General features: G+C 36.5%; 2 protein-coding genes across 3 annotated transcripts; both read left to right on the top strand.

Moving 5' to 3' along the window:
• Positions 1-682: 682 nt before the first annotated feature.
• On the top strand, positions 683-5,251 carry LOC138336945 (sex peptide receptor-like). The gene has a single exon (XM_069286582.1). The coding sequence runs from the start codon at positions 1,260-1,262 to the stop codon at positions 2,661-2,663; it is 1,404 nt and encodes a 467-aa protein (XP_069142683.1). The 5' UTR covers positions 683-1,259; the 3' UTR covers positions 2,664-5,251.
• Positions 5,252-14,592: 9,341 nt separating this feature from the next.
• LOC138336946 (Fanconi anemia group D2 protein-like) lies at positions 14,593-54,892 on the top strand. 2 transcript variants are annotated; one of them, XM_069286583.1, is made up of 41 exons: positions 14,593-14,711; positions 16,664-16,770; positions 17,339-17,464; positions 17,821-17,888; positions 18,306-18,358; positions 18,874-18,921; positions 19,730-19,790; positions 20,116-20,171; positions 20,458-20,545; positions 20,816-20,940; positions 21,136-21,223; positions 22,513-22,617; positions 23,030-23,121; positions 23,514-23,622; positions 23,894-24,067; positions 24,399-24,533; positions 24,967-25,098; positions 25,431-25,538; positions 26,644-26,693; positions 27,060-27,119; positions 27,497-27,677; positions 28,032-28,108; positions 30,096-30,230; positions 32,211-32,311; positions 32,585-32,809; positions 33,179-33,299; positions 33,543-33,618; positions 33,852-33,937; positions 35,047-35,128; positions 38,970-39,086; positions 42,730-42,977; positions 43,528-43,641; positions 44,175-44,302; positions 45,113-45,212; positions 46,476-46,692; positions 47,558-47,629; positions 48,963-49,001; positions 49,241-49,390; positions 52,170-52,316; positions 52,693-52,797; positions 53,385-54,892. In XM_069286583.1, exons 2-41 carry the CDS (start codon positions 16,701-16,703, stop codon positions 53,463-53,465), a joined length of 4,350 nt encoding a protein of 1,449 aa, XP_069142684.1. In that variant the 5' UTR covers positions 14,593-14,711; positions 16,664-16,700; the 3' UTR covers positions 53,466-54,892. The 2 variants fall into 2 exon arrangements, with proteins under 2 accessions (XP_069142684.1, XP_069142685.1); XM_069286584.1 differs by lacking the exon at positions 14,593-14,711 and adding an exon at positions 15,676-15,791.
• Positions 54,893-56,727: the final 1,835 nt, after the last annotated feature.

Genomic DNA, 56,727 nt, shown 5'->3' on the forward strand with positions numbered 1-56,727 from the left:
TGTCGTGTCTAAACCCACAGAAGACTAATCGTCGTGTCCAAACACACAGGAGACTGTAAACGTCGTGTCCAAACTCACTTGAGACTGTAAGCGTCCTGTCTAAACTCACAGGAATCTGAAGCGTCGTGTCAAAACTCACGGAAGATTGTAAGCATCGTGTCCAAACTAATAGGAGACTGTCAGCGTCGTGTCTAAACCCACAGGAGACCGTTAAGCGTCGTGTCTAAACTCACAGGAGACCGTTAAGCGTCGTGTCCAAACTCACAGGACAGTTTGAGTGTCGGGTCTAAAGTCACAGAAGACTTAAATGTCGTGTCTAAACCCACAGAAGACTAATCGTCGTGTCCAAACACACAGGAGACTGTAAACTTCGTGTCCAAACTCACTTGAGACTGTAAGCGTCCTGTCTAAACTCACAGGAATCTGAAGCGTCGTGTCCAAACTCACGGAAGATTGTAAGCATCGTGTCCAAACTAATAGGAGACTGTCAGCGTCGTGTCTAAACCCACAGGAGACCGTTAAGCGTCGTGTCTAAACTCACAGGAGACCGTTAAGCGTCGTGTCCAAACTCACAGACAGTGAGACTGTAACGTCGTGTCTCTAAACTCACAGGAGACTGAAGCGTCGTGTCAAAACTCACAGAAGACTATAAGTGTCGTACTCCGAGTCTTAACTAGGAGACTGTAGGTGTCGTGTCCAAACTCACAGGGGACTGCAGTGTCGTTTTAAATCTCACGGGAAACTAAATGCCATGTTTAAATTTTACGGTGTATTTTGGAAGTCTGCTTAAACTTCAAATGCGAACTTAAACTGTTGCGTTCAATTACGAAACACTTCTATGTGTTGTATTTAATTTCACCTACAGAGTTACAGGTGCTGTGTCACATTTGATAGTTTTTTCGTGTTATCGAATCATAATCAATATTTCAGCTTCATGTATGGTATAAAAGACAAATTTTATTAAAGTCTCGCGTCGCATCTTTTATGGATAGATTGTTACCAAAGTTTCAGGGATCTGCCACAATCAAAGGTCTAACTTTGTCGTGTGTTGTCGGAATACGTCAGGAGCACCAGACATTCCGGCAGTAACTCGACAAACTCTGATTGACAAACTGAACAGTTTATCAACCAGCACTACCAGACAAGTATATCTGTCCCGTTCTGATTAACGGTATAGACACACTGACTGCTGACGTCACAGCAAACGGGTTCTAGACTGACCCACATACCGGTGTTGTTCAGAAGCGACGGAAAACATCATGGTGCAAAAAGATTTCATAAGACAGGTGATCAAAAATGCACGTACAACCAACGCCACGTGCCTGCAGAAGTTAGGAATTGGCGTGTCTGTTTGTGACTGGATGTGCGAAGGCGGAGATTCGTCATGCTTCAATAAATGTAATAATTCCGATCCCGATCAACGCCTACAGAGTGTGACGTCATATTGTTCTAATATCAGTGTTCATGCCGCAATTGATCGCGTGAAGTTGAAAGTGTTTGACGTCAGTAAAACGACAGCAATAGATGTGGGGGTTATTTTGTACGGGTACCTCACTCCGGCTCTGTGTGTGTTGGTAATACTCCTTAATACTCTGTTGGTGGCCATTTTGTCGGGCAGGAAAATAAGGTCACCAACCAACATGATAATATGCTGTATCGCTGTTTTGGACACAATGACAATCCTACTTCCGTTGCCATGGTATCTGTTTTTCTTTACTTCCGGTGGCCACCAGGAGTATGTACCATTTTCTTGGTGTCTAGTTTACAAATATATGGCATTGATTATCCCTGCTATATGCCACAACAGTTCTCTGTGGCTCACGGTGGCCTTAGCAATTCATCGTTATGTAGGTATCTGCCATCCACGCATTAGTAAGTTTACGTCTTCATATAAAGCTGTAGTCATATGTCTGTTCGTCATTCTTGTCGTTACGACAGTGATACAGACCTCCATTCTACTCCTTGAGGATGTGGAACCCGTGCGCGTGGTCGGAAAGGAACTCTTCGTCGCTTCCGGTTTGAAATATGTCAACGCCTGTTCTGTAGTTATCAAAGCCGATAGAGAGAACTATTTGAAATCATTGAAAGCCTATTTATGGACAAGAATGGTTGTTGTTGAACTTCTGCCGACGACCATGTTGTTGATTTTCAATATTCTTCTACTTAAGAAGTCATGCGAGAGCTACAGATACAGACGAACGCTTATAAGTGGAAACGAGGCCATGGCTAAATCTGACTTCCGGGAATGTATGCGCACAACGATCATGCTCCTGACGCTTTGTAGCTTCTGTGTTATCGTAGAAATACCAATTGCCACAATTTTGTTACTTCTGTTTATTCAAGCAAACTCGGGTACACGCTTGTTCACTTCGCGTGGATCGAAAGTGTCTTACACGTTAGTAAATTTTGTATTGTTTCTTAGTTTTCCCGGCAATTTCGCCATTTGTCTTGGTTTGAGTGAGAGATTTCGAAAAACGCTTACGCGCGCGTTCACGACGCGAAACCGATCTCATTCTATTTCCGGTATATCTACAAGTATGTTTAGTATAAAGCCAAGTAATTCACATGATGTACAGAGCAGCATTCCGATGTTACCGAATACAGCACGTAACTCACGTGACATGCAGATGACGTCACATGTGTTGTCAGACACCACTGCGTAACAACATTTGGTATCAAACGGGCATCATCGATATTTTAGAGTGTACTGTCACTGTCGTTATTATATATCCACCCTTGGAATATGTCATAGCGAAACTGAAGGCAGGTTAGGGGAAAAAACGGTGACAATCACAGGCCTGCAGACTTCGCTTAATGATTACAGAGAGAGACGCCTAACTTCAAAGCCATACAGGCAACCACAATGTCCCATTATTCAATTATTTTGATGTATAACAAAGGAATAAACTACCTGTTTCATTTGTTGTAGTACACAAAAACATCAGTTTTTTAATCACATTAGTGGATATAACGATAGTGATTGTTACCCCTTGGATACCGAGGATGTCAAATATCATAAGACTCTTTCATATGTTGAGATGACGGATAGGTATATTCGACCCGAGCTTCACAAAATGTTGTAAAACTCGAGGCTTGCCGAGGGTTTTACGACATTTTGTGATCCCGAGGGTAGATTATCCGTATCCTTCATATCCACGTATGAAAGAGTATTTTTTTCTCTCATGCTTCGACGTTAATTGCAATCTTACTACTAAGACTTTCCGCCAATTTTAAATGAATTCGAATAAAAAAAAATTGTGAATGCAAATCATTTCTCCATACATGATAATTGCGTGATATTTTCAACGCAAATTCTATTGTTTGTATCTTTTAAGTAAATACAGCAAAGTTTCTAGGAAAAAAATGTTAAAATTGTACCAAGAAAGTAGTAATTTTGTTGACGCTGTGACTTCACGAGGCTACCAATACAGTTTCAGGCGACATGAGTGTATTGCCCTGGACCAGCCAGTATTACACTAGTCGGATTAAAATACAGATCCTTATGACCACTCCGTTCAATAGAGGATCTGACAACATCCCATAAGGGGTCATTTTCGGCCGATCAAATTGCTACCATCAGAATTTTGAATGTCAATTTTACGGAATGAAATAGTTTTAAAAAGCTGTAAGAATTATTTTCGTGTATGTAGTCATCTCGCCCAAATAGCACAACAAAGCTAAATAAATATGTACAATGGGACGAAACGACGTTTGCAATTGATGTAGTAATGTGTAGAAAATGCATGTGATCCGCACATGACCCCTAACGGGATGTTGTCAGATCCTCTATTGAACGAAGTGGTTATAAGTATCTGTATTTTGATCAGATTGGTACTACTCGTGTAGGTATGAGAGAGAGAACAATTGTAGCTAATATTGTAAGAAATTAGTATTATTCGCTATATTTATGAAGCTTCAGAATATATTCAAGTCATATTGATGTACGTTGTATCTTAGCTATGCCTGATATGGAAAAATATCTCCGTAAAATTTTTCATTAGGTATTCTTTGTATTTTTGAGTACTCTCCACAAACCAGGACCTTTGTAGAATGCATCACAGATGAGGAAATGATAAAAACACGGGCATTTTTGTGTTGTTATGTCCACTTTGTCGTTCCACTCCAAATTCCAGACATTGGACATGTTAACCTGCGGATGGTACAGACAACATACCTGATATGTAATAATTACAGCATGGATATCGCCGTGATGCTAGAGTAGGCCACGTAATTCCGCCCAATGTTTGTTCTCTTGAAAACATTAAATATTTGCTACTCTGATACACAAACGAAGATAATATTTTGCGTTGGTGATTGTTGTGAAATAAAGATGTAATGTTTTATAACTATAATTTGAGCTTCTGGAAAAAAATGACATTTTCCGAGATTGTTTTACTTTGAACTTGATATGTTTGCAGAGAACAAAGCCAAAGGAGTCCATTATAAATATTGAATGATGCGTTTTAAAAATTGTCAGTTTTAATGTTTAACATTGTAAAAAATGCTAAAGATACCCGAAGAAAAACAGAAACATTTATTCGGTGTAAATATCTGTAACATGATCACTAATAGTCACGTGATTAGCTGTCACATTGGAGACGGAAAGCTTTCAGACACACTTAGACGTGACTTCCTGTCAACTAACTAAGCGATAGTTATACAACATGTATCTTTTGGTCATGTTATCTGTATTATTTGGTTCTTATATCGCTCAAATACAACACATAATATCTGCTTGGAAGAATTATGATAGATAATAAAGACTCTACTTGAATGTAGCTCAGTCCCAAGCATAAAATGAAAGGAATTCCACCTTTTACGTACTTCAATGTATTTTGTTTTTCAATATAGGTTATGAATATTCTTGTATGTTTTAGTGTCCTTGGAGTAATGGTATATTGAATCAGGGTTAAGTCATCTTTTTGAAGAATCTCACGTGTTAAAGTAACTCAAGATACTTTGCACTTGACACCAGACACATCATGATAAGATGTCTAAGTCTGCTCTCAGGGCCAGAGTGTCTCGGGATAGTATTAAAACTGAAATTAATTAGTATATTATCATTTTTAAAAAATCGGTTGCATGTTGTGTATTATAAAACCACGTTCTTAAACAAATCAATATCATACAATATATATTGAAAACGTATTATGCAATTGCTTTCTCTATTATTGAGCATGTAGATGTGATTATATATGTATTTTGGCTTACTGTAATAATTCAGACAAATAAAGAATCGGAAGCTATGGTACACGTTGACTTTTGTCCCTATCTCCTAGCTGGATACTATATGTGGACTTCTGTCCAAATGTAGACCCTGACCAGTCAACCTTCGGTGCCATGAACGAGTATTTTCTCGTTTACGGAAAGTGCCGAAGGTTCCCGGTTGTTGTCTTAATTGATGTTGCGCATTCTTAATTTAACGCAGCTACACATTTTTTTTAAAATACCCTGACTACTGATGGGCCGATGCGAAACAATAAATGTTTGATTCCGATTTCTTTGCACTGATAATAACAAAGAATTGCAATCTGATTGAAATACAGATCCTTATAACCACGACGTCCAATAATGGATCTGACAACACCCCATAAGGGGTCATATTCGGGTGAGCTTTATACTACGTGTACTTCAGATCAAATACATTTTCTGCACGTTGCTACATCAATTGACAACGCCATTTCGCCCCAATATACATATACATGTACAATTAGTTTTGTTGTGCTCTTTGGGTGAGATGACTACGTACACGAAAATGAATCTGACAGCTTTTTGAAACAATTTCGCTCCCTGAAATTCACCTTCAATATTTTGTAGTCAGCAATTTGATTGGCTAGCTTCAAAGGTCACCTAGACATGACCCTTATGGAATGTTGTCAGATCCTCTTATCCAATGTATTGATAATAAGGATCTGTATTTTAATCAGATTGTTGAGAATTGTATATTTCTACATAGAAAAATCTGATTCAACACAAGATACCATGAAATTTATTTCAACCATTTGCAAAACAACGCACGTGTATCAAATTTGGTATTTTTTTTAAACTTGTTATACTTTGCTTATGCCAGGAATTATGATGTTTATGTATAACCATTGACTGCAAATGACCATGATCATACCCACTTATACGACAAATACCGTAAATAATTGTTTCGCATCTGAAGGCCAGTTAAACAGCACACATGTCCTGCTTTACCTGCCGTTCGTTATAGGAACGCAATGTCAAACAAGAAATGGCTGGTATGGGTCAAGCGACAGAAAAACAGTAGTTGACTATAGCAGTTGCCATGGGAACCATCGTCATTATATCAACAATAGAATCTAACTGAAGCAATTGTCATTACGGTTGCTATACCTATGGTGGCTAAAATCGGCTATGTCGCACGGTTACATTGGCAACCCCGGCATGCAACCGTGCGACAATACGCCATGTGATCGTGCGACAATATGATTGAAAATGATTGAATTGTTTTGTAGTATCCGTGTAAAAAAACTCTAAGAAATTTTGGTAAATGTTTAATTCAGGCAACGGCTAGAAGAAAGGTACTATTAAATAGTTAAGCAGTTTATTTATATAATACAATGTACATGTATTGACCACAAACTTATCGTAGCAAATTGCTCACAAGATCTCTCATTACCAGTACCTATTGTCTTTTTCTATGTTATCAATTCATGTAGTTTGAAAACTGCAATTGTAAATTAACTGTAACTGTATGACACACATTCATTTTGTTTCTTGTTTTCTCCTTGCAAACTTATTAATATTCACACATGCTTTTTGTAATGTTTATCACATTTTGTGTTGTATTACAATGGCTGTGTTCTCCGCCATCTTGCGCATCTTTAATATGTTGTCATATGTATGTTTATTGTAATCCTATATGCTGTTTGCATTCGGAATAAAATGAATTGAATTGAATGTGACAGTGCTCCAAGCGAAGAGCGACAGTGTGCCAAGCGACAATGTGACAATGTGTCAAGCGACTTGAGCAACAGCGACAATGTACCATACGACAATGCACCATGCGACAAAAACACCATGGCATTGACGCATGGCGGATCGTCGCACTGTCGTATGTCGCATGTCGAGTTTGCCCATTCGACGGTGAGACTGGGTCCATACCGGCCTTTCAAAGAACGTGTTTTAAGTATCGTAGCTGTTGTGTAGCGTTTATATCCAGGTACATATCTGTGGATGTTTTTATCGCCTAAAATGTTTGAAGAGGAGCATACTTCCTGACTCGTTGCATCAATTCCGGTACTACATTGTATTTGATTAACTAGCCTATACATACTTTTAAGTGATTTGCTGATTAAAACCATAGATTAGTACGGCCCGTTTGGTGATATTTAAGGAACGCCTTCACTGAACCAGGAAGCAATTGAAATGAAAAAATCGACGTATATACATGTATATAGTAATAGTATACATCATTTCCCGTAAATATGTAACAAAACGCGTGATTGGATATAAACATAATCACTGCCTCTGCCAGTGATCGAACTCGGGACCTCTGGGTTACTAGCCTGACACTCAACCGGTCGAGCTGAAAAAGACTAATAATATAGGCAGGTTTAGCGGACTAGGTTAGCTCCTATGCCAGCATGTTCAATCACTTTTGTCAGGTCCTATTGATCGGCAATCTGATTAAAACACAGACCCTTATTAATACCACATTGCATCCTCTATACTCAAAGGATTACTATCACTAACGACGTTATACCCATCCTAAACTATCTCATGGTGAAACTGAAGGCAGCAGAAAACACCGATGAATTGATCCTTTGATATACATCAAAATAATCGAATATCGGTTCACTGTGGTTGGCTGTGTGGCTTTGAAGTTAGGCCTCTCTCTCTCTCTCTCTCTCCCTCTCTCTGTCTCTCTCTCTCTCTCTCTCTCTCTGTAGTCTTCAAAGGAAGTCTCTGCAGGCCTATTATTGGTCAGTTTCGGTCTCTGGCACAGCCTTCAGTTTTACTCTGAGTATGGGTACCAGCTCAACTGTAGTTTTCCTTCTAATGCAGCCACCACAGGTGTTCTGCACGTGTTCAATGTTCTTAATTAGGGAAAGCCTATATTCATGCGTGTTAGTCATATTCATTATTACTAGGCCCTGTTGATTATCCATTCTCGATATTCCAGGGGTTACTATCAGCGGCGTAGCTAGGTTCGGAAAGACCTGCATGCTCGGGGGTGCAGGGGGCGACAGCCCCCTGCTCAGGGTCGGGGTCTTCCCCGAACACCAACTCTGGGTAGGGTGGGGTGTTCACATAGAGATTAAGGTGTGTTGATAGGGAGTTATAGTCTATCTCAGAATTGTTCTCATTGCAAGATCACAGGTAAATCTCAGGTAAATCAACTCATCTGATAGGTGATCAGTAAATCGGTAACAGTTAATTATTGCCAAGCTGCTGTAGAATAGTGTATAAAACAGTGGCATATTTCAGAAAAAATCATACTTGCTCTGATATTTGAATTGTCAACATTGTACATTGAATTATCAACTTGTCTTTGTATTAGTAGACTTTGTCTGAGTCTATACATTTTTGTGCTTTTCATTAAATAGCTTATACTGTACTAGATTTTTTTAATTTCTCGTCATTTTCTTAGAATTTTTTACTTGTTTTAGTTTTCAGTTTTAGGTAATATAGATTTTGTAAAACATCTGTACTAGCATTTTCCAATTTACTGTAATTTCATTTTATCACACACGGAATGGCAAACGCACAGATCAACGTTAAGTTCATCATCAACAGAAGAGGCGGACGTAACCTATCCCATGACGGCTTCATCTACAGACAGACTCGTAACAGTGGCGACAGGACCTCCTGGAGATGCTCTACTTCCGGCTGTTCAGCATCCTCTCAACACTGAACAACATACCAGTCAATTTCGGAAGACATCCTCACACACATGCCTCTGACCCAGCCAACGTTGTAGCAACCGCTGTGCAGAGTCCGTGCGACCCATACCATCTATCTTCGACGAGGAACTCAACCAACTTCAAGACAACGACTGGGATGACTCTTCCAAAGCTGCAGTGGTCCAGCATCTGCTGCATCTTGGTTAAATTAGCTAGAAATGAAATATTTTGCATACCATATGTACATCCAAATGTATATGAGACACTTTGATAACATATCTTATCATTATAGATTATTTTGGAAACCATTGGATTACCTTAGTGCTTAAATGATATAATAAAATATATGATGATTTAAAGGCCCACTACATTTCCGGAGCAAAATTTAAAGGTTTCTTAAAAACATTAATACCAAAAGAAAATATATATCGATGGATTAAGATGAGGTTACAACACCAAACATATGCAAGATTTCCTGTCTAATGTACGATAACAGTGGAGATTCATTTCGCTGTTTTGCCGTGTGGCGCAGTGATAGTCAACTACCGCGCGGTATTTAGGACGACGGCGGGAAACATAAAACGACCCGCGTTATGAAAATTAACATTTTATTTATTCTAATTAAACAGTTCTGAAGGTGATGATAAGTGTGCTAGTAAACGTATAGTTAATAACTTTCTGCGACTCTACAAAATTATTGATCTCGTTTTACATTCCTATTTTAAAAATTAAAAGCCGTTTCGGAAAGGTAGTGGCCCTTTAATAAAACTTTCAATTTTATTGATTTATGATTTGTTTTTTTAAATAGGCTTTGTGTAAAATAGTGCTTAAATTAATTGCTCATATTGTAAAAATATAGATATGGTGCAGTGTGTATTATCATATGATTATTTTGGGGAAAAAATAGTAATAATTATATACATATACTTAAACTAATACTTGCAATTAACAAAATTGTACATTTATTGTATCTTATAATGTATCTTATCATATTAGTTAAAAAATTACCTAGTTAAAGTTACCTGAGTTGGTGTTAGATTTTGAAACAGACTATAACTAAACTTCAAAGGGTTCCCAACATAAAAACCTCCCTTTGTCTTTACCAGAGTTGGTGTTCGGGGAATTCGCCTCAGGGTCCAGGGGCGAATCCCCGGTATGGGGGGCGATGCCCCCCAGAAGCTGATGGGAAATCGTTACAATGCAGTAACTATTTTAACTCTATAGTAACTATTTACGTATATGCGAATGGTTAAATTGAGGTCACGATATTTAGATGATAACCATGCAAAAATGATACGTAAAATTAGAACAGTTGTGATTTTATAAACACATTTAATCGTATTATACTAGACTCCCCTGATCACGGTGCTCGGAAAAAAAGGGATTTTGGCTTTAAAAATTAATATAGTAAGCAATGGTTGGATTTTGTATTATTTTAGCTGAGGCCAAACTGGCGAATATTTTCAACAAAATTAAAATTAAGTTCACGTGTTGGTTTGTTTACGACAGTGAGTCAAAGAACACTGTCAAAATGGCGGAAATTGCGGAAGAAATGACCAGTCCTCGAACACCTCAATAAAAACAACATTGTATTTATGACAAGTTTTCTACCTATTCTGGTCTATTTAGATGTCTATTTATAAAAAAACATCAACAAAAAATATTTTCTAAATCCACAACCTGTTCCTATTCGACAAAAAAACTAAGTCACCTATTTCGTAATACACCGGAAATACACATGTATTAACGGACGTGAAGTGAAAAAAAAATGAAAAAAAAAATCACTTTTTTTCCGAGTGCTATTTAGGTGTTTTGCGATCATTTTAACATTTTTTTTTTAGAATATTTCTAGCTTTTCACGCGATGTTGTTTATTTTAGTAATCGTAAGTGTTTGTCGATTCGAAATCCATATTTGCTTGGTGAAGTCTAAGATTGTCTTCGACATGATTCAAACATAACCACATTTAACAACTCGGTAAATGGAAATATATAGACTAATTCTAATAAATTTCCGGAATGGACAATCTTCACTAATTAGTCTTTCAAATGTGCACAAAATGTTAGGCATACAGTCGGTCATTCACATTTATATCATTTATATTCTGTAACTTTACGTGTATACAAATGTTGTGTTTTTTTTCGGACTGTACAAAAATGTTAGTCAGTTTATTTTTATGCATGCTCAAGCATGCAAGCATGCACGGGCGCTATATCCACCCCAGGAATATGTCATAGGATATGGAGCCAGTCCCTGTAGTCGTGCCCTTCCCTGTCCATCGTGTGAGTTCCTATCCTTGACACTCCCTCGACTAGATGCCTACAGTTTCATCAGTGACGTCAGTAAGATGGTGATTTCTCTATTACAGGCGTCCATGCATCTTAAAGAAAAGTTTGTCAAACATTGTCACGCAAAAAATGTATTAGTTTTCTGCATTAACTACCGGAAGTTGTAGCAACACACGAACGTAATGGATACATATCCGGTAACAAGAATTGTGGATATTTGGTTGTTACGTTACATTATTTATAAGACATGCTCCTACAGTTTGTTATGGTGGGGACAGACGTTTACCGAACGTGATATATCATCGTCTGTTATCAACGTAACCAGCCTACACACACTGTGGGTGTCTGGGGCACAGGGACCTGGCACGAAAAAAAATAACCAACAGTATAGTATACTGTTAGTTAAAAATTGTCATGCCAGGTCCCTGTGGTCTGGGGTGGTGGTATTCTGGCTTCTGAAGTTAGGTTAAGCACAAAAGATACATCATTGTCATTCTTGTGTGTTTTTTTTTATCAAATCTTTACCGTGCTTGATAGAGAGTTTGAAATATGCTGAGCTGGGGTAGAACCGCGTGGTGATGAAATAAAGTGTCGAACATTTAACCCATTCGCCTCTAAAACTTCATAATGGACTGGTCTAGTCTTTGAATTAGAAAAGCCTATAAAATCTTCATGGGTGAAGGAGCAGTGGCGTAGGAAGATGAAACGTAATGGGGGCAAAGGTCCTCAATATTTTATAACCCCACGCCGCACCTACAGGAGGAGATTAATTCCAACTCCCAACCATATATGGTTTATGTACATTTTCCATATATTATTAAATTTAATCCTTGTACACATTTATAGACAGTGGGGTCGCTAAAAGGAAATTAACGAATACGCAAATTGGCCAAATTAGCGTGTGAGCGGCGAAGGCGCGAGATTTTGGTGTTTTAGGGGCCCGGGGCCTCCCCCAGAAAAAATATTACGATTTAGAATAGCTTAAATGAGTTTTGATGAATTTGCGAGAGCCCGAAAGCGCGAGATTTTGGATTTTGGTGGGGGGGGGGTCCGGGGGTCTCCCCCGGGAAAAAATACGATTTAGAAAGGCTGCGATGACCTTTACGATGTATTTTAATGATTATAAAGCATGGTAATTTTTCGATTTAAAGCTATCTGCATTTAGAAATGATAATTGTGTCATAATATTATTCAACCCTCTCGATCTGAATACACCGGCTTCACACCATCGGCACATGGTTGTGTAACATAACAAATGAATTAATTGTTTCGCTAAGACATAAACAAATTGATCTTTTAAGAGACATTTTTTAAATAGTACATAGAATCCCTTGATGGACATTTTAGTCTAGTTCGTGTGTATTGAAATTTTACTTTTTATGGTTTGACATTATGTGCTTGAACGTTTTAGGAAATGCGCCGCACAGCGGAAAATTTTCTAGAATGAAGTACGAAAAATGTGCAGGAGGACCCTTTTTTCTTTCAAATAAGCATTTTTAGAAAATTCCAGTCGGCAAAAATGGGGGGGGGGGGCAATTTTCGTGTCAGGTCCCTGTGGACCTATCCTAGTCTATAAAAGTGGTAATTTCTGCTCCTGCTTTGCGCTCGGCTTAGAGAGAGTTTGTTCTTTATCACTTATCAGTATAATGTTGGGATGGGGTATCTTTTCGGTGTTTTAGCGGCATGCTTCAGTGAGAAAGCTCTATATATAACACGCGAGGACAAGAGTTCCACTATTAAAAGCAGACACAACACGAATATACCACAGCCTTCCAAAACATCGCGTACAGGAGAGATCGTCCTTAAATGACCCCTGCTTCTATTAGTAATCATACAATCAATCAACTTACTGTACGGGGTTATCCGGGGTTACGCAGGATTCAGTTTTACCGCCACTGTTATTATCGTCAAAAATTTTATCTAATAAATTAGTTTGCTACTCACAATACACTGATAAAGTTGCATCAATTACACTAGATATTGCAAAACAAATTGCATTGAGTGTTTCAATAAAATAGTAATATAGAACCGTTGAACTTTGGATTGATTTAGAAAGGTAATTTTACATAATTTAGAAGTACATATGTATTCATTTTAACTCGTGCATGCTTGAATTAGACCAACTCTCCAAAATTCATAGACAGAGTTGGATAATCAGATATTGATAAATGCGTTCGCAAAGTTTTGCACATCATTTAAGCCTATAATCCATTTTGATATTGGAAGGTCCACTTCTTCTGCACATGACGTGTGATCCAGTTTATAGTTTCAAAGATTCCATAAGAAATTGGTGGGTGTTGCTTTCGTGTGGTTTATCATTTCAGCGATAGTCCAAAACTATTTTAATTTTAGGGGAGACAGCAAAGAAATTAATGAGAGAAAAGTGGAAATTAATAATGTAATTAGTTCACATTAGAATCCGAATTTTTCAAATTTCTTATCAAGTTTCAATATAGGAATTTTAGTTTAGTCATCTAAAGAAAATCTCGTTTTTCTCTCATATCAAATTTTAACCGAAAAAAAGTTCATCAATATGTTTTATACTATCTAACCGATTTTGGTTGACTAAACGCCTACCAATCAATTTGAATGCATGTGGTTTCTACCAATGCAGTTCCGTTGGCTAATCAATGCTTCCTACACCTAACCAGATGGAATGAAGGGAAATAACTCTGATATATAAAAAATACATTGTAGATTAAGGGGGTAGGGGGATAAAATTATTCTTTCTTGGAAAGTATTTATATGCATACAGTATATATACTTGCAATATAACTATTAAACTTTGTTATGATTTTTTTTCTGTAAAAAAATATTGGGCTGAAAACGTTATAAATGGAGATAGTAATTAAGTGTTTCGAGTAGCTAAATCTCCCCAATAGTATAAACTACCAAGAGACAGACCAATCTTAATTAAAGGCCCGTTACCTTTCCGAAACGACTTTTGATTTTCAAAATGTAATTGTAAAACGAGATTGATAATTTTGTAGTCACAAAAGTTATTACCTTGTCTTTAATACTTATATCATTAATATTGTATTTGTTTGGCGTAGGCGTTCAATAAACTTTTGATTTTTATTTCGGAAAGGTATTGAGCCTTAATCTAACCCCTTTCAAGTAAAGTTTAATCTTCTGTGCAATGCATTATATCATATACAAATTAACAGATCCAACGCTATCCACGATGAAATAAAAAAAATACATGTAAGCTTAATCATATATACTGTATAATGAAATTTTCTTTTGGTTGTATAATTTTTTCTTTAATTTGAGCATTTGGGTAAGGAATGGAAGCCTACTTAAAAATTGTAAAGCTTTAACAAGTTTGTTTAGAAAGAAATTATTTCATCTTGATATATAGGCCTATATATATAAATAACATGTTTACACATATTATATTAAACAGATCAAGCGCACAAGGCATTCATCAGATCGGGGGTCAGTTGAAAATAAGAGGTGTTGATTGGATAATACCTACTTCCGGTAAAATTACTGTTATGAAGAAACCAACATGGCGGGAAATGCGGTTACAGTTATGTCGACAGCTTACTGAAGTATGTAAATCTCTGTTTCACGACCAATATAGTCTTATCTGAGCCACACATCGCATAATCTATAACTTTATTGATGAGGCGTGTATGAATTAAATAACCTTTTGTACAATATAAGTGTACGATTTTGTAACGCAAAGTCATGACGGTGTCACGAAGTGTTGGGACATTGGTCGGTAGGCTATTTGCAGAGAACTATCTGTAACTGACCGTCAGACGTAAACATTACAGCAACATTTGCTCTGGTGCGGATGCCAGACTTAAACAATTTTGTCTGAGATATGTATTGGCTTTCAGTATGATTACGATCAGAAAATTAATGGTATATAATCACTGAACTGAGACATTTCGTCCTATCTAAATCAAGATATGCTGTACCAAGGATTTATAAGTGAGAAGGATTCGTGACTGTCTATTTACACTACTAAACACCACATGAGACGCCTATGAACCGGGAATAAAAACCGTTTTTCTCAACAAATACTTGTCTTATCAAGTCAAACGAAACACCAATGTAAAGTTTATTAAATTTTACAACGTTTATTACTTGCTTTAAAGATGCTCCACCGCCGACGGAGCATAAATGATATTCATTATTTTAACAATAATTGGTGTATTATCGTGTTTATATATGTCTAATTAACACAAAAAATAATATAAAATAATTTATTTTGCCGTTGGTGCATGCGCAATCAGTACATCATTCCATATAGGATATAGTGCTGTGGAATTTTTTCGGGATGCAATTAATTATTTTTCATATTTTTAACTTGAAGTAAAATTAGAAGCTCAAACTTTTCAATGTTGGTAATGGTGTAAAGTAAGTAACTTTTGTAACTGAAGAAAAATACCAAATCGTCTGCTCCTGTTTTTGATAGTGAAAAAATACCATTTGTCAGCGGTGGAGCATCTTTAAGGACGGAAAATTGAGAAAATATTCTTAAATTTTCGTTAAAAGATACGACAGCTCATGAAATGACGGCCCCGCTTCAGAAAGTAAGACGGTAACCCTCGCACCCGCAAGCTACATCAAAGGCTGCGCCGGCAGATATCAAAGGAAAACGGTCGTAGCCCAACGTCACGGTCAGTGCACAAACACAAAAGCTCCTACGTTGTACTCCCCCAAAACCCAGTGTGACTTATCATTCTCATATACGTCCTTGGCTGTACTTTTGGATTAGCTAAACCGACATGTCTCAGTTCATTTAAGGGAAATTAAAACTCAACCAACTAGATAGTATTGAGGAGAAGGATATTCTATATATAGAAATAGAAGTTGAGCACAACCCTGCATAATGCACATTATTAGGCCAAAAAATGTCTCTTGGGTTACTTGACGGATCCTGATTTAAATAATCCTGACTTACCGACCCTATTTTTTTGCCAATATAGCCTAACCCTAAACAGACACATACACACACATATATATCTATTGGCTTTATGAGAACAGTTACTTAAATGAGTAATTCTGTGAAAGTAAAACACATAAATTCTTTTAAAAATTAATGATTATCGAAAAAGGGCGTCATAATTTTTAGAATGGCTTACAATGGATCTGAGACTTTTACCAAAATTGAGACAATGAAGTTTGTCCCATTTCGATTAGTAATATACTAAGTTAACTTATGTTAGTAATGGTGCCATGTCAAAATTATTACGCCCTTTTTTGATAAAAAAAGTTTTGAACAACTTCATGTATTTTTCTTTCACAGATTACTCAAACAGGTAATTGTTACTCAAATGGGTAACTATATACCCGTATGTAGGGTTGTTCCCAGCCTGTTAAAACTAGATGCAGATATGTTGATGGTTAGATAGTTTCCTAACATTGTTGGAGACAGCATCTATAACTTGCTTTAGAAACTATACAGATCTAGACCTAAACTCAGTATTTTGGCTTAAATTTTTTATAAGAAAATAAGTAGCATGTTAACGTTGATGGTGGATTTTTTCAGATTTTGAAATATTTTGTTGAAACATTGACCAGTGATCATGGGAGGTGATCGATCAAGGTCATCTAGCAAGAGAAAAGGATCAGACCACAGGGATGACAGACAGAAGGGTATAAATTAATATTTGTTGAAAGTGAAAGCAGGTTTATAAACCAATATGTAACGTTAACCAGGTCTCTGGTTTTATTTTTAAAGACGATAATGTATTTCAAGGAAGGTCTTGATCTGTAAACAGGCTTCATTACCATTTGAAATGATTTTGAATTACAACTTAGAAGTGTATGTGCCTAATTGATTTGTATTTTATTCCACAGATCCCCAAGTTTTATAAAATAAAATGTATGAGATAAATTATAGCACCCCCTTACTATAGTTAACAGCACCTAGGCACCTATGGCTTATTCTTGTCAATATTAGTAATTTGTCCCTTAAAACCAGGAAAATATCAATGGATTTTTCTCTTTGTGGAGATTGATTTGGCGTTATGCTATTATAATACTAGTTACCCTTTCTTATATAATTTGAATTAGTATAATAGATATGCTGTTTGTGTTATCAGCTTAAGAATTTCAGTCATTTCAAAATCTCTTAAAACAAAATAAGTGTTTTATAATTTAACTATTTTTATTTTTTATAAGATAGCATGTAAACATAAACTGATATTTTTGACATCCTTAGGGGCTTTAGCCAAGAAGAGGAAGGCGTCAAATGAAGATGACAGCTACACCAGTGACTCTGTGTTTTGTCAGTTGTTAAATAAGTGTGGTCTGACATTGAAGAAAGGAGGCAAATTCAACACACTGAGTAAGATTGAAATAATATTAAGTGCAGTTACTCTAAAAGACCTCAACAATTTGATACAAATATACTTCAGTCTCCCAAAACATGCAACACCCACTTCACACATGCAACCCACAACATACATACACAGGAGGCTATCCTAAATGAATCTGGCTGTAAATAGGACATTAGTCTAATCAAACAAACAAACAAATCCTCAAATACAGTAAATTTATTTTAATCAGTTGACTGGTAATTGTAAATTTGAATTAAAAATTATAACTAAATGTTTTGTTTTGATTGTTACATATACCATTGTACACGGTACATGTATACAGATAAACTCCATACTGGCACTGATAGAAGAACTTTCATTTCAGATGTTGACCAGGCTGTTTTTCAGCGAAATCTACATTTAGCTTTGAAACGTCATGACAACTACCCTGAGGTGCGGTATATTTTACCTCGTGACTTTATTATTGTTTTATGGACACTTACATGTGTGAAATGTTTTTTTTTAAGTGATGTTTATGTAATATTTAGATATTCTTTAAAATGTTTTCATGACCCAATTATTCTGTGTTTCTATATTACTTAGTTATCTGCCCTGTATAGGGTAGGTATGACATCTTTATTAATGCCAATGTTATAGATCCCATACAAATTCACTGTGAACTTCCCTTGAATTTATCTAATTATCATAACATTTGTTGTTTATTAGGTAGATATTTAATAGGTAAATAACTACTATAAAAAAGTATTTCTTTTCTTTTTATCCTCATTAAAAAATTTTTTTTAACAATTTTGGTAGATATAAACAATGAGAAATATATTGATTGCATGTTTCTGGATCCATTTTCAACAGGTTGTAGATGAATTTGTTGAGGGTTTCCAGGAGTTTATTGAAGACCAGTCCAGGTAAAGTGTAGTGAGGCTGTGTTATACTACAATTCTAGAGTAACGTAGATTGTTATCATCAGATGAAGAATTTGTTTTAAGCTCACCTCGCACAAAGAGCCAGTGAGCTTATGCCATGGCACTCTTGGCTCTGATCCCCTGGGACAGGAGGGATGGAACCATATAGATAAATTAGAGACAATTTTTTTCCTTGAGAAAACAAACAATGATCCTGTATTCAGAACATAACTTGGCATAACAAACCAGATGCGTGTTACAGACCCTCTGGGTCTCTTGTTAGTGTTAATCCTGGTTCTGAATCACATAATATGATTCTTAATCTCACCTCTGTCAATGTCACAAAATGTTTGAAAATTTCCTACCTGATTTGAATGAAAATAATTACAATGAAAGAAAGAGTTTGATTTTGTATATTCTTTACTTTTAAATGAATATGCTGCAAAATGAAAATATGTGAAATGTTTTGCTGCACTACTTATATTTTCAAAATATTTTGAACCATGGGTTTATTTCAGATTTCACTATAGTCTACTTCCCACCAGCACAACATCAGACTGTGACTCGTAAGTATAAAAGTTACGTTATATTGTCACTATAGAAGCCAACACATCCTGTTGTGACATCTAAGTTTGGGAATATCAGACAGTGATTTGACACCTATATGTGACTCGTAAACTCTCGTAAGCACTTATATTACAATAAGGTGGATTCTGACGATGTAAGTTTGACTAACAGTACATCAATCTGATTAAAATACAGATCCTTATTATCACTACGTTGGATAAGAGGATCTGAGTACATCCCATTAGGGGTCACATCAAGATGACCTTTTGAAATGGCCAATCAAATTGGCACTGCCAGAATCTTGACTGGGGACGAAAAAGTTTGTAAAAGCTGTTTAAATTATTTTCGCCCAGAGTGCACAACAAAGCTAATTGTATGTGTATACTGGGGCGAAAAGACGTTTTTAATTTATGTTGTAAGGTGTAGAAACTGCATTTGCTCTGAAGTACACGTGGTATAAAGGTCATCTAGACGTGACCCCTTATGGGATATTGTCAGATCCTATATTGAATGGAGTGGTTATAAGGATCTGTGTTTTAATCAGATTAACAGGACATCAAATAAAAATCCTGAGCGATTAACTTTTTTTCAGTCTTTCTCACGAACAAAAAGCATTGAAACTTCATATGTTTTAAGAAACAATATGAAAGCTAAAACTATGAATATTGTGTGCCCAATGAATTTTAATTTTGACTATGGTCAACCCCAGGCCAATAGAGTAAGACTTTGATATTTGAAATTGGTCAAGCACCATGATAATACATTGTAATAATGTAGCTAAAATCTATTTTGTTTTTATGGCATCAGGGCACGTAGTGGGAGCCAGGACTGTGTTATACGGCTGGTGCTGGGTGTTGATACACTCCAGGTAACACATCACTTAATACCAATCTTAAATGATATTGAACAAAACTGTTGTTAGATGTAAAACAATTCATAAATTCCAGACTAAAAAAACCTCTAAAGGTCATAAACTGCAGATAGAATCTTAATACATTGGTGACGGTGGATCTGTTCAGTAAATACAGATGTAATAGAATATAACCAGACTTGAGAAAGAATTATTTTGGCTGATCAGCAGAAGGCTTCAACAATTTTCTCTTGTACTTAATATACTGCTGTATAACAACTCCATGTTTGAAAGGTGTGGTGTTGGAATATATCAGAACTCTCCAATATATTTTGCCTTACAGTCCAAGTTGATGAATACTTTACTGGAGAAGTTGGCAGAGTTTATGGAGGATGAAGAGTAAGTACATTTAGTAATGAATGTTTTGGGAATAAATTATTGTAGTTTATTAAGCATATTGAAATCATTAAACTACTAACATGTATATTTTTTATGATTTTTATGCCACAAAAATATCTGAAGTTTGATTGCGCTAATCATATTTTCACTCTGTCATTTATGTGATAGTAAGTGATTTCACGTATTAATCATTGCATTAATCTTTTCGGAATCAATTTGTCTAGAGTCATCAGAAGTTACAGCATATAAAGTTATGTAAAATAATTATTTGATTTTTTCCCTGCAGTTCTATATTTGAGCATGGTGAGAAAGTGAACCTTCCTCGTTTGTTAATGAGTCAGTTTCGATGGCTGGACAGTATCGTTAATGGAAAGGTGAGTCTATTTAAACTTCTTCTAAGAGAAATCTTCTCTGCAGCAGAAGAGATACAAATCCAGTGATCAGAAGTTATGTTTTAGAAGTAAAATATCTTTCAACTTATAGATTGAAGAGCTTAAAGAAGTAGAAGAGAGCGCATGAAGTTAATCTCTGTATTCAGACAGAATAATTCATGACTGGTGTCAATATTTTGGATTTAGATTTGTTTCCTGTTAATATGCCCACTTAATTTTTTTCTGTCTACACTAAAGTTAATTGTGTTGTAGGCTGTTACAGATAAAATGTTGGAGATGATTGGAATTGTCTCCCTTGATATACAAAGGGAGATAATCACATGTCTACCCGAGGTTGTTGAGGATTCAGAACATGGAGAAGTGGCCAAAGCTCTCAGGTACGAGTATAGAAAGTGTTAGTGGGTCTTTTCAGGGAAGTTCTTTGTAAACAACATTTGGTTTTCAAATCAAAACAAAAAACATTGACAAATAGACAATAGACCCAGTACCATATTAGAATGGGAAAGAGTTGAATATAGAGATTGGCATATATATATATATATATATATATACACATACTTTTCATTATACAGGGAGATTCTACTACAGAATAACCAGCTAACAGTACCTATACTGGATGCCCTGTCAAATCTTACACTGACCACAGACTTACTATCAGAGGTAAGTTGATGTGATGTAGTGCTGAGTATCGTAGGGAATTTCACGATACGATACATATCGCGATATTGTGTTGTGATACATGAGGTATCGTGATACATAATACAAAAATTCAAGCAAGTGTTTATTTTGTATTTTAATATTACTGACAAGTTTAACATTGTCTTTGATTAACTTGAGTTCATTTTCTGACAATTTGAGCAACCTAAATCAAAATATGCGCCCTGTGTATTTCATGGTGCCGGCGTAAATGAGTGGTCAGGCATGTTTGTGGTATTACCGCAGTAGGTCAACGTCTGTTGACATATTTTACTAACACTGTGTTTCCGGGCCTTTGTGAATCCAAAATATTTCCATACTTGACTTTTGAAAGACACTGGGGTGTCAAAGAAAGATGGTTACTTCTGTGCCCTCTTTTGGCTGTAAATCTCTCAGCTGGGCCGCCATTTTATTTGTAAGGGAGGTAATTCAGAAATTATAGGGCACACACTACTATTGCTAGACATATCGCGATACAGTCTAACTGACGATACGATCGTATTGTGAAATTTCATATCGATGAATCGTTACAGCCCTAATATGACGTATTCAAGCAATCAATCATTTTGTATACAATACATGGAATTTGAACTTAAGATTTCCAGAGTTTCAAAATCCAGAGTAAAGATAGAAGTTGAAATTACAGCATGTCTATCTTTATCATTACCTTACCCCTTGTGCATCCTTATCAAAACAATTTAATTGCATACTTCATTTAAAAAGTCAGTCACAAAATTAAGCATATATCTTGAAAGCTTACCCTCAACTTTCCACATAACAGCAAGGCGTATTAAGCATTAAACTGTCTTCCTATGGCATCTATGGTCTTCATAATACGCGCTAGCCATAGGAAGATAGTTTAATGCTTATATTTACATTATCAACTCATTTTGGAATCTCTGCATTAACATTGTGTAAGCTAGACAAGGAAAACCCTCTATCAACGACGATTTAATCAACAAGATTGAACAGCCATTTTGACGGTGATCAGTTGACGTCACCACGACAACATTAGTGACATCATAATGGTCACGGTGTGGGTGTCAGTTATATCGTCATATACTGCACTTTGTCTTGGTTAGTTTATATAGTAGAAATGACAAGTAAATGTAAATATATTATTTAAGCCTCTATTTACAATTAAGTAATATATATCTAATTAGTTAATGAACTCGTTCAGGTCGTCAGGTCTCAGTAATGTAGCATACACCCTTAATTAAGTGAAATTAAAGCCTGTCCCTTTGTATGATTAGGTGAGAGGGTCAGTGCTGCAGACGTTAGCCTCAGTCAAGATGGAGGATTTACCGGTAGTCATCAAGTTCCTCCTTCAGTCTGTCAACAGTCAGGATGCAGTAGAGGTAGGTATCACAACTGATGTATATAATAACTGATACAGATAAATATGATATCTAAACACAGGTGTTCTCCTTCAGTGTTGACTTTAAAGCTTGGAACGGGAAGATTTTATATCTGAGATTCCCATACTCTAGGGACTTTTTCTTTAGAAATAACTAGATGTCAAAGAGTGATACATGTATTATACTTCAACACAATTGGTCATAATTCAACAAAATGCTAATTGTTTCTCTTATTGTTTTAATTATTTGCATGTAAATTTAATTCCAAGCACCTTTTACATTGAATCCCAAGGATCCACAGCCATTTTGTGTAAGAGATGCAGAAAACCTGGGTCAGGGAAAAATCTGTAGCATGTAAAAAGAAGTTGTATATGAACATGTTTTACAGTAAAGAGTATTGTAATATTTCCAGGTTGTTGAAGAAATTCGCAGTAATCTAGATTTTAACTCCAGCTTTGCTCCAACCATATCTTCTACACCCTTCTCAACTCAAGCAGGCAACAGGTAAAACAAGTTACACAAAGAGAAAAATACGATGTTTCAAGATAAATAAATTGTATATGTAGACTTTCTCTGGTGTATTTTAGCAAACACAAGTGAAAAATCAATATATGTCCGTGTACACTGTTATTTATCAAAGAAACATTTCCAAAAGCTACTTACAAAACTTACAACATCACCTAAAAGCAAAATTACTGTATAATTTGTCTAAACCGGATGTCTTCGGGACAGATTTTATAGAAGAAATATTACATACAATTCAGTTGGAATAAACAGGTATCAGGATTGAACAAGGACAGATATTGTCAGGTTACTTTGTATTTACATACATATTCACTTAAAATACTGTCAACAAATATACAGAGGCCTGAATGTATTATTTGTGTTAATGACAGGGGGTCCAAGTCAGAGTTAGAAAGTGCTCGGGGTTCAGAGTTGTTGACTCTTGATGCCATTAAATCAGGGATACGATTCCAGAAATGTGTGGCCGAGGCCTGGATAAAGGTAGGTAGGATTTGTTAGGTAAAGGAAATATATTGCAATCAAACCTAAACTCATAAACTATCATCTGTGTTTACTGCTTGTGTGGAGTATAAATGTTGTATAATATAAAAGAGAGAGAGAGAGAGAGAGAGAAATTAAAAATTCATAAATACAAATGTATAAGGTATATTTCAACATGATTAAGAAATTTTAATAAATGAAATCAATTTTCTTAATAGACGGTGTATTTAAAATAAGTTTTTTAATGAATGAAATGAATTGTATTCTCCAGGTGATAGATGGAGTCAAACAAACTGGTGACCACAAAGTCATCGACATTTTTATCCTTCTTATTCTACACTCCACCAATCGTAAGAAGCCTGTCATAAGTCTGTTCCGAAACAAGATCCGATCAGGTGCCTTCACTGAGGTGCTGGTACAGGCAGCGTTTGGCGCCCACTCACAGGTAACTGAGGGTAATATTTGTTCATATTAAGATAAAATTGCTCACTGAAGCATTGAAGACTGATGTTGAATTTTATCTATTTTTTGGGAGATCCTCTTTACAGTTAAAACCGACTAATCATTAACGATAAACATTTCTGCTTTGTTTCTTCCAGTATTGGTTGATCAAATTTGTTTGTGATTTATGAATTTTTTTTATAAAATACATCAGAATTTATATTGATTGATTATTTTGAGTCACTGTGTTCTACATTGATTGGTTAAATTTTGTGTGACAAGTGTTGATTGGTTGAATTTTGTTTAACTAGTTAAGTGGTGATTGGTTAATTTAGGTGATGCGTGACTACTTCCCGTCCATCCTATCACTAGCGGAGGTCCTGCTGCGGTCACCAGAGCCTGCCGTTGTGTATTTGGCCTGTGCCATGTACAAAGGAGCGTTCACAGCTTTTGATTCATTCTGTCAGCAGGTATGACAGTCCAATTATCTCACAGAGATCTGATGTTGGATTTCAATAGAACATTTTCTGTGTCTTAATCTAGATATTAGATTATCTTGCTTTTTGATAAACAATTTTGTGTGAAATGTCATGGAAAATCCTTTTAAAATAACTTTTCTAGAGTATATTCTATCGAGTGGCTGTGAGATAACACAAAGTAACTAGTTGAATATTGAATTGGCCCCAATATCATTTAATTCCTAAGTATAATACTGTCTTCATAAAATCCTCCATAATTTCTTATTTTATAAGCAAACTTTTCGCCTAAATGTATTTTATGATAGTTAAATCCAGTAGTAGTTTGTTATATTTGTTGTCATCTTTGATTGACACTTAACATTTAGGCATCATTGGAAAAAAATACGATCTGTTTTTGTGATATTGGAGATCTGAATATTTCCAGGAAATTGTTGGTAATCTGGTGACCCACATTGGTATTGGGTTTGAGGGTGAGATAGACTCGTCTCTGGACATTCTGGCTGAACTTGTTGACACACACTTCTCCAAGATGGCACCTTTCGCTATATTTGTCAAGGCATGTTTCCTGTCACTGAATACTTATATTATAGAATTTCTTATGGATATTGAGAAGCTTTTAGCTAATGTGTATTGTTGAGATTTTAATGATAACATTTAAAATTCATGAAAGAGAATGTATTGCACAAAATTTTTACAGATGCCAATTTTTCCTGGTACAATTTCAAAAGGTGTTTAGAAGAGTCTTAAATGAATACTTAATTAGTTCTAGTTGATATGATATAATATGATATCTAATATTTTTGTATTGAGATGATAATTTTGCCTTTTTTAGTCACAGACCCCTTTTTAAATTGTTGACGGAAATTCTATAATTTTTGTTGTTTCCAGGGTGTCCTAGATTACCTTGACAACCTGTCTGTAATGCAGATACGGAAGTTGTACTCCATGCTGAGTATGTTGGCCTTCAGGAATCCCCAGGAAGGAGGTCTTATACAGGTAGGGAGGCTGTATATTGTGATCACTGGAAAAATATATTGAAGTAACAATTTTAACAATTTGATACCCTTGCATTGCCATTCTGTATTTGCATATTACAGAGTTATCTGCCCTTGTGGGTAGGTATTGATTGTGACATCATGTGTTTATAACTATAATGTCATACTTTCACAGAAAATTTCCTGTATTTTGCCCACAAAATAATGACACAATGGATACCTACCTGCAAGGGAGGTAATTCTGTTATATCCTAAGACAGGATATAACAGAGGGACATATAGGCTGCCATTGACTGGCAACTCTCGAGTTATTACTCGGGCAGTCAAACGCGCAGGGTTCTTACTCGAGTATGCTAAAAATAGATTTTTTTACGGAAGGTGAAGGTTGTTTACAGAACCCTCGTTTTTGGAGAGTTTGATCAGAGTTAAATTGTTGGAACGAGGCTGGCCATTTTCATTTTTTCGTAACAACCGGTTCAGCTGTTTGTTAAAGTTGTTATTTCAAGTATAAATCATCACTGACGTATAGTTTTTATACAAGCTTATGAAGGCTTTGTCAAGGCTCGCTTGAAATAATATAAAATCATCAGATCCGTTTTTAATTCACAAAAAAACGACTAGAGGTCCAACCAGTCAAACCGTATAAACGAAAACGGCCTTACTCTCGAAGTGAAGCATTCGACTGACAGAGAGTTTGACATTTCTATAAATGACCTCATTCATACTTGAGTGTTGCCAGTCAAAAGCAGCCATTGTATTGCCAATGTCTATTGTGTGGTGTCTGTTTGATAAACAGAGGCCAAGATATTGATATCTTACAGACATTGCTAGTGTAGTGTGAAGTCCAGAAATGTTTTGGGATTTATATTTAAAATTGTTGGACGTAAACTTATTCGCCCCTGAAGTTACATAAAGGCTATTCTTTATCAAAGACTAGACCGGTCCATTATGAAATTTCAGGGGTGAATGAGTTAATATTTAAATTAGAAATAAAAGTCAACAGAATTTTGACTCTAGCAACAATTTTATTTGATAGACTGCCATTGTGGTTGTAACATCAAGTCATTAATATTTTTTGTTATTGAATGCTTTTAAATTATTTTCAGGATGACCTTCACATTTTGATCAGGAAACAGCTATCCAGCAATAGCCCTAAGTAAGTACAGTAAAACCTGCCTTAGCGACCACCTTTGTACAAAGACCACCTGCTTAATAGTAATGACTGTGGAATTGGCATTAAGTAAGGCAAGATTTTTGGCATTACTTATTATTTGTGGTATATTAAAAATGCTTGAGAAACGCTTTAATAGTTATTTGTAAATCTGAGGAACACAAGGTTGTGAAGCTTTGTCAAATGGTACCCAGATTAGTATAAGGACACTTTAATACTCGGCACTTCCAGTGGGCAATGTCACGTATGTTCATTTATTCCCCCTGAAGACACATTTCTTCTAAATCATAGATTAGACTAGTCCATTATGAAGTTTCAGGGTTAAATGAGTCTTCTGATGTTTACTTCCAGATACAAGAGGATGGGTGTGATTGGAGCCATCATGATCATCAAAAGCATCGCCTACAAGAGGTAAGTATTTTAACTTCATGATGCCAATGAAACATTATATTTACTGATTGGCTGGCTCAACATGAAGTGTTTGATCCATCCCATTCTGCCATGCCCTTCGCTTCAAGGGTTCATATGGAAGTGGTGATATTTGTGTCTTCACTCAACCAGCATCATTACCTACTCACATAGTCGGATTGCACTGCATTATAAATGTGGTACCGTAGAAGTGGAATTATTTATGGATTGGAAATGTTTTGCTTTGATATTTCGCTTTCATTAAATTGCCCGAATATATCCATGTGTGCAGTACACACTACAGTTTGAATTTATATGAAATTTGTTTGGAGCTATCATGAGTAAATCTCTTACTTAAAGAGAAGATAATTAATTTTCAGCCCAACACCACTCCAAACTCAGCTTGAAAGTGTCCCACTGACAGAGGAACTCTACAAACAGGTGGTCAGTTTGCTTCAGTTGGTCAAGACGTCCAGTGGTCGTACACCAGAGATAGCTTCTCTGTTCATGGATGAATTGGCAGCAGTCATTCGACGTGGAAATATTGACTCCAAAGTTGAGGTAGGCCAAAATTCATCAATTTTATTGATAAGTGAAAATCTTGTTGTTCATATAGATTGTCACTGAGATTTTGTGACAAACCTACTTTTGAATGAAATTTTGTAAATTATATTGATTGCCATACTTTGTGAAAATTATAGAAAATTAATCTAAAAACAAAAGCCATCCAATTATGACTTGTATATTGATCTGTAAGTTATAGTAATGCATTTCCTTGGCATAACGGGATAGGAGTAAACTCTACTAGTATTGATGACCATTACGTAATCTGTAAACAGCTTGTCGTATCGGCTCTTATTTTGTACAGTGTCAAAAATGTTATAGATTCTATTGTATAATATTTATATTTTGAAGGCTTGGATCAGTGAGAATGTGATCACAGACTTTCAGGATGATTACGTGGTGGACATTGAAGAGATACCAGACAGATCGTAAGTAATGGTCTAAATTTGTGATAATTGAGGTACCAGGTAAATATGTAAAATCTAGTGACATTGAATGATGTGTTGGCTTTTTATAGTTGCATTATAAATAGAAAATACCTTTTAAATTTTAGGCCAATATTTGGCGAGCTTTAGATTTCTAATCACAGGTAAATAAAATTTTAATGCACTATAAAAGCGTTTTGAATTCTGCTTAAAAGCCTTAATTCTGAAGCTAAAACATCTAAATTCAATTGTTTATTATGTTCATATTATATATGACTCTGAACATGTGGTTGTTTACAAAAGTTTAACTAAGTTATACTTCCTGACAGGAAGTATGTAGTTCCGTTTGAGATGTTGGCACCAATTAATATAGAGTTATCTGTCCTTACAGGAAGTACATAGATCCGTTCTAGTTGTCGACACCTGTTGTTATAGAGTTATCTTTCCTGACAGGAAGTATGTAGTTCCGTTTGAGATGTTGACATCTGTTGATATAGAGTTATCTGTCCTTACAGGAAGTACATAGATCCGTTCTAGTTGTCGACACCTGTTGTTATAGAGTTATCTTTCCTTACAGGAAGTATGTAGTTCCGTTTGAGATGTTGAACCTGTTGAAGTAGACTTATCTTTCCTTACAGGAAGTATGTACAATGTAACTTCCCGAAACCGATCCTTCTCAAAACCGATCACTTCTTGAAACCGAACATGGATGTGATGTACGGAATTAATTCCTCTTTATTAATAGTATATAAAACTTCCCAAAACCGATCCCTCCCAATTCTGAATACCGGACCGATTTTGAGATTGGAATAGTCAAATGTAACTAAAATACACGTCTGAAAACTGGCCTTACCTCAGCGACACCGATAGATTGCATTGAGGTCTGATCAACTGACCGTGAAATACACACGTACCGGTACCATAGTTGTTGCATTCCATGTCCTGGGGCATGTATACAGATGTGAAGTTATAGGTACACGGTAATTATACCCGAGATGGTGGTGTAATTATTTAATCATGCCTATTGTTTAGATATCTAACGAAGGTCTACCATGTGCACACGGTTTGTTTACTGTAGGAAAACAAGCAGAGCTAGTAATAAAGAGAAAGTTTCGTATTCAAATCACACAGGTTTTTTATTTACATATAGGCCTATGTAGTTGTCAGATAACGTAAATTATCTGTATGAAGAAGCCGAAGCCATGTATTATTTCAGAAAATGACTGTCATATAATGACCGGCATCGACTGATCATTTGATTCTTGATGTAACCAGAAGCGATCGACTGTATGTAGGTTAGTGCAGACAAGAACATCCCCAAGAACATTCACGCAACTAACTAACTAAACTACGTTTATAAGTGGTAACAAAGTCAAGATTGTTGTAATCCATTCCTTTTATACGTATGATTCTCTCTTTTGTGATAACATTCACATTAGCAGTCAATATCGGTCGGTTTTAACGAACACTAGGCATACATGCGGTACACTAGTGTAAAAACGACTTCCGATCGATTAAATCTGGATCGTAATGATCGGTATTCGGTTCACTTCTCCAAACCGAACCCTCTCTAAACCGGCCGAAATTATATGCACCGACCATGATCGGTTTCGGGAGGTTCCACTGTATTTCCATCTGATATGTTAACACCTGTTGAATTATAGTTATCTTTCCTTACAGGAAGTATGTAGTTCTGTTTGAGATGTTGACACCTGTTGATATAGAGTTATCTTTCCTGACAGGAAGTATATAGTTCCATTTGAGATGTTGACACCTTTTGATATAGAGTTATCTTTCCTGACAGGAAGTATGTAGTTCCGTTTGAGATGTTGACACCTGTTGAAGTAGAGTTATCTTTCCATACAGGAAGTATCTAGTTCTGTTTGAGATGTTGACACCTGTTGATATAGAGTTATCTTTCCTGACAGGAAGTATGTAGTTCTGTTTGAGATGTTGACACCTGTTGATATAGAGTTATCTTTCCTTACAGGAAGTATGTAGTCCCGTTTGAGATGAAGTACAGTCTGGATGAAGATGTGGAGGGTTCTATAGCCATCAACATCATCCCCCTGGTCGAGTGGAGTAGCAAAGACAAGAAAAAACAACCACAGAAAAACGAAAACGGGTAATTTTTATGATTGTATAAGAATAAGTCTTCACGGCTATAAAAAAAAGACAAATTAGTAATTTAGTAATTGCTGTAGTAGCAAATACTTAGTGTATAACTTTTTGATTTTTGGGTAATGAATATAAATTTAGAATTAAGTTTTGAAGATTTTGGTATGCTTGATTGCCTTCGGAGGTAGAGTAATATTGTAGATTTGTTGTCTTAGAGAAACTGTTTTTTTGGGGTTTTTTTGTGGAAATAGTTCTGGGTTGTTTTTGATGCTTTTCATTGACAATAATTCAATTTTCTTGTAACAGGCATTTTCACTGGCTTTAAAATTTACTTTATCAGTCTATAAAAGAAAAAATGGTGTTGCCCTTTGTAATGTCATGTTTGTAATGTAGCTTCTGATTGGCTAATATAACAGCGTAATGATTTCATAGCCCGCCATCTTGGATTTAGATAACTAAAATTTGTTACCGCTATTTCTCAGAAAGTACTGAAGGGATCATTCTCAAATTTCACATGTAGGTTCCCCTAGGGCCCTAGTTGTGCATATTGCATTTTGGGACTTATTGGTCAACAAGATGGCCATCTGGCTGCCATCTTGGATTTTGATAGTTACCCCTATTTGTCAGATATTATGAAGGGATATCTCAAATTCCATGCATAGGTTTCCCTTGGGCCCTAGTTGTGCATAGTACCTTTGGGATATCTGTCAACAAAATGGCCAAGCGGCCACCATCTTAGATTTCACCACTGTTTCTCAGAAAGTAATGAAGCAATCTGTCTTAAATTTCATATGTAGTATGTTTGAAAAAGTTTGAAAAGCAGGGAAAAGATCCCTCTTTCCATTGTCAGACATAGATCATTCTTTGGTGGGCACCAAGATCCCTCTGGGATCTCTTGTTATTGTACAGTAGATCACCAGACCCTGTATGTCTGTCTCGTTATCCCTGTACAGGAGATCACCAGACCCTGTATGTCTGTCTCTTTATCTTTGTACAGGAGATCACCAGACCCTGTATGTCTGTCTCTTTATCTTTGTACAGGAGATCACCAGACCCCGTATGTTTGTCCCTTTATCTTTGTACAGGAGATCACCAGACCATGTATGCATGTCTCTTGGTCTTTATACAGGAGATCACCTGACCCTGTATGTCTGTCTCTTTATCCTGTACTGGAGATCACCAGACCCTGTATGCATGTCTCTTGATCTTTGTACAGGAGATCACCTGACCCTGTATGTCTGTCTCTTTATCCCTGTACAGGAGATCACCAGACCCTGTATGTCTGTCTCTTTATCCCTGTGCAGGAGATCACCAGACCCTGTATGCATGTCTCTTGATCTTTGTACTGTAAATCACCAGACCCTGTATGTCTGTCTCTTTATCTTTGTACAGGAGATCACCAGACCCTGTATGTTTGTCTCTTTATCTTTGTACAGTAGATCACCAGACCCTGTATGTCTGTCTCTTTATCCCTGTACAGGAGATCACCAGACCCTGTATGTCTGTCTCTTTATCTTTGTACAGTAGATCACCAGACCCTGTATGTCTGTCTCTTTATCTGTCTCTTTATCTTTGTACAGTAGATCACCAGACCCTGTATGTCTGTCTCTTTATCTTTGTACAGGAGATCAATGTCTGTCTCTTTATCTTTGTACAGGAGATCACCAGACCCTGTATGTCTGTCTCTTTATCTTTGTACAGGAGATCAATGTCTGTCTCTTTATCTTTGTACAGGAGATCAATGTCTGTCTCTTTATCTTTGTACAGGAGATCACCAGACCCTGTATGTCTGTCTCTTTATCTTTGTACAGTAGATCACCAGACCCTGTATGTCTGTCTCTTTATCTTTGTACAGGAGATCACCAGACCCTGTATGTCTGTCTCTTTATCTTTGTACAGTAGATCACCAGACCCTGTATGTCTGTCTCTTTATCTTTGTACAGGAGATCACCAGACCCTGTATGTTTGTCCCTTTATCTTTGTACAGGAGATCACCTGACCCTGTATGTCTATCGCCCCACTTTCGTCTGCTGCAGATCTGTGAAGAAAAACAACAAGGAGATCTTACCAACGTTGATGCTCTCCTGGGTTAGTATTTACCTTATACAAATTACTCCTGTTTCATGAAAGAAAACTTTGAGATTGTGGTAGTCATCAAAATTAACTTGTGTTGTCCAATTGATGAAAGAAATTTTCTTACATCATAACTGCACTGTTTGTACATGTGTATGCATTTGGTACAGTAGGTTCTCAATCAATATTTAGCAGGAAATTAACTTGTTCATTGATTAGTTCATCAATCTGAGCAATGATAACAGGTTTTTGACAATAATGACTTTGGTCTTTTATCTTATTTGACAGGATGTCCATTACTGTTGCCAACACCAGAAAGTTTTGACAAAATTTCGAGCCTGTCCCGGAAGGAGAAAGAGATTGTGTGTTCTTCCCTATTTACTGGCCTCAACTGGTTCAGAGAGGTGGTCAATGCCTTCGCTCCCCAGGATGACCTTGAAATGAAGGGCAAGGTCATCACAAGATTACAGAATATTACAGAACTACAAGGCTTACTAGAAAAATGTTTGGCAGGTAAACTTTGTAATGGTATTGGTGATGCTTTTGTCTTTAATCCTTACTTTAAACGCACACAACGTATTATTTTAGGTCATTGGTTGTTACTGATGTTGTTCATGTGTCCTGTAATTAGTCATACCTTAGTGTTTCAAGGATTGGCCATATTGAATGAGAGTGAAAATCTGAGGTGCCTTTGGCATTTTGTGTTTCCTTAAGTTTGAGAAATGGGCCAGTCTGTGCTGTTATGATTGTCTATTTGCATGTTACTATAGCTTGGTCTAAAAAGTAATTTTACAGCTTTATGATTTGCTACATTGAAATTTCCTTAAACAGGTATTGGTGAAAACATTCCTGGTAGTAATGATTAAATGTATCTATTTTAAGCGACACCAAATTTTAAGCCACCTCCTGCTAACTTTGACTGGTGTGAATGTCCTACCCCTATCCTACAACCTGTCAATGGAGAGAATAAGGGCAAGAAAAAGGGCAGAAAAGGGGGCAAAAAGTAAGGTTACGTTGTCAACTTCACACTGCAGAAGGAAATAAAAGTGTATACACCATCAATATAGTGAGAAATGCTTTTATGTTGCTCTATTTCTAAATGATTCATGCCAAAATTTGAAAATTTAAATATATTCATAACATTAAACATATATGGTGTTAGTTCATTTCAAGTATTTAAAGTAAAAAGCGAGCAAAATAAACTTACAAACGGCTGGCAGATTAAAGAAGATTTATCTGCTTACAGGAAAAAGGCTGATAAAGAGAATTCTCCTGATGAAGAAAGTGATGAAAACAGCAAAGATTCTACAGTTTTAGACAAAGTGAGTCAGTAATAGCTGTGTCGTGTCACCAGTCTGTAGGTAATGTTTGCAAAATAAAGATAACATCTTCACAATAAAGATGAGAAAATAAAATGTGGTTTGTTTATCAAAATCAATAAATATTGGTGGTATCTTGCACCTTTGACTATGCATGTATCTAATTATCTTGACTTTGATAATTGACCACAGACAGTAACACAAAATAGTTGCATACAATATTACTACTATTGTAGACAACAGCTGATACACAAGTGGACAAAGGGACAGAAATGACCGACCAGCCAGTGGTCAGTCTGAGCAGCTACAGACCCTTCTTCAGGTAAGTTATCCAGTAAGAATCTATGGTTAATTTTCCGGTCATCAAACCCATTCCACAGTTAAGGTTGACATCACGGACATTTTACATATTTATGTCACAGAGGTCATTTCAGGTATGGGCATCATGACATCAAGTAAATTTGTAAAGGTAAAAAAACTATAAGTAATTTTCTTTTTGAGAAGTCATGCTTCTGGTATATCATTCTAAATGGGAAGGGGGTTTGTTAAAATCATTCATTAGGCAAGGTTCTGAATGATAGCAAATATTACATAAGAGAGTACTAGTATATCCTTATTAATAGGGACACTTGATGCTGTTTTTCTGGTTTTTAGCTCACCTGGCCCGAAGGGCTGGTGAGCTTATGTCATGGCGCGGCGTCCGTCGTCGTCCGTCTGTCCGTCAACATTTCCTTTAAATCGCTACTAGTCATAGAGTTCTGCATGGATTGTAACCAAATTTGGCCACAAATATCCTTGGGGGAGGGGGAACAGAACTTGTATAAATTTTGGCTCTGACCCCCTGGGGGCACGAGGGGCGAGGCCCAATAGGGGAAATAGAGGTAAATCCTTTAAATCGCTACTAGTCATAGAGTTCTACATGGATTGTAACCAAATTTGCCCTAAAATTTTGGCTCTGGCCCCCCGGGGGCAGGAGGGGTGGGGCCCAATAGGGGAAATAGAGGTAAATCCTTTAAATCGCTACTAGTCATAGAGTTCTGAATGGAATGTAACCAAATTTGGCCACAAACATCCTTGGGGGAAGGGGAACAGAACTTGTATAAATTTTGGCTCTGGCCACCCGGGGGCAGGAGGGGCAGGGTCCAATAGGGGAAATAGAGGTAAATTCTTTAAATCGCTACTAGTCGTAGAGTTCTACATGGATTGTAACCAAATTTGGCCACAAACATCCTTGGGGGAAGGGGAACAGAACTTGTATAAATTTTGGATCTGACCCTCAGGGGGCAGGAGGGGTGGGGCCCAATAGGGGATTTAGAGGTTAATATTAAAATTCCTTCAGAAAAGAAACAATGAACCTGTATTTAGAACATTACTTGGCATCACAAACCAGGTGAGCGATACAGGCCCTCTGGGCCTCTTGTTGTTTTACAGAGAGCTGGACATCAGTGTGTTCACGATTCTGCATATGGGGACGGTGATGGACAAAGCTCTGGACACTGACCTTAACACCAAGGTCAGTTAGAGGTCACTAGTACATGTCTTCAAAGACATTTCTTAAATTTAACATCAGAAATACATATATGTAGATATAGTATATATTGAGTATCAAGTAATAGTCAATGGCCTATTCAGCTCATTCAAAGCTGCAAGAGATATATTTTAGTGGATTATCTTCAGACCGTGATTATTAAAAATGTCCTGTATCAGTGATCTGTCTATCAGTTTATATGGTGTAACCTGTTAAATCCAGCCCATGTCTAATCCAGATCCCTGTCTCTGGTGTAACCTGTTAAATCCAGCCCATGTCTAATCCAGATCCCTGTCTATGGTGTAACCTGTTAAATCCAGTCCATGTCTAATCCAGATCCCTGTCTCTGGTGTAACCTGTTAAATCCAGTCCATGTCTAATCCATATCCCTGTCTATGGTGTAACCTGTTAAATCCAGTCCATGTCTAATCCAGATCCCTGTCTATGGTGTAACCTGTTAAATCAAGTCCATGTCTTATCCAGATCCCTATCTATGGTGTAACCTGTTAAATCCAGCCCATGTCTAATCCAGATCCCTGTCTATGGTGTAATCTGTTAAATCCAGCCTATGTCTAATCCAGATCTCTGTCTATGGTGTAACCTGTTAAATCCAGCCCATGTCTAATCCAGATCCTGTCTCTGGTGTAACCTGTTAAATCCAGCCTATGTCTAATCCAGATGCCTGTCTATGGTGTAACCTGTTAAATCCAGCCCATGTCTATCCAGATCCCTGTCTATGGTGTAACCTGTTAAATCCAGCCCATGTCTAATCCAGATCCCTGTCTATGGTGTAACCTGTTAAATCCAGCCTATGTCTAATCCAGATCCCTGTCTATGGTGTAACCTGTTAAATCCAGTCCATGTCTAATCCAGATCCCTGTCTATGGTGTAACCTGTTAAATCCAGCCCATGTCTAATCCAGATCCCTGTCTATGGTGTAACCTGTTAAATCCAGCCTATGTCTAATCCAGATCCCTGTCTCTGATGTAACCTGTTAAATCCAGCCCATGTCTAATCCAGATCCTGTCTATGGTGTAACCTGTTAAATCCAGTCCCTGTCAAATCCAGATCCATGTCTATGGTGTAATCTGTTAAATCCAAATCCAGCCCATGTCTAATCCAGATCCCTGTCTATGGTGTAAACTGTTAAATCCAGTCCATGTCTAATCCAGATCCCTATCTTTTCCAGTTTAGTTACATGGAGTTTTACTTATCAATAATAGTAATTAAAACCTGTATGATCAGGAAACCTGTCTATACTGACTGAATATGTTGATCCCAATGACATTTGGGCTATTCAAATCGCCTTTCGTCCGTGGTCCGTCCGTCCTTCCGTTCGTCCGCCCGTCCGTCCATTAACAATTCTTGTTACCGCTATTTCTCAGAAAGTGCTGAAGGGATCTTTTTTAGCCTACCATCATCAGATGGTGGGCTATTCAAATCGCCTTTCGTCCGTGGTCCGTGGTCCGTCCGTCCGTCCATCCATTAACAATTCTTGTTACCGCTATTTCTCAGAAAGTACCGAAGGGATCTTTTTCAAATTTCCTATGGTGGTTCCCCTATGGCCATAGTTGTGCATATTGCATTTTGGGACGGATCGGTCAACAAGATGGCCGCCTGTTGGCCATCTTGGATTTTGATTGTTAAAGTTTATTACCGCTATTTCTCAAAAAGTATTGAAGGGATCTTTCTCAAATTTCATATTTAGGTTCCCCCAGGGCCATAGTTGTGCATTTTGCATTTTGGGAAGGATCGGTCGACAAGATGGCCGACTGGCGGCCATCTTGGATTTTGATAGTTAAAGTTTGTTACCGCTATTTCTCAGAAAGTACTGAAGGGATCTTTCTCAAATTTCACATGTAGGTTCCCCTAGGGCCCTAGTTGTGCATATTTGAATTTTGGACCAATCGGTCAACAAGATGGCCGACCAGCGGCCATCTTGGATTTTGATACTTAAAGTTTGTTACTGCTATTTCTCAGAAAGTATGGAAGGAATCTTTCTCAAATTTCATATGTAGGTTCCCCTAGGTCCCTAGTTGTGCATATTGCATTTTGGGACCAATCAGTCAACAAGATGGCCGACTGGCGGCCATCTTGGATTTTGATAGTTAAAGTTTGTTTCCGCTATTTCTCAGAAAGTACTGAAGGGATCTCTCACAAATTTCATATGCATGTTCCCTTGAAACCTAGTTGTGCATATTGCATTTTGGGAGCGATGGGACAACAAGATGGCCAACCGGCGGCCATCTTGGATTTTGATAGTTAAAGTTTGTTACCGCTATTTCTCAGAATGTACTGAAGGGATCTTTCTCAAATTTCATATGTAAGTTCCCCCACAACCCTAGTTGTGCATATTGCATTTTGGGACCGATCTGTCAACAAGATGGCCGAACGGCGGCCATCGTGGATTTTGATAGTTAAAGTTTGTTACCGCTATTTCTCAGAAAGTACTGAAGGGATCTTTCTCAAATTTCATGTGCAGGTTCCCGAAGGGGTCTAATGCATTTTCGCACTGATCGGTCAGCAAGATGATCGACAGGTAGCCATCTTGGATTTTGAAAATTGAAGTTGGTTACTGCTACATATCTCAGAAATTACTGAAAGGATCTTTCTCAAGTTTCATATATAGTATGTAGTAAAAGTTTGAAAAGCAGGGAAAAGATCCCTCATTCTGTTGTCAGACATAGATCATTCTTTGGTGGGCACCAAGATCCCTCTGGGATCTCTTGTTTAATTTCACATGTAGGTTCCCCTAAGGCCTTAGTTGTGGATATTGCATTTTGGGACCAATCGGTCAACAAGATGGCCGACTGGTGGCCATCTTGGATTTTGATAGTTAAAGTTTGTTACCGCTATTTCTCAGAAAGTATCAAAGGGATCTTTCTCAAATTTCATCTGTATATACCCCTTGGACCCTAGTTGTGCATATTGGAATTTTGGGACCAATCAGTCAACAAGATGGCCGACCGGCGGCCATCTTGGATTTTGATAGTCAAAGTTTGTTACCGCTATTTCTCAGAAAGTACTGAAGGAATCTTTCTCAAATTTCATATGTAGGTTCTCCTAGGGTCCTAGTTATGCATATTGCATTTTGGGACCAATCAGTAACAAGATGGCCGACTAGCGGCCATCTTGGATTTTGTTAAAGTTTGTTACCGCTATTTCTCAGAAAGTACTGAAGGGATCTTTCTCAAATTTCATATGTAAGTTCCCTTAGGACATTAGTTGTGCATATTGCATTTTGGGACAGAATCTTGGATTTTGATAGTTAAAGTTTGTTACCGCTATTTCTCAGAAAGTACTGAAGGGATCTTTCTCAAATTTCATGTGCAGGTTCCCTGAGGGGTCTAGTGTGTTTTCGGACTTATAAGTCAGCAAGATGATCGACAGGTAGCCATCTTGGATTTTGATTTTTGAAGTTTGTTACTACTTCATATCTCAGAAAGTACTCAAAGGATCTTTCTCAAGTTTCATATATAGTATGCAGTAAAAGTTTGAAAAGCAGGGAAAAGATCCCTCTTTCTGTTGTCAGACATAGATCATTCATTGATGGGCGCCAAGATCCCTCTGGGATCTCTTGTTCAAGTTGCACTGTATATAATAGATGAGACTTAAAATGTCTCCCAACAGCAAATCTACTGATAGGTTTTGTAACCACCTGGCTGTCTTCTTTAGCCCTATATACTGTATATCTTTAGCAGAGACAGTTGCTTATTGGTTTTTAGACTTAAACTGAGTAAAAATGAAAAAGGTTTTTCAAGCAGTGATATTTGGTTTTGACTAATTAATTGAAGCTTATTAATCATTAGATGATTTTAATACTTAGGCCACAACAGAACTGTCTATCCAGCCTAAACAGCTCGAGTTCCTTCTGGAAGATCTGACGAGTAAACTTAGCCATGTCCTTATAGCCTCTACGTCAACTCGGAGGTCCTTCTTCAAGGTAAAGTCTAATCAAGTCTGCTATTTGGCAAAAAGTAAGATAAAATGAAGTAAATAACAAAGATATATGTACATATTAGCTGAAATTTGGATAGTTGGAGTCCTATTTGGTGTTTATTGTGCTTGTGATATCACCAATTGTTGACTTCAATCCTTTGAAAGGCATACTTGGGCCATTCTTCAATCTTCATTTAATTACCCAATTACTTGTCAGATAATGAAAATGACCTTTTTGAAACAATTACAGTCAAACCTCAATGTATCGAAGTTCAAGGGACTGTCAGAAAAACTTCGAAACATCGAGACTTCGAATGGTTGAAATTAGACCGATGGTTTTTTTTTACCATGACCAACTGTGGTAGATGTCATCTCCGTTCGGTAAACTTTATAATCATTGTGTTTAGCACAAGCAAAACAAAATAAAAACGAAATATGCAATTAATCACATGTATTGCTATCGTTAGCAATACATACGTATATTATAAACAAGACTTACGTGTACTAGGCCTAACCCATGTACAAGTGTTCGTTTGGTGACTATCTAAGCGATGGTTAATATTACGGAATGAATATAAAAACGAAAACACGTTGTAAAAATGAAACTAACAAGGAGGAACTGAAAGCGCTACAACACCTACAAAATACTTCGATTTAGAATGATCGATTTGCTCCAGTATTTATGCCAAAGTTGTGCAATGTAACAGTTTTGAGTATGAGTTACTAATAATGTGGCTCGCTATTTACCGTTCCGTAAATTCTACAAATCGCTACCAATGGCGGCGGCGAACATCAAAAACGACTAACTGTATCTTTGCCGTACTAATGATTTAATAACGCAGCTTGTAAAAACAAAGCACCGGGTATCGGCCTGATTAGTGATATTTATTATCTTGATGATATCAAGCAAGCAACACAAACTGTCATAATCCCTATTGTCCGGCGAAGGGCTGTCGCAAGACAGCTAGGTGTGACAGCATGCCGCGGGGTATCGGCGAACACCTAAATCTTTATTTGAATCATCGAGTGTCAGTTACCTATGATTCTATTACAAATAGTCCATGAAAAAAGTTTGATACATCGAGAACTTTGACTCATAAACTTTGATTCATACATGGGTGAGTTAGTAATGTTACATAGTGAAGAAATTTGGGACCAGACAAAAAGTTTGATACAGCGAGAAATTTGATTCATCGGAGTTCAAATCATCAAGGTTTGACTGTATCCTATCTTGCAGTGGGTGGGTCAATATGATGTTAAACAACCTATTAGAATCTAAATTAGTTTCACCTCCGTTATTATTTCATACTACCAGGTTGATAAAACACCATATTAACATCAAAAAAGGTTAATAAGGTCAAAAAAAAAAAATATGTATGTTTAGGGTTACCCAACCAACCCTAATTTTTCAACACCGACCCTAATTTTTTTAGGTCAGATAGTCGTCATGTTTTGTCTGTCGTCATCCGCCATGCGTTAACTTTTCACATTTTGAACTTCTTTTCAAGTTCTACCAGTGCGATTTGGCTTAAACTTGCATGAAATGATCCTGACATGGTCCCGACAAAGTGTTGTTATTTTTCGGGTCAATCCGAAATCCAATTTGGCCGTCACAGCGGCCATCTTGAAAACACATTTTGAACTTCTTCTTAAGTTCTACCAGTGCAATTTGGCTGAAACGTGCATGAAAGGATCCTAACAAGGTCCGACACAGTGTTGTTATTTTTCTGGTCAATCCGAAATCCAAGAGTGCCGCCACAGCCACATCTTTAAAACACATTTCGAACTTCTACTCAAGTTCTACCGGTGCGATTTGACTGAAACTTGCATGAAACGATCCTGGCATGGTCCTGGAAAAGTGTTGTTAATTTTCAGATTGATTCGAAATCCAAGATGGCCACCACAGCCGCCATCTTGAATACATTTTGAACTTCATTCTCAAGTTCTACTGGTGCGATTTTGCTGAAACTTGCATGAAATGATACTGTCATGGTCTCGATGAAGTGTTGTTATTTTTAGCTCACCTGGCCCAAAGGGCCGGTGAGCTTATGTCATGGCGCGGCGTCCGGCGTCCGTCGTCCGTCCGTCCGTCCGTCCGTCGTCAGTCTGTCCGTCAACATTTCCTTTAAATCGCTACTAGTCATAGAGATCTGTATGGATTGTAACCAAATTTGGCCACAAACATCCTTGGGGGAGGGGGAACAGAACTTGTATAAATTTTGGCTCTGACCCCCCGGGGGCAGGAGGGGCGGGGCCCAATAGGGGAAATAGAGGTAAATCCTTTAAATTGCTACTAGTCATAGAGTTCTGTATGGAATGTAACCAAATTTGGCCACAAACATCCTTGGTGGAAGGGGAACAGAACTTGTATAAATTTTGGCTCTGGTCCCCCGGGGGCAGGAGAGGCGGGGCCCAATATGGGAAATAGAGGTAAATCCTTTAAATCGCTACTAGTCATAGAGTTCTGCATGGATTGTAACCAAATTTGGCCACAAACATCCTTGGGGGAGGGGGAACAGAACTTGTATAAATTTTGGCTCTGACCCCCCGGGGGCAGGAGGGGCGGGGCCCAATAGGGGAAATAGAGGTAAATCCTTTAAATCGCTACTAGTCATAGAGTTCTGCATGGATTGTAACCAAATTTGGCCACAAACATCCTTGGGGGAAGGGGAACAGAACTTGTATAAATTTTGGCTCTGACCCCCCGGGGGCAGGAGAGGTGGGGCCCAATAGAGGAAATAGAGGTAAATCCTTTAAATCGCTACTAGTAATAGAGTTCTGTATGGAATGTAACCAAATTTGGCCACAAACATCCTTTTTGGAAGGGGAACAGAACTTGTATAAATTTTGGGTCTGGCCCCCCGGGGACAGGACGTGTGGGGTCCAATAGGGGAAATAGAGGTAAATCCTATAAATCGCTACTTGTCCTAGAGTTTTGCTTGGATTGTGACCAAATTTTGCCATAAACACCCTTGGGGGAAGAGGAACAGAACTTGTATAAATTTTGGCTCTGACCCCCTGGGGGCAGGAGGGGTGGGGCCCAATAGGGGATTTAGAGGTTAATATTAAATTTTCTTCAGAAAAGAAACAATGAACCTGTATTCTGAACATTACTTGGCATTACAAACCAGGTGAGCGATACAGGCCCTCTGGGCCTCTTGTTCGTCTAGATCTGAAATCCAAGATGGCTGCCACAGCCGCCATCTTGAAAGCACATTTTGAGATTCTTCTCAAGTTCTACGGGTGCGATTTGGTTGAAACTTGCATGAAATGATCCCGACAAAGTGTTGTTACATCTCTGGTTGATCCCAAATCGAAGACGGCTACCATGACACTATATCTAATTAATTTCCTATATGATTAATGCCAAGGTAGTCAGATGACCGTTAAGGCCCTTGGGCCTCTTGTTTCCACTTTTGTATGAAAAAAAAAATAGAAAATTAATTTAAAAAAAAAATCTCGACCTACTGACCCTAGTTTTTTTGCCAATGTAACCCTAAACAGACCTTTTTTATGGCCTAATTGATAAATGTTAATTTACCTTAAGTAACCTTCATGAAAATATCAAATTATTGAATTTTAAATATACTTCACACCACTGTATATCTTTTAATCTAAAATTCTTTCTATGGATTTAATATACACAGACAAAACCAGGCAAGAACATTGGGTTTTCACAACTGGACCAGTACTGCCCTAAGAAGATAGCTGTGAAGGCTGTTAAGCTGTTACCTGCCCTTTGTAACCACCTAGAGAGTGCTAGTGGCTTTTTCCAGACGATGATCGCCGAGAATGATGGGATAGTTGATGGTCCCGGTAGTAACAGTCCGGAGGCTGTCCTCATGGGATCTTGTTTCCATCATCTGCTTCAGTCACTTCTCTCAATATTTTCATGGTACTTAGGATTTCAAATTTAGGGATGTCATCAATCTTCTTTTTAGAACAATTTGCACCTATTGCGAAAAAAAAATCAAGTCGGGTGTGATCTGAAACATTAGAAAGTGACCTTTTAAATCACTATGGGCGAAGGTTTCTCTTATAATAATTAGATGAGGGATTTCCTCCCTGTTCACGTCTATTGATTCCTACATAGATATATTAACCACACTGTTTGTACTTATCAACATCTTCTGTAGTCAGTATTAGGTTTCTCTCAATCAATAATCGGGTCTTTTTTTAATACCAATACTTCTCAAAAAATGGGTCCTGCTAATATTTCAGATTTTTTTTTTCCTGCTGTGCATTAAATATTTTGTCACAAATTTAAAATTGACAAACAGTTATCATGAATTTTAATGATAGCTTTTGTTTTTTCAATAAAATGAGATAACAATGTAAATGAGTTGCTATCAGTATGTAAATGTATAGATTTATGTTTCAATTTGTAAATTTATAAGATCGTCCACAGATCTTCAAAGAAATAATCCTCATGTTTTACTTGACAGGAATGGCTTCTTGATGACAGAAAACCGAGCTCTTTTAAAGGAGGCTCTTGGAATCCTAGTGGCAAGAATAAAATCCTTCACAGCCTCTCAGATAGGATTACAGGATCTGGTTAAGTAAGTATTACAGAATCCTCAGTATTTACAGCATCCTAGGTATTCTATGGGTTACTATCACTGTCGTCATATGCACCCCTCGGCTGTCTTAGCAAAACTGAAGGCAGTTCAGAAGAAAAAAACTCAACAATCACAGGCCTGCAGAGACTTCTTTTGAGGTTACAGAGATAGCAATGCCCAACTTCAAAACCTTATATTCAACCACAGTGTACCAAAATTTGATTCCTTTGATGTACATTAAAGAAATTAATTACTTGCTCGTCTGCTGTCTCACACAGAGCCTTCAGGTTTGCTATCACATATTCCTGGGATGACAAAATGGCAGCTTCTACAGGAGTGTTGTGAGGCATTTTGATGTTGAGGTTTTTCAAAATGTAGGTTGATGTAGATATGTGATAAATAGTATCTTAAATTTGTGTTCATTTCATATGCGATTTTATGAAACTTGTCTTGAAGTTACATTTAAAAGGATCTCAATTTTTTTTACATCTTATGTTTCATACACTCCTATAAAAACCTCTATATTTCTGTAGGACGTCGTACCAGTATATCGGGAACTTTGCGAGTACAGTCCCTAACCTGAACACAGCAGTAACATTACTAAAGTTCCTTATATCTCTGGCAGACAAAGCCAACACAGAAGATCTCCAGATAAAGATTGGTGAGTCGGAATTATTCATAGATATCTTTATCTAGCTGGACTATCCGAAAGGTCTAGAATATATCTCTGAATTATTCATAGATATCTTTATCTAGCTGGACTATCCCAGAGATCTACAATATATATCTCTGAATTATTCATAGATATCTTTATCTAGCTGGACTATCCCAGAGATCTAGAATATATCTCTGAATTATTCATAGATATCTTTATCTAGCTGGACTATCCCAGATATCTAGAATATATCTCTGAATTATTCATAGATATCTTTATCTAGCTGGACTATCCCAAAGGTCTAGAATATATCTCTGAATTATTCATAGATATCTTTATCTAGCTGGACTATCATAAAAGCCTAGAATATATCTCTGAATTATTCATAGGTATCTTTATCTAGCTGGACTATCCCAAAGGTCTAGAACATATCTCTGAATTATAATTCATAGATATCTTTAGCTAGCTGGACTATCAAATAGATACATTTCCAAAGTGCCGCCATCATAGGAACGTCACAATGCGTCAAAAGTAATGATGTCATGTCATTGTCTAGCACATGTGAGCTGTTTTTCCCTACCTCGATAAAAGAGTTATCTTTTCCCTAGCAATCGCAGGATAACCCTGACAGGTATGGGAAAAATCTCTATCTATATCTGTATATCCACATACATTAGGATCTATCCTGGATATCTAACTGTAGGATAATTAATGACATGGATCTCAAAATGTGGTTGAATTTTGTCTATTGGTTTATTCAGTAATAAAGCAATAATTTGAATGTGGAATATTAACTGTTGTATATTATGATGGCAGTGACACTATCCGAAGAGTTCCTGAAGCGGGAGTGGCTGGGGACTGATGGGGAGAAGGAGAAAGGCGCCAAGCATAACGAGAACTTACAGTTTGTAATAAGGTGAGGATAGGACGGGTAATATTGATAAATTGATAAAGGTAAATCTAACAATCATACACTCTTTGTAATCAGGTGAGGATAGGACAGGTAATATTGATAAAGGTAAATCTAACAATCATACACAGTTTGTAATCAGGTGAGGATAGGACGGGTAATATTGATAAAGGTAAATCTAACAGTCATACACAGTTTGTAATCAGGTGAGGATAGGATGGGTAATATTGATAAAGGTAAATCTAACAATCATACACAGTTTGTAATCAGGTGAGGATAGGACGGGTAATATTGATAAAGGTAAATCTAACAATCATACACAGTTTGTAATCAGGTGAGGATAGGACGGGTAATATTGATAAAGGTAAATCTAACAGTCATACACAGTTTGTAATCAGGTGAGGATAGGACGGGTAATATTGATAAAGGTAAATCTAACAATCATACACAGTTTGTAATCAGGTGAGGATAGGACGGGTAATATTGATAAAGGTAAATCTAACAGTCATACACAGTTTGTAATCAGGTGAGGATAGGACGGGTAATATTGATAAAGGTAAATCTAACAATCATACACAGTTTGTAATCAGGTGAGGATAGGACGGGTAATATTGATAAAGGTAAATCTAACAATCATACACAGTTTGTAATCAGGTGAGGATAGGACGGGTAATATTGATAAAGGTAAATCTAACAGTCATACACAGTTTGTAATCAGGTGAGGATAGGATGGGTAATATTGATAAAGGTAAATCTAACAGTCATACACAGTTTGTAATCAGGTGAGGATAGGATGGGTAATATTGATAAAGGTAAATCTAACAGTCATACACAGTTTGTAATCAGGTGAGGATAGGACGGGTAATATTGATAAAGGTAAATCTAACAATCATACTTATTGAGGTTTTAGATGTATTCTTGGTCCTGAGTGTATGTAACAATATCTGAAAGTTGTTTGTTTAAAAATTCTGTGCGATATCCCATACTACATCTTTTGAACATGTCTCTTCACAATAAGATCAGAGATATACAAGTCAATTTTACAACGCATTAACAGATAACTGAGAAATACATTGGTCTATACTGTTTAGGCTTTAAGACTATAAAAATCACCATGGGTATGATGCTTTGTAGTAAGCTTGTTACACTGCTGACTGGTTCAATCACTCATGTGATTCTGATCAATGACTGAAGCTCGAAGACGTCTCTCTGATTCCAAATGTTAAGATATGTATTTATTATGACCAGACTTTGATTTGTGACTTCCAGGACTTACCTCAGTTGTTCTGAGGATTCCCTATCATCTGTGGAAACCATAGCAACCAAAGGCATTACAGAACTTCTGGAAACCGACAAAAGCAGCAGTTCGGATTTGTACCCGACCTTGACCAAGCACTCGTTCTCTGTATTCTACCGGATGATGTTCTGTGAGCTGATTGGCTGCCTTAAAACTATCGCACCAATCAAGCAGACGGACACCAGAGAGGTAGTATTTCCTGTCTGCTTTTGTCTCTTAAAATAAAACAAAGAAAGTTTCCATTGTGCAGTTGTCTTTAGGCTATAAACATGTATTAAATGGAATAAAATAGAAATTTCATCAAACTGAAATACAGTAAAACACGTCTATAACAGAACTCGGTGGGACCAACCATTATACACTTATTACAAACATTTTATAATTACAAACATTTTATAGCAACCTTGACAAGAAACAAAATGATTACAGTCCAACCTACTTAATACGACTCAGATAGTACAAAATCCTGTTTTATACGAATGGAATTAAATTCCCCTGCAAACTGCATTCAATATCCTTGTTTTTATTACACGTTTATTAGGAATCGCTTAATACGAAAAGCTGTGTAATACGAAATAATGTTAGAGTCCCCTAGGTACTTTTTGTGTTATTTTAAACCCATACATTGCGAAGTGACAAAACCATGTGAATTGTGATAATTGATCACTGCCATGTATAGGCACATGTACTCAGATGATGCCTTTACAGTGGATAATTCACATACAGGGGATGAACAATTATCTATAAAACAAAAGTACATACCTGACGGGAGTCTCATATTGTTTCGTTTTTTGTATTGGTTGTACAAATGCTAACCCACTTAGTACGAAACCGGCATAGTATGAAAGGATTTCAAGGGTCCCAAGGAATTCGTAATAACCGGGTTGGACTGTACATTATAACCACAAAATTGTTGTAAACATGTTCGGTATATTTTATTTTTTTAACTGTAAATGACATAAAATATTACTATTTCTGAGCCTAGGGCTTATTATTAAACATGTGATTGGGTATGTAAAAAGGTTTTTTATCCTATATTTTACTTCTTTGTTAGATGAAACTTGACTGCCTGTTGAGATGGAACCAAGCCGTCCGTATTTTACATATCATGGTGAACCTTATCAAGGTAAGAATATATTGCAGGTAAATTCTATACAGGAGCTGTGTTGTAGGGAGAAGCCACTGGACCCAAGTATTTTATGATTTTTAGGTCACCTAAAACGAAGTTTAGTTTACAATAGTTTATTTTTGGTCATTTGTAAAGAAATAAGTCAAATGTTGTCAGAATTATCAGTATTAGATGGCCATTGAATCCTATTAACAAATTTTCCATGACTGACCCCTAGGGGTCAAAAGGGGCGGGGTCAAAAGGGGTCAAATAGGCTAAAACTTCAAAAATCTTCTTCTGGAAATGGAATCAAATACTCTTCATAGATAGAAAGGTTGTAAGGTCCTTTACAAAAATTGTGAATTATTTGACCCTGGGGTCTCAGTTTCCCCCTAGGGAGGGGGTAAAGTTTACTATAGTTTCTATAGGTTAGAATTATTAGTCTGAGATAGAATTTTAACATCATATCCATATTGGTCTTGGCCGACCCCCTGGGGGCAGAGGGGCGGGGCAAATAGGCTAAAACTTCAAAAATCTTCTTCTTAAATACTGGAAATGGTAGAATCAAATACCTTTTATGTAAAAACTGTGAATTATATAATCCTGGAGTCTGGTGCTTTCCCCTGGGGAGGGGGGTAAGTTTACTTTAGTTTATATAAAAAAGCACATTTATGAACATTATTTGCTTAATTTTCTTAGCAAAAAATGAGTCAAACTTGATTAGAATTATTAGACTGAGATATAGCATTTTATTATCCATATCGATCCTCTCTGACCCCTGGGGGACCAGAGGGCCGGGGCCAAACAGAGTCAATATGACTAAAATTTCAAAAAATCTTTATCTGAGTTCACAGGTTTGATCAGATGGAAGCGAATACTCTTCATAGATTAAAAAGTCAAATTTATAAAATCACTGATCTACTTCAAGGGCCAGTGTATATATAGAGTATTTGTTTCATTCTTTATTCAAACTCAGGTGACTGTAAAGGCCCATTGGCCTCTTGTATGATCTCGCTATAGGGATAAACTAGAGTGCCCAGAGAAAATTATGTAGTATTAAAGGAAATATAGCCTATTCTAATCACAACATATTGAGGAATCAAACTCTAGACAGCTTATTTAAAACCAAATAATGGGGCTAAAAGATGCCACTGGACTATCAGTTATCCAAAATCAAATGTTTTTTGTTTTTTAATTTCACACAAGTTCAGTATGTATTGAAGTGATTTATGAAGAGACAAGAAAAATATATGTAAAAGATTTGTTATGATATTTGCCAATGTTCAGTAAAAACCACTTTTCACAATTCAAAAAAAAAGTTTTATGTTTTAATTTTCAATTTTTATTGCAGGCTTTTGATGGGAGAGTCAATTTAGGAACAGCTCTCAAGGTATGAACACTTTGTTTATGTTTTATTGACATTAAAATAAAAGAGAAGAAAATATGCCTTATTTCTTACTATGCTAACCTCATTTCCTTGTCTTTGTGTAGATTTAAATTGATATCTGATGTTGATTTCAGCGGTAGCTGTAAATTGATATCTGATGTTGGTTTCAGGGGTAGATGTAAATTGATAACTGCTGTTGGTTTCAGCGGTAGATGTAAATTGATATCTGATGTTGGTTTCAGTGTGGGCGACAGTTCCTAGATATATTTCTACGACAGGGCATGCCTCTACTGGACAACTTATTCAGGTCACATCGAGAGGATGTTCAGAGCCTTCTGAAAAATCTGCAACTTAGTACACGTGCACTGCATCATATGTGTGGTCACTCCAAGGTCAGTCCAATGTCATGTAAATGTTAGAACATTTAAGAACAATTGCTTTAGGCCAAACCAATTTGAAAAAAAAATAGTTCGTCGGGAGTTCCTGCTCCTAAAATTGAAATTTCATAAAAATATATATGTTTTGCTAGAGTTGCCGTCGTTGATAGTGATTGACGTAATGATGGTCATATTTTGGAAAGTAATGATGGTCATATTTTGGAAACATGATTAACATGCAATGCTTGCATGCATTCTTCAGAACCACCACATAAAGTTGTATCAAAATAGCTTCTCATCATATGGCGTTAAATGATTGTGGTGAGTTAAGTATGAAACTTACGTTATCGGGAAAAATTGTCATGACTCAATTTTAGGCCTAGAATTTTGTAGAAAATCAGCGTTTGATATTGTGATGAACGCACGAAAAAACTATTTCACTTCCTTCGAAGCTTTCTGGAGATACATTAAAACTGATTTTTTTTCTGAAGTGTTATTTTTTTCTGAAGTGTTATTTGTTTCTGTTATTTTTTTTATTAAAATATAATATCAAAATTGTAGACCAGTAAAGGGTGTTTTTTTCATAATATTTTAATATTGTTGTGATATTGTCTCAGTAAAACGAAACTTATATGAGAAACATCAATTATTATTGAATCATATGTTGGAGAAAATATCGGAATCATTTTGAGTCCATGCATGCACTTCTAGGATAATGTAGCCTAAATTGGTTGTTACTATTTTCTAACTGAAACAACTTCAATTTCCTTTGACTTGCATGAGATTTATTTAATGGTGTTTTGCAATAAAACATTAATTACCACCCCATTCTAAATATTTTTCCAAATTCATACTATTGAGATGCTATATCTAAACTGGTAATATTGACAATGTAAATGTTTTATGATGTGATCATACAAAATCGACAAGAAGTTTATCAACTACCTTTAGTATTCATTTCTACTGCTATTGAAAGCTAGCAAAACATTTCAAGAACATAAACCAAACATATACCGGTATCACTCAAATATAATGAATTGGGACATGTTAAATCCTAAATATTTATTAAAATATAGCATTTTACAACCCGCTTGCTCTGATTTCTTCCGAAATGAGAAATAGAAATTAAAAAAAAAAAATTCCACCCGCTCGCTCCAATTTTTAATTGCAAATTCCTGAAGAATTATTTTTCAAATTGGTGTGGCCTTAGTAAAATACAGTTGAACTCAATCACCCCTGAAAATTCATAATGAACTGTTCCAACATTTGAATCTGAAGAGTCCAAATGTGTCCCGAGGGGGTGACCAAAGATACACTTAAGTTATCCAAGAGAAATACTTAAGTTATTCAAGAGAAACACTTAAGTTATCCAAGAGAAACACTTAAGTTATCCAAGAGAAATACTTAAGTTATCCAAGAGAAACACTTAAGTTATCCAAGAGAAACACTTAAGTTATCCAAGAGAAATACTTAAGTTGTCCAAGAGAAACACTTAAGTTATCCAAGTGAAACACTTAAGTTATCCAAGTGAAACACTTAAGTTATCCAAGAGAAACACTTAAGTTATCCAAGAGAAATACTTAAGTTATCCAAGAGAAATACTTAAACTATCCAAGAGAAACACTTAAGTTATCCAAGGGAAATACTTAAGTTATCCAAGAGAAATACTTAAGTTATCCAAGAGAAGTACTTAAGTTATCCAAGGGAAACACTTAAGTTATCCAAGGGAAACACTTAAGTTATCCAAGAGAAATACTTAAGTTATCCAAGAGAAATACTTAAGTTATCCAAGAGAAATACTTAAGTTGTCCAAGAGAAACACTTAAGTTATCCAAGTGAAACACTTAAGTTATCCAAGAGAAACACTTAAGTTATCCAAGAGAAACACTTAAGTTATCCAAGAGAAATACTTAAGTTATCCAAGAGAAATACTTAAGTTGTCCAAGAGAAACACTTAAGTTATCCAAGTGAAACACTTAAGTTATCCAAGAGAAACACTTAAGTTATCCAAGAGAAACACTTAAGTTATCCAAGAGAAATACTTAAGTTATCCAAGAGAAATACTTAAGTTATCCAAGAGAAACACTTAAGTTATCCAAGAGAAATACTTAAGTTATCCAAGAGAAGTACTTAAGTTATCCAAGGGAAACACTTAAGTTATCCAAGGGAAACACTTCAGTTATCCAAGAGAAATACTTAAGTTATCCAAGAGTTAGAGTTATATGTACTTGAATGTATTGTGAAAAGATTTGTTTTGACCAATGATATACTTCAAATTAAACTGAGTATTTGGGTTATATGAGTTCCACTTAACAAGGGGCCGAGTGGTTAAGATGGCTTGACATATTACCACAAGCCCTCCACCTCTGGGTTACAAGTTTGAATCCCATGTGGGGAAGTTGCCAGGTACTGACCGCTGGTCGATGTTCTTTCTTTGGGTACTCTGGGTTTCCTCCACCAACGAACCTGGCACGTCCTAACATGGCTGATAATAGGACGTTAAACTTACAAACCAACTTAACGAGGTTCAACTATACACAACTTCACAGTTTTCATAGTTTCAGTCTGCATTTAATTTGAGGTAAGTGTAATGACCCTCAAACGGGGGAGGGATGCTTATTGAGTCAAATACAGTATTCTCACTGCTTGAAAACTGTGTTTGATTTGAAACTAATTTTCAATTCAGAAAATGTACTTTTAGGTATAGATTTATAAGAGCTTCATTTACCTCATTATAGTTTTGATGTCAAGATGGTACATAATGAATGTAAAGATAAAATTTGTTATTTTACAGATCATGAAGGACATAGCCTTGACCAACCAGGTACCATTCCTCAAGAAAAGTCTAGAAGCATTTGTGTACAGGGTCAAGGTCATGTTGACTGTCAACAAGTGTCTGGAGGCTTTCTGGCTCGGAAATCTCAAAAACAGGGATCTGAAAGTGAGTGGGTAGAGTCTGAACAGAAGGTTTTGGGAGTAGAATATGTGTATCATATATAATGTCATCCTTAATATTCAAGGGGTTACTATCACTCGTTATATTCACCGCTGGACTGTGTCATTTATACCAACACTTAAGGCAGTTCAGATTCTCTTTAAACACTACACAAAGAGCACTGTCCAACTTCAAAGCCTTACAGTCAACCCCAGTGTACTATTATTCGACTTTTTTGATGTACATCAGTAGACCAAATTATACCTGCTCATTTGTTGCATTCAGAGCCTTCAGTTTAGCTATGACATATTCCAGGATCATGGACTGTAACCATTTGCTTTCGGTTCTAGTTTATACCATTCCATTATTCCATTTATACCAGGGTGAGGAGATTCTGTCCCAGGCATCTGTAGTAGAGGAGAGAAATGGTGATGAGAGCGAGGAAGAGGAAGAAGAAGAGGCTGTCGCAGAAGAAGAAAGTGATGTGGTAGGTATTCTATTGAGAGTTTAGCAATAGATAATGGTGTCTTATGGGGCACTTGTCCATTGTTACTTAATTTATTGACCCCAGAAGACACATTTGAACTTTTCTAATTGAGAGATTAGAAGCGTTCATTATGGATTTCTAGGGATTAATACCTGCTGCAGGTTACTGGATTAGGTTTCTGTATTGTTACTATCTTTAGGTTATAGTGTCATATTATTTGAAATTTTCCTTTAGTTCAATATTCTTATATCAAGTAACAATGTTGTAGAAAACAGCAAAATGAATCTTCATGGTTAACATAGATTTACACAGGGAATCTTGCATTTGTTTGGTGTTTTAACTTCATTTCACCCAACGAATTAAGATGTTCTAATTTTATGGTATTGTTAATGGTAAACTTTAAAATTTAAAAAACACAATTGCACTTTTATGATGTGTATCTATACTTTTTCAAGAAAAAGTCTTACATTTTAACTAACAAATCAAAATTGCTTCATTAGAAATCATGACATTCTAAATTAAATGATAAATCATTTGAATTTTTTTTTATTAAAAGGCTTTATGATACGATGTTTCATATTTTACAGGAAATGGATAACCAGAGTGAGGCTGGCAGTGAGCAGACACATAGTAATAGTGATAACGAATCGTGCAGCGAAATATTCTAAAGGGAAGACAACTCTTAAAAGAATCATTATCAACAGTATAAAGTCATGTAGTAATTCTATATAGTTGGATATTTTTACATATTTTGACTTAAAACAAGAAACTGAAATTTTGCCAGATCACCTAATCAGGTAAAACATTACAATATGATTTAAACAAAACTTATTTTACAGATAAAATCTTGTGAACAATTTAATTTTCTACAAAATAAAAAAAAGTATCCCTGTAAAATTAGCCTTTTACATGGTATCTTCTAAAGGGCAGACAACTCTTGATGGAATGTGAACAACAGATAAAAATGTTTGAAAGGTAGACAACTATATGATGGATTTTAAAAATTCTTGATTATGTACTAAATTTTAGTATTTTTACCAAATGATGTCATGTTGCAATGAAATTTGACTTGATGAGATAATCAATATCATGGTATATAGCATGCATTAGTATAGTAGAACAGTGCAATATATGTTGAGTTTATGTCAGATTTATTATGTCAGAATAACCTATATAGATATATATAGCTATTGTGCTTTGATTATCATCCATTGTATACCGTCCGCTGTACATACCATAACTTTTCACATTTTAAATTTAAAATTAATTCCACCAATGGGGTTGTGCTGAAATTTGCCTGAAATGATCCTGACATGGTCCTGGCCAAGTGTTTGTATTTTCAGGTCAATCTAAAATCCAAGATGACTGCCATCTTGAAAACACATTTTGAATTTCTCAAGTTCTTCCAGAGTGATTAATCTGACACTTGCCTAAATGATGCTGACATGGTTGATTTGAAATCCAAGATAGTCGCCATGTTATTTTTATACCCTCTTAAACACATTGCCTTGTTTGTCCAAAATCCAAGATTGACACCAAAGTCACCATCTTGAAAAAAACATTTATTTTTTTTCCAATTCAACTGACGCTTAGGTTGACAGATGACTTAAGAGTCAGTTTGAAACCTGCCTAACACTCACAATGTTATCAGTGTATTCATGTTTTAATGAATTTAGTGCTGAATTCAAATAATGTTTTAATAGTACACTATCATTATATATCACTATCAATATGTGAACATATTCCTATTTTGCCATATTGTATAGTTTTAGCAATTTTCATTTTGACAGCATTCTGCTAATTCATAGACTCATAGTTATGCATCGCCCCTTCATTCATAAGTCTGCACATGTACAATGTAGTACTTGTACTTCTGATAGGTATGCTGTTGATCATTCTACGGGATATTTTAAAAAGGAAATATTGAGATTTAAAATATTTCGTTTCCAGTATTCCACATGTACTGTGATTGTTGGTTTACCAATCTAGTCTTTAGATTGACTGGATATTTTGATTGGATGAGGCATGATGATTACATCTGTTAAATGTATTATATATCTGTTAAAATAAACATGTTAAGGATTTGATATAAGAATCTGTCGTCTTTTACTCTCATGATAATTTTCCAGACATCTGAAGAAAGAAAACCTCACAATGCTTTTGTTTGGTTAGTTTAATATCATATTAATAGTCATTTAAGGAATTGATAGGTTCATGGGTAAATAGAAGCCGGAGTATCCGGAGAAAAAACCGTCGACAAGCGGTTAGTACCAGGCAACATCCCCACATGAAATTCAATCTCGCGACCGAGAGGTGGCTTGTGGTAATATGTCGAGACATCTTCACCACTCAGCCACCACAGTCCCTTACCCACTATGCAAAATATGATTGAGAGAAGATCTGGTTAAGTGATTGGTGCAGAGACATATATTTGTGGCGAGGGAGTGCAAATATCTTTAAGGTCAATTTGTAGGTGGGTAGCTAAATTTAAAGACAGGATAGAAACACTTTAGATATGCTGCTCGTCCAGGTTGTCTAGAACTATGTAGAATGTACAAAGAAAGCAACACTGAAATCATCAGTAGAAGATCTCCAGACATCGAATGCAACCAAATTTCTGAAAATGTACCCAAAACAAAACAAAAAACTTTGGACAAGATGATACCGTTAGACACGGATTAACTATATCAAACTGAAATAGAAATGTTCTAACCAAATATGTAACCAAACTGCAAGACGCCCAAGTATTGTCAAACATCAATGCACGGTCAAGAAAGTTGTGTTTGGAATTTCTCCGACTGTAATACTTTAAACCAAAGGACGGAAATATATTGCAGCAACATTCTACAAAAAGAAAATGTTTTGGGAAAAAAACTATTGGAAGTTTTGTTGGCTGTAACAATATAATTATATATAAACGTTGTTTGAAATATTTCGACAAGGATTAACTAAAGAAATATCCACAAGACAAGGGGTGATGACTATCCATCAGACTTCATTGACAATACTATTTTGGAGATACACAGGTGATATACTATTTTTGGGAGAAAGCTGAAGAATTTTCGACGATGTGAATCCATATTAGAATGATAGGAAGAGCACAAATTTACTAGTGACACGCCACAGAAGGCATTCTGAGGAAGAAAAGAAGGTGCTCTAGGACCACAACATCAACGTATCGGACCATGAAGATTCAAGACAATGTTTGGGTCAGTGGCTAACACACAGAAGACACATTATGAACAGGACGAATTTTGATACGTTTGATAATGACATGGACGCCATAGTTTGGTGAGTGGAGGTCAATCGTGACTGCAAAGATGGCATTGAAAGTTGCTTTTTGCACCTGAAAGAAAATGACGAAAATATGTTGATGAAATGAGTCGAGATTATGTAAAGTAAGAAAAAAAGGAGTTGATTTCTGACATATGTTTGTCTTTCATATCCGATGAAGGATTTTATATACATGTATATTCCTTTACCAAGAAAGCAACATCAACTGACAAACAAAGGAAAAGCATAATATTCCGCGTAATCCGATCATTGTGGAAAATCATACTTTTGTAACTAATAGCTAACAAAGATATGTTCCTCTGAATTAGAAGCCGAATCCTCAATCAACTCTGAGGTAAATATTCCAATGTAAACAAAATGCCTACGATATAAGGGCTCAGTTTCTCAAACATTAATTAAATTTAAATGATTCCTTTCTCCATAGGAAAGCATTACAGACATTCGTCCCAGGAATGTTAGCAAGACAAAAACTACTAGGAAAATATGGATGATCGTGATAGATTCTATAAGTTGGCTTGGCAGGAATATACAAGTTTACCAACATGACACGAAACAGAAACTGTCTGTGGTGTGGCGATAGAGCGACAAGTAGTCCGTAATCCTTGAACAGCGATTGGCACCCAATGGAGACCACCA

This window comes from Argopecten irradians, chromosome 12 (genome assembly GCF_041381155.1).
Source record: "Argopecten irradians isolate NY chromosome 12, Ai_NY, whole genome shotgun sequence".
NCBI classification, from domain to species: Eukaryota; Metazoa; Mollusca; class Bivalvia; order Pectinida; family Pectinidae; genus Argopecten; species Argopecten irradians.

What these genes read in the sequence shown, in the direction of transcription:
- LOC138336945 (XM_069286582.1), top strand. Translation starts at nt 1,260, where the DNA reads ATGGTGCAAAAAGATTTCATAAGACAGGTGATCAAAAATGCACGTACA.
- LOC138336946 (XM_069286583.1), top strand. Translation starts at nt 16,701, where the DNA reads ATGGGAGGTGATCGATCAAGGTCATCTAGCAAGAGAAAAGGATCAGAC. An exon ending in ACAGTATCGTTAATGGAAAG is followed by an intron (nt 20,546 to 20,815) that starts GTGAGTCTATTT and finishes ATTGTGTTGTAG; the next exon opens with GCTGTTACAGATAAAATGTT. An exon ending in AGCAGACGGACACCAGAGAG is followed by an intron (nt 46,693 to 47,557) that starts GTAGTATTTCCT and finishes CTTCTTTGTTAG; the next exon opens with ATGAAACTTGACTGCCTGTT.